Here is a 72,089-nt window from a genome sequence, read left to right as displayed (position 1 = left end):
CAGGTTCACCAAAATTGGACAATAGCAAATTGGAAAAATGTTGCCTGGTCTGATGATTCTCGATTTCAGCTGCGACATTCAGATGGTAGGGTCAGAATTTGGTGGGGGGATATTTTCTTGGCACACTTTGGGCCCCCTAGTACCAATTGAGCACCATTTAAATGCCACAGCCTACCTGAGTATTGTTGCAGACCATGTCCATCCCTTCCCTTTATGACCACAGTGTAACCCAGCTTCTGATGGCTGCTTCCAGCAGGATAATGCACCATGTCACAAACCTCAAATCATCTCAAACTGGTTTCTCGAACATGACAATGAGTTCACTGTACTCCAGTAATCTCCACAGTCACCAGATCTCAATCCAACAGAACACCTTTGGGATGTGGTGGAGTGGGAGATTCACATCATGGATGTGCAGCTGACGAATCAGCTGTGAGATGCTGTAATGTTAATATGGAACAAAATCTCTGAGGAATGTTTCCAACACCTTATTGAATCTATGCCACGAAGAATTAAGGCAGTTCTGAAGGCAAACGGGGTCCAACCTGGTACTAGCAAGGGGTGTACCTAATAGAGTGGCCAGTGAGTGTATAACAATGTTAAATATGTGTCATGTGCTTCTGTATTTTCTTCTGTGTTTTCTCAAAAATATTTTTGTTTACATTAACAGATGGTGTTGGAAGGTATAGAGGAGCTACAGAGAGAAGAAGCAACAGGCTGCTACTGTCCCCAAGTCACAAAGATGGCACAATGTCACAGATGAACAAGTCCCATTTGTGGCTTAAAATACACTGATATTGTCCAGCACCTAAGACTCACTGAATAGGTTGTCATTAGAACCGAGCTGACTCTTTTGTGCAAATGACCTCATCGACAGTGTTTTGTAGAACTTTTAAGAAAACTTAATTCATTTTCAATGCAGTCATTTTTTTGATTACTGTATTTGAACTGTTTTGACTACTTCTACAGCTTTATGCAAGTCTGAGTATGTTAATCAACTTGACAAGCTCCTGCTAAACATCCCCCAGTTGAAGGTATGTTTTTGGAGTTGTGTGGTCCTTGTGTGTTTTTCCTGGGTGTTGGTGAGGCAGCTCTACATTTAAAATACATCACCATTACAGATGTACAGGTGTGGAATAAGATTGTGCAATGCAAATTCTGACATTAAAGAGACCTCCACATAGGACCTGGTAGTATACTGAGTGACCCTGAGGAAAACTGTTGTGAATTGGAAAGAAGTGTTGGTTATTTCAGAGCCAAAGCACCCCACCAACCACCAACTCTGTGTTAATGTAGAGTACTGCAGATTTTTACAGTAAAAGGATTTTAAATGTAGGACCTGGGTTATAAGTTATATGTTAATCTGATGATTTGGATGTCTTCTAATTTATATAATAGAAGACTGTCCTACTTTATGATCCTTCTTGGTGTATTATGCCTGCAGTACTAGAACAGACAGTATGGTGTGTAAGTGTTTAAGAGACTGTCTATAGGGACTTTAGCAGTCTTATGGCCTGTGGGATAAAGCTGTTGCAGAACCTGGCTGTTCTGCTTTTAAGGCTCAGATACCTCCTGCCAGAGGCCATCACAGAGAACAGTCTATGGTGGGAGTGTGTGCAGTCTCTGGTGATGTTGATAGCCTGTGACAAACGGTGTTTCTGGCTAATCTCCGGGATGGAGGGAAGAGAAGTCCCAGTGATCTTCTCCGCTGTTCTAACCACTCTCTGTAGGCACTTCCAGTCTGCAGCCATAGATGCAGTTGGCCATAATGCTCTCTACAGTGCTTCTGTAAAAAGTGATGAGGATGGAAGGGGGAAGGTGTGATCCTCCAGAGAAAGTGCAAACACTGCTGCGCACGCTTTGCCAGGGACCCAGCGTTTACAGTCCAGTTTAGGGTATCTGTGATGTGGACCCCTAGGAACTTTGTGCTTCCCACTACCTTTACTGCCGTGTTGTTGATCAGCAGTGGTGAGTGGCCAGGCTGGTTCTTCCTTAAGTCAACAATGATCTCTTTTGTTTTTTGATGTTCAGGATCAGGTTGTTCCTGATATTTGAAAGGTTGTTCCACCTCCTCTCTATAGGCCCAGTCGTCGTCATCCTGGATGATGCCCACTACCATCGTCTCATCAGTGTGTCATATAGTAATGATATGAGAGCAGTGAGAGTGGCAGTATAATAACACTTAAGATAATACAAATAGTAGTAGATCCATAATGATGGGGCTAATGATCAGAGCAGCAGGTGACACACAGGTCACTGGTGCAATTGAAAGCTGTTGCAAGGAGGTCTGCTGTGTCTCCCAGAACAGTCTCAAGAGTGTGGAGGAGATACCAGGAGATGAGCCGTTAAACAAGGAGAGCTGGACAGGGCTGTATAACAGCAACAACCCAGCAGCAGGACCGGTATGTGCTCCTTTGTGTGAGGAAGAACAGGAGGACTAGTAACACCTAACTAGTGGAAGACACTAATGCCTGATACCAGGGATATCAAATAAACGCTGAAACAGCTTTCCATAGTGTCCCAGACATTAATCGTTTAGTATTACATTAATCTTTTTATAACATTAAAGCACGTCATATATCAATTACATATTGCATTTAAAATTGCTTCTATGTATTTCTTGTATGAATGACAATGTCAGAGTCCAACAGACAAAACGACCCACAGAGCAGACCCGAGACAGTAGGATAAGGTGAGGCAGTTTATTCACAAGAATAAGTGAAGGCAGGCAGAAGTACAAAATCGCAAGGCAAAAATCAGGTCTCAAGAAACAAACTTGGTCAAAATCACGAAGAACTAATCACAGGGGAAACGCAGGAAAGCTACACACTAGGACGCAGACAATCTGACAAAGACACACTGGGGAAACAGGCTTATATACACAGGAGGGGAGGAGATAATGAGACACAGGTGAAATCAATGGGGCAATCACACACGGGAAGACAAGACACCTAAAATGAACACAAACAAGAAGTAAGGAAAACCAAAAGAATAAAACAGGAAATCAAACAAACTACACAGTAAAGGGACTGACAGACAACATGAAAAAAATGAATTGAGCATTGATCACCTTTTCATAGTAAATTAACTTACAGTCCATTCACACTGTACTGTGCATATTTGCTTTTAGTGAACTTGATGAACATATTTATCAGCACTTCATGGATTTTTCCTATTTTTTTTCCAAATCTAAAGCATTATAGAAAATCAAAACGCATATAGTGCCAACTTGAAATAGCTGTGCCATACTGAGATCATGTGTGAGATCAAGTTCAGAGAGGCTAGGAACACTTTTCAGTGTATTTAGAGCCAAACCATGGCTTCCTACATGAGGCAGTTTTGAGAGTGTAGGAATTACATGTCATCAAAAAAAGGGAAATGATCAAATATATTTTACAAGCCATAGTTCTGGCAAACAAACATTATATAAACAAATGTTTAACAAAACCTCGAACAGAGCTACAACTGCTCTCTTGAGTTATATTAGAAATTTACCAGAAAATGAAGCAAAGGCTGGAGGAGTTAAATCAGCGCTGCTGTGCCCAGGATTTGAACCGGGGTTGCTGCGGCAACATCACACAATGCTAATCACTATATGATCATGGCTACTCAAGTTTATGAACTTGTTTAAAAATACACTGACGTTGAGACTGTGATTAACATGATGATCAATATTACAAAAAAGGTAATATTGCTGGACATTAACATGAAACAGTGCTGTAGTTTACTCTGTTTAATGGCAGTGTGTAAATGTCTGGAGCAGGCAGGTGGAACAAACAGTCTGCTGACCTGGACTCATTAAATGGTGCGTACAGGCCAGCGGATTAATTATGATGTCAAGTATAGCCCCTAAAACTGGACCTAAAGTTTACATTTCATTGACATTAAAAGTGTGAAATTAAATCCACATAATCAACATTTACATACTTCTCAGTATGTAAAGGATAACAAACCCAACATGAGAGCCTTTCATTTAAAAAAAAAACAAAACAAAAAAGTTGACCTCCAAGTGGCATCAAACATTAACAGATACAGAAACTCAAAGATACTCTTTCGCCCAGCATTCTGAAGCCCAACCCTCTAGTATGTTCCCCAAAGCTAGTCCCTTTCAGGGTCTTTTAGTGGCCTTGAACAATCCAATGCAGCAAAATATTTTTTTTTGTAGCAAAAAACTTTATTTACCTCCTCATCAATAGCGACAATTGGCCAGAGATCAGCAAAGGCCATCATCCCACAGGCAGAGGCTTAAGAAGTGTCTGCAGACTGTAACTAACAAACTGTGCAAGTGTATGAGGCAGATTCAGCCAAATTTCAGTGTGCTGAGTCAGCACACTTACACTCTGTCTGAACATTAGGACAAATGACTACTCCATCTATGAAAAAAGAAAGAGACCCAAATTTAACCAAAATTTCAGGAGGTCTTTGAAGATCAACTTTTCAGTATGTAAAGGATAATAAACCCAACATCTACCCTTGAGTGCCTTTCATGTAAATAAATAAATAAATAAATAAAACTCTACGTTGACCTCCAAGTGGCATTAAATATTAAAAGAAGACTCACAGAGACTCTACTGTCCAGTAGTCTGAAGCCCAAACATTTAGCATCTTCCCTAGGCTAATCCTTTTCAGGGCTCTTGTAGTTGCCTTAACCATAGTGTTTCAATTTAGTGTCCCGCACAGGTCATCAAATGCTACTTTCATTTAATAAAAAAAACCCTGAGTTGATCTCCAAGTAGCATCATATGTTAACAGAAGACCCACAGAGAACCTGATGTCTAGGAATTTGTGAAGCCCAATATTCTGACAATCTTCCCGGGCTAGTTTTAGTTTTAGTTTGTTCAGGGATCATGTAGGGGCCCCAAACCATGGTGGTTCAATTTAGTGTCCCATACAGGTCATCCAATGCTACTCTGTAGCCAAAATTGAATTCTTATTCTTATTATAACTATTTAATCCTCTTAAAGAGTTATAATGTGATCAGGAACAGCAATGACCATCTGCCCACTGGCTGAGACCTGAGAAGTTGAACAAGCCATTGACCAGTCTCTGCACCATATGACTAACAGACTTTGCAAGTATATGACCGAGGCCTGTTAGCCTGTAAATTTAGCTTTTGTAAAAGCTAACATATATGGTGGCACTAGGACACATGACTTGTATATCTACCACATCAGGACGTGTCCAAAGTTGACCCCAAATTTCAAGAAGTCACTCAAGACCAGCTTCTCAATATGTAATGGCTCATAAACCCAACATCTAGCCTTCAGAGCCTTTAATGCAAAAAAACTCAGAGTTGATCTCCAAGTGGCATCGGACATTTAACAGAAGACTCACAGAGACCCTACCATCGAGCACTCTGAAGCCCAACCCTCTAGTATCTTCCCCAAGGCTAGTCCCTTTCAGGGTCTTTTAGTGGCCTTGAACCGTAGTGTTTCAATTTAGTGTCCGGCGCAGGTCATCCAATGCTACTTTGTAGCAAAAAACTTTATTTACCTCCTCATCAATAGCGACAATTGGCCAGAGATCAGCAAAGGCCATCATTCCACAGGCAGAGGCTTAAGAAGCTCAATAAGCCATTAGCCAGTTTTCGCAGACTGTGGCTAACAGTGTATGACTGAGGCCGATTCAGCCAAATATTGGTGTGCTGACTTGCACTCACTTTTGTTGCAAAGTCTGTCTGAACATTAGGACCAATGGCTACTCCATCTATGAAAAAGAAAGACCCAGATTTGACCAAAATTTCAGGAGGTCTTTGAAGACCAACTTCTCAGTATGTAGAGGATAACAAACCCAACATCTACCCTTGAGGGCCTTTCATGTAAAAAAAACAAAACAAAACAAAACAAAACTCTAAGTTGACCACCAAGTGGCATCAAACATTAACAGAAGACTCATAGATACTCTACCATCCAGTTTTCTGAAGCCCAACCCTCTAGCATCTTGCCTAAGCTAGTTCTTTTCAGGGCTCTTATAGTGGTCTCAAACCATGGTGCTTCAATTTAGTGTCCCACACAGGTCATTAAATGCTACTTTGTAGCCAAAACTTTATTTACATCCTCATAAATAGGTGAAATTGGCTAGGGATCAGCAAAGGCCATCAGCACACTGGCTGAGGCCCAATAAGTTGAACATGCCACTGGCCAGTCTCAGCAGCATGTGACTAACAGACTGTGCAAGAGTATGAGGCTTATGCAGCCAAATAATAAGTGTACCGACCTGCACTCACTTTTGTTGCAAAGCTGAGGTCTAGGACCCATGATTACCAAACCCTAACTGAAGACTAGGACCCATGATTTGTCCACCTACCACAACAGGAAGTGACCCAAATTTGACCACAAATTTCAGGAGGTCATACATACTGCAAAGACCACCTTTGCAGTATGTAAAGGCTTAAAAACCCAACATCTACCCTAAAAAGGCCTAGCCGTGGGGAAGATGCAAGAGGGTTGGGCTTCAGAAGGCTGGACAGTAGGGTCTCTGTGTTATGGCATCCTCCTCATGTGTCCTCCTCTTGGGCTGTGTGTGTATGTGTGTGTGCTTTCTTGCAGGGGCGTGATGCTGCGCTGTTTGCTGGTCTCACCTATTCTCCATCAGCTCATCAGATCAGAACATCTATCCTGGATCCCAGTCACAAGCTGCCAGATCGTCCCTGTTTACCACGTGGTAACACAGGCTGCTCAAGATTCAGTAAAAACCACCCTGTTTCCCACATCAGAATTGTGTTTGTGTCTTGAGTTTGCTTTTGGGTTTCAGTCCAGAGTTTCAACTTGATCATGACACTGAGACTATTAATGTTTGATGCCACTTGAAGGTCAAGGTTTTCTTTTTTTACATTAAAGGCTTAACTGAGCCCCCCAGGGCCATAAAGCCACAGTGTTGATATGTCATGTCTATATGATCACACTTCTCCCTCCAAGACACTTCACATTAAGTCCTTGTCCAGTAAAATAATTTTGTGGCAGGGGATGGGACTTCTCTGACCCAATACTTGTGTAGAAAACCACATTTTCTACAACAATGCTCTTGCCAACCACTGACAGGCTCTACAAGAAAAGTTTTTAAGTATTTCTAAATCTGTGTTAAAGGTATTACATTTCTGCTTTAAAACAAAAGTCCACATATATGAAATGTTTTAGTTTTATTTGAACATGTAGAACTGAACACTATACAAATGAACTGGTTTCTTTCTCAAAACAGAATTTTCTATCCATCCTCAGGCACATCATCAACCTCCTTTGTGACCAGGTCTTCGATCTCTTTTAGACCTGGACCGTCAAAAGATAGATCATGGAATTTTCTAAATGTTAAATATCAAAATATTAAAACCAGTTTATTAATACTCACATTTTCTTTACCACTGGCTTTCACACCATGTTCAGTGGAGATTTTTTTTTTATTTTAGGGACAGAAAGTGGTTTTAGGTCTCATTTACAAAATGTTCCTTTTTTGGTAACATAATGACCCTAAAGACCCTCCTGATTCAAAATTCAGCAGCACAAGTACTAAGAGGAACTAAGAAGATAACATTTCCCCAGTGTTAGCCTCACTACATTGGCTTCCTGTAAAATCCAGAACAGAGTTTAAAATCCTCCTCCTCACATACAAAGCCCTTCATGTCCAGACACCATCATGTCTTCAGGAGCTCATATATATATTACTGTTATCACTACTAGTACAATCAGTTCTGTTGTTTGTTTCTGTGCAATCAAGGCAGGTAACCCCCCAACCATGTGCCCGGTTCTGCTCAAGGTTTCTGCCTGTTAAAAGGAAGTTTTTCTCTCCTCTGTCTCCACCTGCTGCTCATGGGAGAAACTGATTGGTCTCTGTAAATTACGTTGCAAAGAGTTGGTCTTGACCTGTCTTGACATGGAAAGCACCCTGAGATAACTTGTGTTATGATATGGCGCTACACAAATAAAACTGAATTGAACTTAAATAACAAAATTATTTTGGATGGATGTATCTGATATTAAGTTCTTTTTTTTCTACATATGAACGAACTTGAATTTAAGGGATTGTTACAGAAAACTGTACTGTTTAGTACTCACCTTTGTGTCCACAAAGCCCATCCTGCCCATCTGGTCCCACAGCTTCCACATCTCCCAATCTTCCTGCTGTCCAAACAGGAAAACAAAACTATCTTATGGACTTACTTGATATTATGGATTTATTTCCTACAAATAACTCAACTTCATCATGTCAAGGAGTCATGTACTCCAATATGTGTGTATGGTAGCCTAAATCTAAATTGCATTACCATTAACACTTCAAATCTTAATTGCAATAATGGTGAGAACCCGAATTCCCACTGCTAATGCTGCTACCGCTAACGCTGTCAATGCTTCCTGTATCTTCTTGCTGATGGAAATGATGATGGAAAAATAGCAGTGCACTGCAATGTTTGTTCTTAAGCTGTTTAAATATTCAAAAAGAAACTGTAAAGCATGTTACCCAGCATACAGATGAATGTGTGTTAAGAGCCATTATCTCTATATGGAAAACTACATTTGCACATCCCATGAGATTATGAGACATGTAGTGTTTCCAGTGGCAGCCATTATGTGTTGTGGCAGACCACACAAAACAGTCTCCAAAATGAAAGGCATCATTACTGCTTGGTAGAATGAAATCTACACATGACCCGACTTCTTTGTGTTAATGAGTCTTATAAGCCAACCTGTACATATGATAACCTAAAGTGAAAAAACATAAAGCACACACAGGGACCAGAGGGGTAGTCACTGCACCTACACTTTTAAATTGAATTATTATAAAAGTCAAGCGCTTGATCCCTGCAATGTTATTAACCATACTATACTTGATATTTAAAAATATTGGCACTACATCCTTATACAATTAGGAGTAATTCAGCAGTTGTTACAATGCTATTATTGCAATATGTGTATATGTGCTCATTCTGTGCATTATTTTGATCTACTCATAACTGATTCAAGATTCAAGATTCAAGAAACTTTATTTATCCCGAGGGAAATTGCTGTGCACTAGTTACAGAGGTGGAAAAGCAATACGATGTGAAGAGAGAGTAGGAATAAAGCTATTATAAGAAATATATAGGAATAAAGCTAATAAAAAAAAGGCTAACATAAAATAAATAAACAAGTAGCTAAATGCAACAAATGCCACAAAGATTACAGTAACGTAGGTATATACAATATACAACAATACGAACTGTAATTTAGTAGCATAGTTGGAATAAAATAAGTACAAGAACAAGAGTAAAGTGATAAGGTGAAATGGCAAATAAAGTGATAAGTGGCATTACGGCCTCAGGACACAGTGTCTCCACTGTCCCTGTCACGACCAGAGGTAGATGAATTAAACAGTCTGATGGCCATAGGAAGAAAGGACTTCCTCTGGTGTTCTGTGTTACACCGGGGGGGGAATGAGTCTGTTGCTGAAGGTACTTCTGTTCGAGGTTATCACCTGGTGGAGAGGGTGAGCATTGTTGTCCAGGATACTATGCAGTTTACACAGCATCCTCCTCTCAGACACCGCCAACAAAGAGTCCAGTTGGACCCCCAGGACGGAGCCAGCCTTCCTGAAGATCCTGCTGATCTTGTTGGCATCTGCTGCCCTCAGCCTGCTGCCCCAGCACACAACACCAAAGAAGATGGCACTGGCTACCACCGACTGGTAAAACATCCTCAGCATGATGTTACATACGTTGAATGACCGGAGCCTCCTCAGGAAATAGAGTCGACTCTGGCCCTTCTTGTAAACAGCCTTGGTGTTCTTGGCCCAGTCCAGTTTGTTGTCCAGGTGCACCCCAAGGTATTTGTAATCTGAGACAACATCTACAGTCACACCATTGATGGAAATGGGTGTAGGGGCAGATTTCCTCTTACGGAAATCCACCACCAGATCCTTTGTCTTGGTGGTATTGAGATGCAGATGGTTAGTTCCACACCACTCGACGAAGGAGTCCACAACGCCCCCTGTACTCCTCCTCATTCCCCTCACTGATACAGCCAACAATTGCAGAGTCGTCCGCAAACTTCTGCACATGGCAGGAATCAGAGTGGAACTGAAAGTGTGAGGTGTACAGGTCGAACAGAAAGGGGAAAAGAGCAGTTCCCTGACGTACTGTGGTCAACCCGTCACATAGTCCATAATCCAGGAGACCAGGGGAGGGTCCACCTGCATCGCTGTCAGCTTGCTCCCCAGCAGGGCAGGCCGGATGGTATTGAAAGCACTGGAAAAGTCAAAGAACATGATTCTCACGGTGCTAGCCATATGGGTCGTGCTGCAACATCCCTTTAACACAGGGTCGATGAGCTCCCTGGAGATTAAGAGGGGCTTCGGTGGGGCTTCGCTAATGACACACCCAGCTGATTTGGACCAGTTCCCCCACCACTCACACCATCCATTAGACCAGCTGAAGGGTGCAGGAATGTACAAGATTACAAGCTCAGTGCACTCTGTGTGTGTGAGTGTGTATGTACTCAGTCAGTCCTGACACACACTGTACTTATATAGCGCTTTTCTAGTCTTTTCGACCACTCAAAGCGGTCACAAAGCAAACACTACAGATCACATTCACCCCATTCACACAGCATACATACAGCACATGTTCTATATATTTAATGTGCTCACACACCGATGTGACACACATCGGAGGCCCAGGGACACTTCGGCATGCAGACTGGAGGAGCCGGGAATCGAACCACCGACCTTCTGATTGGTGGGCGACTACCCACCTACCTCCTGAGCCACAGCCACCCCAGAGCTAAACTTGTGCCACAGTGGCCACAGTGGCCCCAGAGAGGCCAGATACACACTGCCTCCCCTGATAATACAACGAACAAGCTTCCCACTGTTAAGCTGTGTATCTGCAGCCAGCAGACAGAGGGATTTTTAATATGTCCACCATTTATATCACTCTTACACAGTTCCACATCACACACTCCCATCCATCAGGAGGTGAAGGGCCTTGCAGAGGACTGTAGGCAGTGTTTCCAGCAGCAGCTGCTGCCGAGCATAGACAATCAGCCTAAAGGACTGGACAACTGTCACAGGGTGACCCCAGCCATAGAAGTCTTGTAAGTTACTGGTCATAAAATTAGCTGCTAGTTAAGGAGTTGTTATGGACATGCTGACACCGTGTTGACCCTGCACTACCCCCACTTTTTCCTCTGCACCTCTGTGGTCTGTATACAATGGGATTTGATGTGTTGGTGTGCTGTGTTTGGTTCCCTAATGGCCCCGAAAAGAATGTGTTAGAGCAGTGGTCACCAACCATCAGGGCAGTCTGAAATAAAATTCTACAGATATTTGAATGCTTCATCGGTATTATAGGTTTATAACTAGGGATAGACCAATTATCGGCCGGGTCGATTATGGGCGCCAGTATTCAGCATTTTGACGCATATCGGCATCTGCATTTTTTTTAATCCGACGACCAATAAGAGATCAATTTAAAACTGGGTTAGTCTGGCTCTGATGCAGCCACACCTCTCTGTCTGCAGTCACTACTCTGTCTCCAGCATTGTCCCACCCACAGCACCATCAGATTGGTTACATGCAGAGCCATGGCATGGGTAACAGCCAATCAGCAGTGAAAGTTTATGAGAAAATTAAGAGATGCTGCTGACCCTGGGAACTTCCTGCACTTTTTGTTTTTGTTTGAACTTAAAACAAAGTTAAGTGAAAGATAAAATAACATTTCAGTTATATTGAAATTTTGGAAAATTTTATTTACTGTAGAAAACTTTAGGGAGCTATTGATTTGTTTAAGTTTTCATTTAACTTTATGAGACATGCTGCGGAGACTGGGAGCTCCCTGTACTTTTTGTTAGAATTTTAAAACAAAGATGTCTATTGTCTAAGATAAAAAAAAAAAACTAACATGTTGCAAATCTGAAAAGCTGTATGCTTAAAGGCATTTAAACAAAGTTAAGTGTTGTAGTTTGTATTTATTCATAATTTTGACGCCAATATTTTCATTTTTACTGCAAATCAATATTGGCTCCAAATATCGGTTATGGGCCTCCTTGACTACTAGTAATCGGTATCAGCCCTGAAAAAACCATATCAGTCTATCTCTATTTATAATGCTCTCAAAATTAATGATTTGCACTTACTGAGCACTTTATCAGGAAAACCTGTACAGGTGCTTATTCATGCAGGTATCCCATCAGCCAATGATGACATAACAGTGCAGTGTATAAAATCCTGCAGATACAGGTCAGGAGAGTCAGTTAATATTCACATCAAACATCAGAATGGGAAAAGAAAGTGACCTCCGTGAGTTTAAAAGGCTGGTTCAAGTGTTTCTGAAACTGGGATTTTCACACACACCAGTCTCTAGATTTTTTACTCAAAGTGGAGCCAAGCAGCAGGCCAGCAGCTGTGTTTTGGTGCTGAGGTGCCAACAAATACTGAATTTAATCTTTCATACCGGTATGGGTTAGGTCAAACCATTTGTCCTAACAGTCTTTCTCATAGCTGTTTTTCTGTGTTGGATGTTGTTTCAGCAGCACTGTCTGCCTCTGGCTGCTGTTACAGGTGCACATACACGTGTGTTTAACACAAAGCAAGAACTACAGTCTAATGTTTCATTTTGATTTTACACACAGATGTGTTGTCATAATGTTGTTTGTGTTAAACAACATTTGACATGACTTAAACGTGAAATATTGTTGAAGGCTCTGTTAAAATGATGGGTCAGGTTGGTCAAGATGGACAGGTTGATCACAACTGACTGTTTGGTGGTCCAGGTTGGCGGAGGGGATTTAGAGAAAGACACCAATCGGCTGATAAACTGAAGCAGCCCGAAAAGCTTTTAGAGATGTATTCATTAAATTTGCATTTAAATGCTGCATTAATAAACTCACAGGAAAAAGATCTATACATACTGCAATTAATCATTCAGTGTCCTTATGTTGAGTTTTGAAATGGAGTCACAAATTAACATTAGCTGAATGCTCGTGCATAATGATCCATCTCACAATTTATATACAAAGACATGATTAATTTAAAGAAGAGTACGCAGTTGACTACATACAGTTGATTAATGGTGCTTGATCTCGGTAACTGAAATTTAGTTTTATTCTGCAATACTGAATATTTGTTTTTTCCACTTTTTTAAAAAGTCTGTCTGAACACTGAAACAGATTAGGGATGGGTGTTTCAAGCAAAAACGCTATTCGATTTCTGTGTTGAACTGCGGAGTAAAGACAGTCACATAAAGAGGGAATTCAAAAAGACTTGGATAAAGGGCACACCAGCAGTTCACCTGATAAAGCACATACCATTAAGACCCAAGTCCTTACCTCAGTGGTCCAGGTTTGAATTCAGCCTATATTTACAGGTTTTTGATCACAAACCAAAGTATTGAAATAATTTGACCTGATAATGGCGTCAGAGGAAAAGTTAAGCACCAGAGTCATTACCATTCATTCTCTGGGTGCCATGAGGATGAACATGTATAGCAGTTCATCCAAGTGTTATCAAGGGTTCAGTTGGACCAAAGACCAACTGATGTTACGAGCCTAGAGCCACGCAGCTAATATGGCCTTAGCAACAACCATAGAGAACTCAGACACGTTCAGTTCAATTCAAATCAGTCCACAGGGCACGAGTGGCGATGACAGATGTGTGGATTTGACTTTATTTCATTTTTAGTTGGTCCATTTTAAAATTCAGATGTTAATTCATTATTTAAAGTAAACAGAATTGTCATTTTTAACTGGTAATTGTACTGAAGGAAACTGGAGGTAGACCACAGAGGGAAAAAATGGCTTTGTTACTCCAGTTCCAGTGTTAAAGTCACACACCAGCAATAACAAAGTTATTTTTATTTATTTTTTGAGTGAAAATGTTGGCAGGTTTCAATAGTTTTCCATTATTAACAAATCAGAAATGTCTTGTTTAAAATACCCAGATATTTGTTGTCATGGTGGGAGACTGTTAAAAGTCTGTGTAGCGGTTTTGCCTATCTCAACCTGATAGATAACTACATTCTGACAGCAGTCCCACTCTGTCAGAAAGCAAAATAACCAAACACAGAGAGCATCTAATCAGTCCAACATAAAACTTTGTCATACTCAGGAAACGTGAGCAGTGAGCTCAGTTCCAAGCAGCACGCAGGTGTGTGTTGTATAGAATGTGTGTACACAGCCGTGCTCTCTGTTTCAGAATGGAGCTGATGATGTGAAGAAGCACCGCCAAGACAATTGACTAGGAGGCCATTCCTTTGAGGAAACTAAAAGGTGAGAGCTGTGCTCATTTTCTCCCTGTGCCTGTGTGGGTTCTCTCTGGGTTCTCCAGCTTCCTCCCACAGTCTAAAGACACACAGGATAACTGGTGACTCTAAACTGCCCGTAAGTGTGAATGTGAGTATGAATGGTTGTTTGTCTCTATATGTCAGTCCTGTGATAGACTGGTGATCTGTCCAGGGTTCCCCACCTCTCGCCCAGTGTCAGCTGGGATTGACTCCAGCTCCCCGTGATTCTTAAGGATAAGTGATATAGATTATGGATTGATGGATGTTTCTAAACACACCTTTCAATGTTGGCATCTCCTCTCCAGCTCAACAAGGAAAAGAGAGAGAGAGCAGTGGTGATCAAACAAGCTAAAGAGAGAATAAAGAGGGGGAGTGGCGCTAGTGAGAACAAAGCAGTAAATCTGAGAATTAAAATGTTATTTTCAGATTGTTTCACGACCATTTTTTTCAAAGCATACGTGCCCGTTTTTACTACCCCATGGGACCGACTGACTGGAAGGGTCTCGGTGGGATCCACCCTTTCTGAGTGGTCTAGAGACATAATTTTAACTTCTAAATTCCTAATAAATTTTTGCTAAGACGAAAATCACATGAAACATCAAATACTCAAACCTAAATTTTAAACCTGAATTTTAGTCCCTTTGGGGACCCACATGACCGCGACCCCCCCTTTTCCAATTTTAGTCTAAATTGAATTTTAGCCTAAATTGAATTTTAGCTTTTTCTTTTGCTGCTTCTTTTGTTCTTCTTACTGCTACTCTTTTAGTTCATGACTGCATGTATGTTGTAAATGAAATCATTAAAAATTAGACACTCATTAGCCAATTGATATCCTGGAAAACACAAAAAATATGAACTGCTTTAAAGAGGAGGAGACAAAAAATTAAATGAATAAATTTCAGTAAACTACCAGGTACAATGTTCTCTTCCAGGTAACATCAGACTGCGTTTCCAAAATGCGGTTGTTGTGGAAAACCCAGATCAACTGTATAAGAAGTAGAGACAGGTTAACGTTATGTATTTCAAAATGTCAGTTGCATTTATTTTATATATAAACCTTTGTAAACACTGGATTCACAGTTGGCCCCTTGATTTGTTCCCTCCGCACTACAGTGCATTAGTGAGCCGACTCAAACTGGTTTTCTTGGGGTGACACAACCAACAAGGTAACACTGGACCAAACATTACACAGAGGAGCCTCCCACAGGTTGACAGAAGTTTTCCTCTAAACCAAACTGACAGAGCTCAGGCTCATGTGCATCCCAAGTTCTATCTTAGTATATGTTACTTGACAATACAAGTATTACTTTATGAACATCCACCATGCTATTCATGAGTAAGCATAGCAGTCACTTCAAAATAAGAGCTCCTACATGACAGGTACACCTTTATACAGGTGGCTGTATAGTGTACTGAACTTATAATATCAACACATGCACAATAAGTACAGTGCAAATGGAAAGAATGGGTGCAGCAGTGTTTAGGAAATGCTTTTTGCACTTTAAGTTTCTGCTTTTCAGTGCTTCAGGACTTAGGCAAGACTTTATTGATCCCTTTGGGATGACTCCCTCAGGGAAATTAAGTTAATTCAGGTGAGGCCTTAATGCAGGCAGCACACTCACACTCAGATTTGCCAGGTACTTTACCAGGTTCAGTGACAGCTTTCAGGGTCTTTCAATTCAATTACCTATAATTAACTGTGCAGTAATGAGACTTGCTTATTCACATGTAATGTTGGTCAGCAAAGTCATAAAGACATACCACAGCACCTATAACCTCTTTTTTTAAACAACATTACTTGTATAGACTGGTGTGGTACCCAACCTGATATATAATTTACACTGTAGAATAAACCGGAAATCTCCAGAAATACAAATTAATGCATGAAATGTTGGGCTACTTACATATTTTAAATGTATTTAAGCAGATTTTGAAATTCATCTATTCGGTGATTTTACTGATCACATCATATTATTACATAGTGAGACCCTGAGATTTACACGGTTGACAATACAAAATTAAACAGCTCAGCAAAAATCTGTCAACTTCAAGACGTGAGCAGTCCATTCATAAACTCTGGCAGAAGAGGACTCTTTAGGTGACAGCATTCATAAACATGGAAACAACACATTGACTTGACTTATCACCATCTATGGTGAGTGAGAAAGGGAGTGACAGATGTTTTTAACAGCTTCAGATAAGATCAGGCTTTTGGAGTCTCAGTGAAAGATAACACTTCTCATTGGTTAATGTAGCCAACGATCAAGGCCATTTTATCACCAATAAAGCCAGAACTGTATTGCAATAAGGCAATATTTTTCATAAAGATTGAATTAACTATGTAGAACTATTAGTAATAGCAATGGATGTAGTGTTTGAAATACCTGTTACATGGTCAGTGGATCACTGCCTTCTTACATGTTGAAGATCCTGTTAAAATAATGAATGATAATGATAGATAATTATTATTATTATTACCATACAAGAAAATGACTCCTGTCTCAAAGTCTATTCCCATTATTACTATGTCCATCATATTTGTGTTATATAGTAACAAAAAGATGTTCAAAACAAATTCAGGTAATTGTAAATTGACGAAGAGCTATGCAAACAGTAAGATGTGTGACATTATCAAGCAGTGACTCTCAACTTGTTCCTGAAAAGTAATACCTGAAATGATGTATGTAATAACCATTAATATTAATTCTATAAACTATGAACTTCTTTGTAACCATAATTGGTATATTTATTAGTTAAAGTACAAAGACTGGTGGTGTATTTATTGTCCCAGCAAACAAACAGACGACCTGGGGGGCAATTACCTGGGTGAGGTTGAGTCTGCTGGGCTACTTTAACCTCCTCTTCTATCCTAAGAGACACCACTGTAATGATACAGGAGCCATGGGTTCCGGAGACTCGATGGGACCTCCTCCCTCGCATACATGCGGGACAGGGCATCAGGTTTGGTGTTCTTAGAAATGGCCTGTAGGTCAGTGAGAAGTTAAATCGTCCAAAAAAAAAAAAAAAAAGAGAGAGAGCCCACCTGGCCTGACGAGCATTGAGCTTCTTAGCCGACTGGATGTATGCCAGGTTCTTGTGGTCTGTCCACAAGACAAAAGGCTACTCTGATCCCTCGAGCCAGTGCCACCATTCCTCTAGAACCAGCTTCACTGCCAGGAGCTCCCAGTTGCCCACATCATAATTCTGCTCTGTAGGAGATAAGCAGTGAGAAAAATAAGCACAAGGGTGAAGCTTACCATCCTTGGCTGAGTGCTGAGAGAGGATGGTCCCCACACCAATGTCCGAGGCATCCACCTCAACAATGAACTGCTTCTTCCAGTCAGGTTGGATGAGAACGGGTGCTGATGTGAAAAGATCCTTCAGCTTGAAGAATGCTGCTTCAGCAGCAGGTGTCCACTGAAAGGGCTTAGAAGTCGATGTTAGTGCAGTCATATGGCTGTAGTTTCTGATGAATCTCCTGTAGAAGTTAGCAAATCCAAGAAACCTCTCCAAAGTCTTACGACTGCAAGGACTGGGCCAATCCAAAACTGCCTTAACCTTGGCTGGATCCATTCTCATCTGCCCCTCAGCAATGATGAAACCCAGGAAGGAGGTAGAGGAGGCATGGAACTCGCACTTCTCTCCCTTAATGAAAAGGCAGTTCTCTAACAGTCTTTGCAACACTTGGTGGACATGTTGTACATGCTCAGGCATGTTCCTGGAGAAGATGAGAATATCATCTAGGTATACAAAGACAAAATGGTGCAACATGTCCCGAAGGACATCATTTACCAGGGCCTGGAAGGCAGCGGGGACGTTGGTGAGACCAAATACTCAAAATGACCCAGAGAAGTATTAAAGGCCGTCTTCCACTCGTCGCCCTCCTGTATCCTCCCCAGGTGGTAAGCAATGGTCTGGTTTAGTGAACACTGTGGCCCCCTGGAGAGAGTCAAAGGCAGAGTTCATTAGAGGCAAGGGGTACTTGTTCCTTATGGTAATGTTGTTAAACAAAAATCTATGCATGGTTGGAGGGACACATCCTTCTTGCCAACAAAGAAGAACCCTGCTCCCAGAGGTGACGAGGAGGGACGGATGATGCCAGCAGCCACAGAGTCCTTAATGGCTTCCCACTCAGGCTTTTAGAGGTTGTAGAGATGGCTGCTGGAAAGGGGAGCACCAGGCAGGAGATCTATGCCACAGTCATAAGGACAGTTAGGGGGCAGAGACAAAGCATGTTCCTTACTGAACACAGTGTGGAGGTCATATTCAGGGGGTATGGAGGATAGATCAGGGACTGCGAGCGGAGACTCAGGACTGCCCACAGACTGAGTAGTAGCAGACTGCAAACATTTAGAATGGGAATGTAGGCTCCAGCTGATTACCTTTCCTGACCTCCAGTCAATTTGGGGATTGTGTTGAACTAACCACGAGATACCCAGGACTACTGGAACAGATGGAGAATCAATGATGTAAAAACAGAGCTCCTCGTGATGATTTCCAGACAAAAGAAGTTGTACAGGCACAGTCCTATGAGTTATATTGGCCAACAGCCTACCATCCAAAGCATTTGCCTCTAATGGCTTATCTAGACTAACAGAGGGCAGATCTAACTGCTTAGCAACCGTGACATCAGGAAAATATAAGCTCAATGGACTGACCTTTCCAAGACAAAGTGGCTTGCAGTTGGGCTCGGGATCGGGGAGAGAGGGGAAGGGAGGCATGGCTTGACAGGATTCTCCCCCCTACTGGCGAGCCTGGTAGTTTGATGGGCGGTGAGGACATGGAGCTAGAAAATGCCCAGGGTTCCTGCAATACAAGAAGCTGTTACTCTTAATGCAGCACTGACGCTCCTCTGGCTCGAGATGGAAGTGTCCAAGCTGCATAGGCTCAGGTGAGGGTTCTCTCCTTAGGGGGTCCTGGGCTGTGCCTCCCTCACTTAGCCATGCACAGACACCAGGAGAAGATGAAGGCTGAACCAGAGAAGCAGTGAGTGGGCACTGCTGTCTCTCTCTTCTCTCTTGCAGCCGGTTGTCTATACGAATGGCTAAGGAGACTAGACCTTCAAAATCAGAGAGCTCTGGATATGAGACTAGTTTATCCTTTATGGTATCACTTAACCCTTGACAAAAAACAGCTTCACTGTTCCAGCCACTCTCAATGGATAGAATATGAAACGCAACAGAATAATCTGCAAAACTGCGCATACCTTGGCGAAGGGAGCGTAATCTGTTGGAGGCATCCTGGCCACGGACAGGATGGTTGAAAACCCTCCTCATCTCAGTGGTAAAGGCAGTGTAGGTAGCTGTGACTGGAGACTTGGCCCAGGCCAAGGCGTTTCCACAAAGAAGCCCAATGAGATAAGCAATTCTCAACTGCTCCATACAGTATGTATGAGGCTGTTGAGTGAACACAAGATCACATTACAAAAGGAAAGAACAACATAATCCAAAGTCACCTTCAAATTGGTTGGGGGAAGGAACCCATGGCTCCTTAATGGGTAGAGGAGTTGGCCCTGCTGGGGTGGGAGCTGGTGGCTGAACCTCAGGACTCTGGGGCTGATTAATTTGGTCCCAAATCTCCATGACTTTGGTTGTGGGATCTCTGAGGCCCTCCATAACCTCCCTCAGTGCCTGGGTATGCTGGCTGAACAAGATTCCATGGTGGGAGACAGGGTCAGTGTCTGTGGGGTTCTGCATGGCCAGATCGTACTGTCACATCTGAGCAAGGAACCCCAAAAAGCAGAACATGGACTGCAGGAAAAATAAAGTTTATTAAAGGAACTTGTGATGGAGCGGGGTTGGGGGTGTGCTGGTCAAAAAGGGGTGCAGTGGCAGGTGAAAGGATCCAGGGGGGAAGTTGTGCTGCTGGAGGTGCTGGTCCCAATTGAAAAGTTGAGCGACTGGCAAACTGGAGGGAATGGCAGGTGGGTTGGCGGGCAGGCAGGCAGGCAGGAACTGAACAGAAGAAACAGGCAATGATCTGATTGTCACTACTGCTAATGCAGATTCTTGAGCTAAGATGAGATGAACTTCTCTCTACACAAACCGTGTGCATGTGTGACAATCTGGCAGGGACTGAAGGCAGGAGCAGGGATTAAGTGCAACCTGAGTGATGAGCTGATGGGAACCAGATGAGCTTGATTGCAGCAGCAAGGCAGGTGTGGAGTGGCAAGCAGGCAGACCCAGCAGAAGTGACAGAGTGCAAGGGGGAGGGGCAGGCAACACAGAGACAGACAAACAGACAGACACTGACAGACAGGTCAAATAGCTGACCTCGTGACAGACGGTATATTTCTCGGCTGTTACAGTAATACCATTTGTGTCTGCAACTTTGAAATAAAAGCATCATTTTTTTTTAGATGTTCAAATGTTTTCAGCCTATGGAAGCTCATTTCCACCAATATAAGAAAAAAAAAACTGCTCACATTAAATCAAAGAGTAAGTCATAATCATGAGATGATATGTTGAAACTGAGATAATAATTTGGAAAAGTCTGCATGCACTCCAGTGGCGCACACTGCTGTCCTTGCCATGCTAACAATATGTTATCCTCAATAAGGTAACCATGACACTGACCAGATGTTTCCAGTTGCTGTTCAGTGAAGATTGCCACTTCAGCCACATCATTTTTATTCTGTCTACACAAGAGCTGCTTCTCTTTTCAAGGGTGTGTTTGCTCCATATAATCCAGTGTGAATCAGCAAGCAAATTAAGTATTTCATCTGTTGTAAAGCCCTTTTTAAATAGTCTTCAATGTGCTCACAATCCATTTCGTTGTTAAGTTGAATAGGAGAACTCATGCCAAAGAACTGCTACTTTAAGTGTTGTGTGAAAGTATCTTATAATTTCGACATTATCTCATAATTATGGGATTACTTTTAATCTCATATGTGCAATTTATCATCTCATAATTTCAATTCATCATCTCATAATTTCAATTTATCTCATAATTATGACTTTTTATCTCATAATTTCAATTTATGTCATAATTTCAATTTATTATGTCATGATATGACTTCTTATCTCATAACTCCATCTTATTATCTTGTAATTTCGGCATTATCCCATAATCAGAACTTTTTTTAATCTCACAATTTCGACATTATGTCATAATTTCAATTTATTATCTTATAATTTTGACTTATCTCATAATTCGGACTTGTATCACAATTATGACTTTTTATCTCATAATTTCAATTTATATCATAATTATGACTTCTTATCTCATAATTCCAATTTATTATCTCGTAATTTCGACATTATATCATAATGGTAATTTTTTAATCTCACAATTTCGACACTATCTCATAATTTGGATTTTTTTATCTTGTAATTTTGACATTGTCTGATAATTTTGACTTATCTCATAATCATGAGATAATAATGACTTATTATTTCATGATTATGACTTTTTATCTCATAATTCTGACTATTTACCTCATGATTTTGACTTCACACAGGCAGTTTTTTTCTTACACTGGCAGAAATGGGCTTCCATATCAGCCTGAGGTGCTCTGGTATGGTGAGAAAGCTGCCAGTCAGAGGTAGTTTTAATCGTGCCTGTTGTCTTTCGGTGTTCTGTGTAGAAAAGGTAACAGAAAGGTTTGTGTCATCAGAGTTTTTACCTCCTATCCTCTTGTCCTCCTCTGCAGAAACTCTGGGCCATGTCCTTCTTCAATAGGTCCTTTGTGATGTCCTCTGCTTCACAAATGTTTTTTTTTTCCCAATAAGGAGCCGGCTCCCGTCGTTCACTTCAAAGAGCCAGCTCTAAGAGCCATTTCGACTGCGGCTGACCCATCACTAAGTGACAGCTAGTTTGGAGACAAATCTGCCACAAACAACCAAGTTTATTCATTTGCATTCAAATAGTTTCCTAATTTCCTTTGCTTTCCTTGGCTAGCGGCATTTTAGCTGAATAAGACTTCAGCCTGACAGGTAAAGTTATCTACTGCGACTTCATTCATTCAACAACTCCGTTCATTTTTCGCTGTTTCATTTCAATTCGATTCAATCAAATCGATTTAGGAAGGGGGGCATATGTAACATGGCCCCTATTCCAGACATTCCAAGGATTAAAATAATGCAAGTAAACTATAAGAGTATATTACATCATTATATAATAAGAGTTCCATACTCATGATGATGACTGTAAAGATGGCATGCACAGTCTTGTAGTTTTTAAGATATGATAAGAAAAGATAAGCCTTTATTACAGGGGAATTTACAGCAGCCCTAGAGCACTAAAATATATACAGTCTAAATCTACAAGAAATTCTGTTATTTACAGCTATGTACAGGTTTATAGTATTGATGTGCAGCTGTCGGATTGTCCAGGTTATGTTATGCTGTGGACTGAGAGCAGTGCTTGTTGTACAGTCTGACAACTACAGGGAGGAAGGACCTTCAATATTGCTCCTTCACACATTTTGGGTGAAGAAGCTTGTTGCTGAAGGAGTTCTCTAGTCCATTTTTCCAATGATAGTAATAATAGAAACAATAATGATAACATTATATACCTATGTACGTCTTTGTGCAGAAGTTCCCAATGGCTACGACCCTGGTCATCCGTGTGGTGAACCCACAAACCCCTGCTCACCATCAGCAGGCCATCCTGACGGCTACCAAACAGGCCCGTCTGTACTGGGACAAAAAGATGGCCTTCCACAGGCCTTTGCAGGAGCTTCTGAACCAGGCCACTGCCCTGGCCCACGCAGAGAAGCTCCTGCAAGTGGAAGGTAACCCAGCACCTTCCCGTCAGCTGTGCCAGGGAAAGCTGGTGGTGCCATTTGGCCAGTACCAGAATGAGCCGTTTCACTCGTTGGAGGCAAATGATGTGGGCTACATGAAGTTGTAAGCATATTATATTTAACACCCTGTATTGTTCTTATTATTCATCTTTATTCACTATCACATTAACAGTGACATTAACCATGACAGTACTAAATTGATGTTTATGATTCCAGCCTTCTGACAAACACAGGGCAGAGGTCAGTGGTTCACATCCAAAGGGGGAGATCAGAGAGCAGCCTGCAGCCACAGCCTGACCTGTGGAGAGGACAGAGCAGCCAAAGAAACTTTAAATAGTCTTTATTTTCATGTACACCCAGGTTCAGATTGTAAATAGTCTTTATTTTTATTACTTTTCATTCTTAAACATGTTCAATGATACTTTGTGCTGTAATTCTGTGTGTTTCCCCACCTCATACACTTTGTTCAATAAAGTTGTCAGTGCTACATTAACAGTAGGTTGTGGAACATCAATTCATCTTTCATCTATTATTGAGCATTGACATTATTTAACTTATAGGTAGTACCATTATTATGATTACTATTATAACAAACAGTCTGATAGTGCTCTAATACAACAGTACATACAGCTGTTCCCTTCTCTGATTTAAACCTGAAGTGGCTAATATTACATGTAGGTATATCTAATATATATTATAAAGTTCTTAGACTGTCCCTGGGTTGAGCCATATTGTAGACTCCTCCTGTGGTCTCTTGTAGAATCCTGCAATGTAGGAATCTTAACTGTAATCATATACAAAGAAAATCTTTAGGATCTGCTGCAAAGTACATACAGTATTACCTGATCCTTGATACTATCAATTAACAAATATACATTAGGACGGACCTGAAATGTTAATGCTCAAGGAGAATTATAGTTGAATCTTAGCTTTACCATCTGTCTTTCTTATTAATTCACCTGATCAGGGCACAAGATGAAGAGTAACCATCCAATAGGCTACCTGTTTAACAACACATACAACTTTACTGTTTTTCTTAAAGTGGTAATCATTTTTAGAGCAATTACAGCAGTTTTGATCATCTAATGTGAAGATATTTGGAATGCAAAGTCTGCAGCTCAATTGTGTGCATCAGAAAAACATTTTAATTATATGGGTGAAAATGAGGTGACAAAATGTCAGTATACAAAGGCCCAAGGTACCAACATCTCCTTACAGGTGCCATGTAGAAACCTCTGCTGACCTCAGCAGGTATGCGGTGTTAAGGCGCCCCCACACAGAGCAGTTCCATGCCCCCGGATTGCCAGGCATGACACAAATTAGCACATAAACAGTGGCTAGGGAAGCAGACAGCAAACTGGTTCAGCAACTGATCTAATTGAGTCTATCTGACCCAAAAAGCTGCAGAATATTTCTAAAAAGCTCTGTACTCCAGGACCAGAAACATGGTTAACAAGGCTTTTGAAAAATAGAGAGCTGTTACAGCACATACACACAATCACATCCTTACTTTCCTTAAATGACAGGCTTTGGATGCACTGGAGGAAATGCTGGTTTTCTCTCTGCAGTGTTTTGAATTTGGACTGCAGTAACCATTTTAAAAGCTAGTCGACAGGTTTACATATTGTTCCTTCAGTTCTTACTGTTATTGGACATATTGGGTCATGTGAAGATAATTGATTATACAGAGATATTGTTATCAGTGGTAAAGTTGTTATAGCTTTTTAGGTGGTATTCATGCCTCTGTTAGCCTTTACCAGGGTTTTTACCCTAAAGGAGATTGTACTTGGGTCAAATTACTGTGGCATACAGAGAGAATGGATGAGAATGTGGCAAAGGCCCTTGTGGGCCCTTGACTCAGATTTGCTACTACACTGAAATCTGGGGAAGACTAGTTGTTACGGCCCTAGTGTTAGGGGCCGTGTGTTTGCTTGGGTGAGTGTGTGTTGTGCTCTCTCTCTCTCTCTCCCTCACCCTCTCCCTCTCTTTTTTCTTTCTTTCCAGGTGATCGTCTTGCCCTGAGTCCATATCCGCTCCTGATTAGGAGCGGAAGTCATAAAAGAGAGAGAGAGGCACCAGTCGTGGCCAGTATGCCGGTCGGGTGTGTGTGTGGGAGCAGTGGCTTCCAGTGGACTCCATTCTGGAGTGTGAAATTTGGATTTATCTATGCTGCGTTGCACTCGTGTGTGGTGGTTATAGTTTATCCTGGTCCCTTGGTTGTTTTGTCTTTGGTTTGAGCACCAGCGTCTTTTGTTAGTGAATAAACCTTTTTTTTCTTGACTATACAGTGTCTCCGACCATATTCAAATATTGTGTTTTTAAAATGCAAATGTATTATTATTTCTATTACACACAGATCACACTGATGCTGTGAATCCTTCAAGCCTGCAAACATTTCCATGGCTTTGGTCTTGCTCATTGGTCTGATGTCAATACTTTTGACATCCACCTGTGGATTGAATTCAACCAGCCCCTCCTCTGAATACCAAGTAGCGTTAGGATGCGACATCAGCCTCAGATGCCATTTCACCCTTGCTTCTGTGGATGTTGGTGACTTGGGAGATTAAGTGGACGGTCAACCGTGCAGATGGTCAAGACGAAGAGGAACACCTCATCTGTTACATTGAGGATGTAATAAACCACTTTACTGGTTTTGAAGGCAGAGTCCACTTTTCTTCTCCAGATCCCCAAGATGGAGATGCTTCGCTAACCATTAACAGTGTTAAGATCACGGACAAAGGTACTTACCAATGTACAGTAAAAAAGTTTCAAGAAGTCCAAAGCAGGCAGATTAAGCTGGTAATGGAGGAGGTGTCTGTGCTAGAGTCCGATGTGAACTTAAAGCTGAGGAACAGGTCTTTACAAGTCACCACCTTCCCTGCAAACTACAGTTTGTTGACATCCACTGAAACTTCTGCAAGCACTCAAGATGATTTGTCTTCACAAGACAATGCAAAAACCACCACAGGAACCACCACTGTAATCACCACAGGAACTGTCTCAGGAACCACCACTGTAATCACCACAGGAACAATCACAGGAATCTACCGTCAGACACCCCAGGCAACTACTGTTGTGGTAATGACGATAGTATTGAGCCAACTTTTTGGAATGCTCCATGACACTGCTGAAACCCCCAGGGTTGACTTAAACTTCACCATGGAATCTCAAAACACTTCATCAAAGGATGGGGGAGTATCAGTAACAGTGGCTGCTCCCATTACTTTCAATATCATAATTTTGGCAGGCATCATTTTCTGCTGCTGCAAACAAAAAAGACAGCAGAAGTCTGATGAAGAAAATGTCTCAACTGATGAAGAGAGTCTTGTCCTTACACAGTCAGAAATGACCGTGGTAATGAAGAAATGTCATGTACTAGTAATTACAATTCCAGTTTTGTAAAATAATTCAATAAATAAAATAATTCAATAAATGGAATAATTCAATAAATGGAATAATTCAATAAATATAAATAATTTGTTATGTTAAAGATTGTAGACAATATAGAGGCCACCTGGAATTTGTGGGAGAAGATGCGCATGGAACTTGAAGACCCTTATGGACATTAAGGTGAGTGGTATGCCTCATTAAGGTGAAGGGTACAAGCTTGATTTATTGTTCATAAAACTTTAACTCAGGTCCCTTTTACGTCAGAAGTATAAATGTCATTTTTGTCCTTGGCAGGGGGAAGATTCTACAGAAGAGGTACCTGAAACAGAATGTGGATTATGAGGGTAAGAACTTGAGACTGAGAAATCACATTTCACTGCAGTATTGAATTTAAGGGATTGTGGATTGCAAGCCGAATCTTCCATTCAATTAAAATAACTCTATTTCTCTCTTTTGCTTTGTAGATGGAGAAATTATGGAAAGATTACTTTCAAAGATGACCAGCTTTTGAGCTTTAATTCAGCCCAGAGAAAGGTAGCTCTTAGATGGTTCTCAGAGGCATCTGTTAGGACTGAGAAATATTTTACCCTAAAGGTTCTTGTACAGACATGTTTGGTCTCATCACAATGGTATACTGAGAAAGCAGATGGAATTTTTTACAGGGCCACTTGGGGCCATCATTCATTTGAAAATAATTGTAATATTAATAGAAGAATGTATTACATTACATACTGACATAGTGTATCATAGCTAGAATTTGGTTGTTATTGCATGGTCACATGGAAATGTTGATCTTCAACAACTATCATACAAAGATAGTGTAAAATACTGATCAGTTGATTGGTGTTTTTCCATGGATATACTTAGATAGTGTACCAAAGCCTGTGTATACTGAGATACTGGATGCTAATACTTCATAAATAGGGATACAGAGATGTTGGGTTACACAGAGTGGTATATATAGAGATGTTGGGTGTTTTTTGCATAGGTATACTGAGACAGTGGATGCTAATACTTTATTAACAAGGATATGGAGACTGTGGGTCATATGGAGATTGTGGTATATATGCAGTGTTATTCCCATGGTTACACTGAGAAGCTGGATGTTAACTCTTTATTATATGGATCCAGAGATGTGGTTATCAGTGATAAACTTGTAATAGCTTTTCTGGTTAGTTCTGAAGTTGGATGATATTACAGTGGTATACTGAAAGGGGGATGAGATATTTGTTCTGGCCTCTGGGTGCCATTACTAATCAAAATGTCATAAAATGTTTGCATTGCAATAAGGCATATTCGGTAGGTTGTTTTCAAGTTCAACTGCATATCATGGTTTTGGGTGTTATGAATTATGAGTAGTTGCATGCCCTTACAGTGGATACCAGGATCCAGTCTAATTTTCCATTATGGTATTGGATTCCAGATTACTGTCTTGGGGTTTGATACCAGGATCCAGTGTAATTGCATGCTAATGTTGGATACCAGGGTCTACAGTAATTGCATGTGTTAATGTTGGATGCCAGCAGCCTGTGTAATATCATACTCTGATGTTGGATGCTGGGATCAAGTGTGATTACATGTGTCTGATGTTGGATGCCAGCATTATGTGTAATACCATACTCTGATGTTGAATGTTGGGATTCAATGTAATATATATTAGATATATATATCTAAAGATGGGGAGAGTAATGATCAACTAATGGCCCTCACGTTTTTGATTTATGTTCAATATGCATGGCATATAGATTGATAGATAGATGTACTTTATTGATCCCATGAGGGAAATTCTCGTGTTAAAGCAGCAGAGACAGCAACAATTAGGTAACACAAAGCAAACATTCTAAAATATCAATTAAAAAGAAAAAAAATCATTATAAAAATATCTGTAAGGGTATAAATACTAGACAAATCTTTGAAGTATATACAGGAAAGTACTTAAAGGAATGTGCAAATACTCAAAGTAATGTGCAAATATATGGCAGTGTAATGTGTAGAAATTGTGTACAGGTGTCTCATGTATCATGAAGAGGGTGGGATGGGTTGTCCATGATGGAGAGCAGTTTGTTCATCGGTCTCTTGTCCCTCACATAATGATGGCAGTGTAGAAGGTCACCATCATTGTCTTTGGCAGGTTGAGTTTCTTCAACTGCCTTAGGAAGTACATCCTCTGCTGTGCCTTTTTAATGAGGGAGCTGATGTTCAGCTCCCACTTGAGGTCCTGGGTGACGATGGTGCCCACAGTGGAGACCGGGGAGTCCCAGAAGGTGATGGGGGCGGGTGTGGCTGCGCTCTTTCTGAAATCTGAAATAAGGACCTTTTATCACAAATAACAAAACAACTATTTAGAAAACAGAAAGTTTGGTAAATAAATCGACTTGTAATTATATAGCGCTTTTCTAGTCGTATCGACACTCAAAGCACTTTACACTTTGTGTCACATTCACCCATTCACACACACATTCATACAGCGCTTGCTCTATGCACAAAGCGCTCTAACACATTCACACCAATGATACACACATCGGGGCAACGTGGGCTTCAGTGTCTTAAGTAAGTAAGTGATGACATCAGTAGTGCATGGGGGTGTATGGATGCATGTAAAGAGGATGTTGGCTACAACAGAAGAGGGACAAACGAACCCAAACCAGAGGAGATGAGAGAGAGAGACAAAGAGACAGAGAGAGAGAGAGAGAGAGAAAGAGAGAGAGAGAGAGAGAAACAATGAGACTGGCTGCTACATACAGCCCTGGTTAAGCAGAGTGATCCTCCCAGTCTGCCAGCTCCTGCAGGAAGAGGACAAAGAATCCCCTGCATGCAGAAAGGGAGGGGTCATAATAGGGGTCTATTGGGATGTTTGGGAGGGGGATGATGACAGTCTAGTAGACCCCACATCTCAGTTTGAATTCAGCATCTCAGTATGAGGTCAATATGCTGCTTCTTGGCTTCCTGTAAGCACTTAACTGTAATTTAAGCAGCATTCAATAAATTGTAACCCCTTTTAGATGTAGACCTTATAATGAGTGATACAGCAATACAAGGAATATAATGCATTCCTCCTAAATAAGTAATTGATAATTAATGCCTTTTATTTCATTTTTGGAAAATAACTTTAAAAATGCCCACACAGGAGACAAAAATATACACAATCAAAACAGTCAAACTTTGCATCAGTCTAACCAGGCCTTGATTTTTTCACTTGTCAAGGTGAATGTCCGTTTGTGAAGGTCACATAACTCTGACGATTTGACCACACTATCAGGGGTCATTACGGCATTACGGATTGTGTGTGTGCCACTTTTCAGCTCTTTGGCTTGTAACACAGGAGCCAAAAAGATTCACACTCAAAACAGTCCAATTGTGCATGATAATGTGCAAGGAGCTTAAAAGATTAGTGCTACTGGGGTGTCGTTTAACTCATTTGCTAGAGCAGGCACACCATATGCAGAGGCTACAGTCTGGCCCCGGTTGAAATGCAGCCGGTAGCCCTTTCCTGTATGTCATTCCCCCTCTCTCTGTTTTCTGTCACTCTTCAACTGTCCTGTCCATTAAAAGTGTAAAAGCCCCAAAAAAAAGATTAGCGCTACTGTAAATTCATCAGAATTATGGAGCAGCTGCATCCTACTATGTCCACTTTTTCACTATAGCAATGTTACAGTTTTTCTGAATTGCTAAAACACTAATTCCTTTTGTGTGAATCAATTGCTCAGTTGTCTAAATTCATTCACTGAATCAAACACCCTTTTGACAAAACCATAAACAATCTTCACCTAGTAAAACACTATTTGCAGATGTCAGTTATTCCTTTTGCAAAACTCTAAACACACAGTTGTCACTGTGATGCACTTGTGATGCATAATGGTAACAACAAGTGGCAAAACATGAACACAAATAAAACAGTTGTGTCATCTGCAGAGGTGGTCCTGGCTAGATTTGCGCCCTGGGCGAACCATTCCTTCCCCCTCCTGGCCCCACAAAAAAAGAACTTACCCCAAAATATTTCAGAATTGCCCCTGAATTTACAATTAAGATACAATATGTAAGTTAGATCACACTGACATCACACATGCAGTTACCCAATTAAAATGACCATAATGCACATTTTATTAACATTTGTTAACATCCTATTACCTAAGCATAACACACTACAAATTATTTAAAAAGCTATATCACATGTAGCTTACAAAATGCCATGTCAATGTATGTTAGAAGTTATTTAACTTAGCATATGATGTATAGGAATAAAAAAGTCAAGAGTCAGGACGTCTGTGTGAATTTGCACTTGTGTCGCAAACACAAACTAGACTAGGTTGCCTATGGGTGAAATTAGTTGCATGACATGATGCCTCAATTCTAATAGTTGCTAGTTCAGCAAAACTAAATACCAAATACAGTCGTCTTCTGTGGCTTAGCAACATATTAGCAAGAGGCTAATAAATAGCCTATAGCCTACTGTCACTCACATCACTCATAGAAATCTGCATACCTTTTTCTTTTGCCCGTTTCTCCTCTTCTTCTTTTCTTGTTTTTCTAAACTGGGCACCTGATGGCTTCTTTGGCCTTTTACTTTGATCCATGATCTTCATTTAAGACTCGACATCATATGACCTTTCACATTACCTTTTACCAACACCGTCCGTTCACCCATCAATCAACTGGAGTCTGGAGTCACGTGACGTAAACAAATTTACGTAGATGATTTTTTTTTTTTTTAACATTTTTCACATAACCCAATCAATTACGTGTAGGCATATGGGTCTATGTTAATTATGAAATACAATTTATTTGGAAGCAGTTTGTGTTGTGTGGCCTGGCATCAGTCTATCCATCGCCCCCCTCCCGCTTGTGAACCTCTGCAGTCGCAAGTTGATCCCCCGCCCCCCTCCCCCTTGCCTCTTCGGACACACACTACCTGTATGACTCTCAGCAGCAAGTTGACGTGACAATGAGGGCACCCCAGCGCCCACTCCACTAACTTGACATGGAAATGAGCGGTAGTCTAGAAAACTGGCGAGTTTTGTTTTGAGTTTAGTTTTTTTGGTTTGTTTTGTTTTTTTGAGGGTGCTCGTGCGCCCTCACATAGATTGCGCCCTGGGCGGTCGCCCACATTGCCCATAGCAAAAACCGGCCCTGGTCATCCCGTTAAACACAACTCAAAATTGATCACACTTGTTCAACAAGCCCTGCAGGGACTGAGATGCCAGTTAGATGGGTTTATGACACAAATGTAACTCTTGTTGACAGTCAGTTCATCTTAACTGCTGTGGCCGTGACTTATTCTGATACTTTATGTGAGCATGATTAGTGTGCCTGGCAAAAATTCCACCCTTGTTACTTTTATCTCTTTCCATTAGGCCTGACTGCGCACAAGCCCAGAGTCTCCCTACACCCACTTGAAGCAGATATCTTCTACCTGAATGATTACCTGACTGTCAAGACTGGGGAGGAGATCTTTGGCACCATCAGCATGAAGCCAAACGTCAAGAACAATGTAAGCAGAGCAGTTGTGGAGGCTGTTTCCTCCCTGCAGTACTTTCACCTAAGCTATGTATCTGTGTGTGTTCACTGCCTGAGTTTTCTGTTGGTGTCTTATCTGACTCACTGCTGTGTTGGTTTGCAGAGAGACCTGGACTTAACCATACCTATCAACTTCAAGGGTCAGCTGTGTGAGATGTTGAAGACGTCAGAGTATAGGATGCATTAGAAGCATCTCTCCCTCCCTGTGCTAGTTTGTCTCTAGTAGTGGACAGATGATACGATTTGGCTGGGAGTCTATATCATAGTTTGACACTCCCCTGCAGCAACATTTTAAAGACTGTCTCTTTTTTTGGTTTCTTTTCATTTTCTTGTTGAAACGTTAACAGTATTTACAGGTTTTCACAAGCCCAGTTTTTCCATGAGCTATCTTACCTTTAAAAGTGAAATAGAATGTGTATCTTGTGGTCAGACCTTATTGATGCACTTTCTATTGTCGTGCTCTATCATTTGATTCAACCTCTATTAAATCATGAGACAAAATGTGTGTTGAATAATCGTTATTAATTTCTTCCTCAACAGTGCATTGTAGGCTGTTGACTTCATTTGTATTTATCGAAGATGGAAAATATTTTTTTTTCCACAGTACCTCAGTTTATGTTTGATGAATGCAGAATAAATGCTTAATCCACTGAGTTGTAAAACCTTTTTTCTTCTACATGTCCTGAAAACTGTGTTTTCCATTTTTTGGTGTAGTGTGTAATGGCTGCTCAGTAGTGTTTCTAGTTTGACCACTTAGTGCAAGATCTGAAAACATATTTCAGTTTTGTGCACAGGTAAAACTATATTGAGGTGACGGTTTGATTTTGCAAGAAGAACCAGAGGTTTTGTGAATGTAGTTTGTGAAAAGAGTTTTGTGAATAACTGAACTGAAAAATTGTGAAAAAAGACCCAATATGTTGATGTTGATGAAGTGCTGTGGCCTGACGTAACCCAAAGATAAGATGAGATGAAGCTCAATGACTGTGTGATCAACTATGTACAGTCTTTTAGTTTTTACAGTGCACTGTAGACTGTAGACTTATATTTGTATTTATAAATTTCAGGATGGAGAATAATTTTTTTCACAATACCTATTACTATAGTTTATGTTTGAATGCAGAGTAAATTCTGACTCACTGAGTTGTGAAATCTTTTTTTCTTTACTTTTGGAGATGCAAAATGCATGTGCTATACTTGACCCCTAGTGCAAAATCTAAAGACAAAGTTAAGTTTTGATCAGGTAAAACTATTTTGAGGTGATGGCTTCGTTTTGTAGAAAGAATCAGAGGTTTGGTGAATATAGTTTGAGAAAAGACAGGACAGGACAGGAGAATTCAAAAACTGTGTTTTAACAATTGTGAAAAACTGTAAAATGATACACACACACACACACACACACACACGATGGGTGTTACTGCATGTCAATACAGAAATACTAGATCATATTAAAAATTCTATTATAATTTTAAATTAATGAAAATAGACGATTGAGATTAATTCAAATTGTATTGTGAAAAAACTCAACATAAATTATGCCGCTGATGCTCAATAATCAAAACAGGGCCAACCATTCAAACAACAAACAAAACACAATATTCCTCAAAAACCCAAAGTCCCCACAAACATAAAGTCCAGTGTCTCACAAGTCTCTGTCACAGCCGTTTGCATGTTACAAAGTTCCAGCAATCCTTATATGAACAAAAAAAAAAAAAAACATCTCAGGCAAGACCAGGAGGAATGTGGTAAGTTGCCCAAAGTCCAAATTTAAAAAAACTGGTAAGCTCACCAGCAGCCCCATTGACAAAAGAAGGATTTGATTTTTATGGCGAGTGAACCATGAACCAATCTCAGGTACATGATCATACAAAATAAATAAATAATCTAATTCACTTGATGATGGTCCTTACCTATCCGTGTCAACATAAAAAAGAACAGTTTCAAACATTACACTCTATTTTTTGATAGATAAAAAATCTTTTATTTACTGTGGTAGGACAATTAACAATCCAGTCAGGCAGGAGGAAAGGGAAACACGATTGAAGTCTCCTGATATTCTCCTGACTGAATTCTCTTGGTGCATAGTATGGTCTCATACCAACTGCCAATAATTCAGTATCTGGACAACACATTTCTCCTTGGCAGTAATATGTGCAGGATTACACCATCTCAAATAAAGCCAGACCCCCGCCTTTTTTCTGCCACTAACTTGAGCATCTCTGTCTGACCGTATGAGAGTGAAACCAGGTAGATCCATGCTGGAATCTGAGATGTTTTGATTCAGCCATGTTTCAGTAAATCACAAGAGACTGCACTCATGGTATACTTTCTGAGTCTTCACCAATATCTCCAGTTCATCACTTCTGTTGGGCAGAGAGTTGACATTTCTCATGTTGACTGATGGCTTATATGTCCATTTCCAAGCCCTCACCTTTGCACCAGCGTGGCAACCATGAAAACACCTCTTCATCTCAGCTGGAATAGGGTGGTATCCTCCAGACTTGCTTCGGTTTATGAAAAAAAAAGCACTTCTCTTGAATAAACTCTTCTCCCCAAAGAAGTATCCATCAGTAGTTGACAAAAGTGCAATAAAAATGCAGCAAAAATAAAATAAAATAAAGATTGAATCAAAAATTTAGAGCTACCACACTTTGCTGCTACCAGTTGAAGCGCATGTTCTAGAAATGGATGTGCAGGTGACAAATTTGCAGCAACTGCGTGATGCTATTGTGTCAATATGGACCAAAATGGAATGTTTCCAATGCTTTGTTGAATCTATGGCACAAAGAATTAAGAAGGCAAACGGGGGTCCAACCCAGTACTAGCAAGGTGTACCTAATGGAGATGAGTATATAAAGGTTAAAACACCCAACTTCTACAAGAACTTAGTTCTAAGAACTTAAATGGTAAAAAACCCACAAGTTTCAGAAAAAAGGAAAAACAGTAAAATTTTGTGATTGAAGTCAACAAAACTTTACAGACATAAGGACTACTCATCATAAGCCTGTTTGGTTATCATTTTAAGCCATTTTGGTTGATATTTTTCAGGGTATGATTTCTGAGAAAATTCTGAAGAGAACTCACCATGCAGTCCAAATGCCATCCATCAAATGACTTCCTGTTTACATGGGAAGTACAATTAAAGAAATAAGATAAAATATTAAATATTTATTTTGTTCAGTCACCCTGCACAGTTTGCATTGTTTTTAATTTACTCATACAAATTATAGTTTAAATTCTACATACTCTCAAAACAGTAAACAAACTAGTATAGAAATTAATTTAAAGTGCAAGTTAAGTGCAGGTCTCTCAGGGAGCCCTGAGAGACTCCTGGCAGTCTCCCTGACATGTGCATATAAGTAATTCTGATCTTGGAGCCCCACGAAATATTTCACCCACTATCTTAGTATAGTATAGCAATGGTAGAAGACCACACCTGTACGAAAATGTGCAAAAGAAAAATTTGACCTTTTGGTCTCTTTAAGACACACAAACAAACTACTTTCATGAAAAAGACACAGTAGTGCAGTTTTAAAAGTTTCTTCATTCACCTCTAGGGTTTGAGTAATGACTTTTGTGGAGTGAAACTTGCGAACAGGGGGTTGCAGCCACCCTGTACCCAAGGTGCAGTTGGTTTTAGTTGAATAACTTTTGCTTTGAAGGTGGCAGCGACCTGAAACCAAGTTGCATCCCCCCTAGAAAGTGTTTAGGAGCACTTTTAAGACCGTTTGGCCCCCTTTCCTGTATGATTTTTGCCAAACTTGACCTTAATGTAGGTGGTGCTATGGGCACCAAATTTGACAGGTAGGTAACTGGGCACAGTATGAACCCAGAGGTACATTTTTTCCCATGAGTATATGACCTTCCTAGCTAAAGATACAAATCTACTAAATCAATTTACTATACTTTTGTGTTTCCAAACTCCACAATGGTTACAGATATGATGGTACTTCCAAGTTTGTGACAAATACTTTTGTTTTCTCTTTTTCCAGGCATGTGGTAGGGAGTGGTTAGGATAAGGGTAAAGATCATGGTCTGGTGTTGAAGAAAAATAGGTAATAATGAAGCCATACAACAAGTAATTCTGACAAAGCAATCTGATTGGTCAACTAGACATTTAGAATATGCTCAAACACAGCACACCTAACCAGTGTCAATTGAAAAAATAACTCATCACTATCATATCACTCTGCCTATAATTTATTTACTGAGACTGTGTGGTTACCTATTGTAACCCCCTTCAAAAGCCAGTGTTGTCACAGAGCAAAAAAAACAAGTGATACATAAGGACTTCATATTATATTATTTGTTTATTTTAATAGCCTATTGCATAGGTTTTTGATTTAACTAATTTGTTTTTTGTTGCTCTTAAAACTTTTCCTAAATAGGCAGAATATCCGTTTGTATGCCTACACTGGAATCATCTTTTAATCAACAAATCTGTGATAACCCTGATTTAAACCAAAAAAAAACGAAAAAAACCGGATGGTTGATTAGTAAAAGCCTCTAAAAATGTCTTGAAAAATATCTTGAAATGATATTCCTATTCAGCTTTGACCTCACTGGACGCATCTCACCTCTCCTCCTCCATGAAGAACCGTTTGTACCTCACACAAACAACTTCCTCCTCTCACAAATGACTGCTTTGAAGACACCAGCAAGATATGACTGCCAGTGCTTTGCATAGGTCATGTAAACAAGATGTTTTCTTTATCATTTATGCAGAGTATTATTATTGACCTTGAATATTTAAACAATGTTGAATGACAGTAGCCACACTTATAATCGTGATTACTGTAACAGTAAAAAACACAATCCAAACTATGTTTTTAAGACCAGTTTTTATTTTTTAAATTCTCTTTCCACTGTCCTCATTTCCACCCCTCCTTTTCCCTCTCATTCATGCCATCAGCATCCATTAGTTTTAAAGACAAAGAAAATAATAATTGTGTGACCATGTGAGCTGACAACAATGTCCTGTTTGGCTTCAGCAGCCTCATCCATAGCATCAAGCACTCCCTTCAGCTGCTCCCACCTTCACCTCTCCGGGAGTCTGAAGACCTCCATGCTGGGGCCTGGACCCCCTACATTGGTCTTCTCCTGGCCAGAAGGCCAGCAATGGTCCTGGCCAAGGGCTTGTTATTCTGTTTAAAAACAAAAGATAACAGAAGTTTGTTTGAATTTAGTTGTAAGCAGATGCAAATCTGAGAGAGGAGCATGTTTCTCCATTTGGAGTCGACTGATACCACTTTTGGAGGACTGTTCCCTAACCCCTAACACTTCGTTTTGCTGTGTAACTGTAACTAGTTCTTTTCAGTTTAAGGCAGGAGTAAGCTCTATTGGGTGGAGAGTCCCCAGGATCCCAGAAGCAGGTGCCAAATCAAAGGTAAGTAATCAAAGGTCAGTAAAAGTATGTTAATTGTTTATGCTTAAGATACACTGATCAGGTGTAACACTGTGACCACTGACAGGTGAAATGAAATGAATGAATGCTGGGTCAGAGCATCTCCAAAACTGCACCTCTTGTGGGCTGTTCCCTTTCTGCTGTGATCAGTATCTATCAAAAGTAGTCCAAGGAAGGAACAGTGGTGAACCAGCGATAGGGTCATGGGCGGTCAAGGCTCGTTGATTAACGTGCAGAGCGAAGGCTGCCCTGTGTCATCCAATCCAACAGACAAGCTACTGTGGCCCAAATTGCTGAAGAAGTTTGCTCTGTCAGTGCCAGTGTGCTCTAGCGCATGCTCTACTCCGACAGCACAGTCTGTATTCTTGTCTTGACAGTGACAGCAAATTTCCCCTGGGGGACAATAAAGCATCAATTGAATTGAACTGAATTAATGCTGATTCTGATAGAAAGGTGTGTAACCCCCCGGTTACCAGAACCCTGTTAAATAAATGCTGAACATATAGGAAGAGTGATCTATGATCGGAGGATTCAGTGTTGAATAAATAAATACATAGTTAAATAGATAAATATTTCATTTTGAGCCTCTCTGATACAATTCATAATTAAGAAAGTGCTAAAACAGCTCCCCCTAGTGATACCTTCCCGCCATGTAAAATAAATGATACTGTCAAGTCATCCCACGATCTCTTCCTGATTGAGCAGCAAAGGAGACGGACACACAGAGAGAGCAGAGAACAAGATAAATGCTGATACCTCAAGTCTAGAAAGGAAAAAAAGGCCTGTAGTGGTTAAAATCCTTTTGCTAGTTGCCGAAAGGACAGTTCTTGGTAAGTCGATTTGTTAAATTTGATGCGATAACTGAAAATGGGACTGAGCACTAGCGTTAGCAGCCGCTAACTGCGCTAGCATGAGTTGGCATTAATCCCCCTAGCTAAGATTAGCTACGTTAGCTTTAGTAGAGCTCCTATTGTAACTCCATTCAGTGGAAAGTGTTCAGGTGTTGATTTATATTTTAAATTTATGTATTGTATGTGTAACTGTTAATTATTGTTCCGGTACTCAAATTGGTTTACTACTGTGAAGCTGATTAGCAGCTAGTATGCTAATTTTTCTTTGTGTGTGAGATGAGTTCAAATGTATTATTGGTTACATTGTGGCTAGAATTATTTCCTGCTAGCTAAATTTAAGTGAGTTGAAGCTAAGTTGTGAAGTGTGTTATGTGTGATTCCATTCTGAGAGAGAGGCGGTTATAGGAGTAATGACAATTTTATTTTGCTAAAAGCAACAGATTAACAGCTCTGTAGATACTTTAAGGGAAGAGAATACATTTAAATAAGTTAGCAACAATTTCTTAATATTTTTTTGGCTTTCTGTATTCAAGGCCAGGTCGTCGTTTTCGCTGTTGGTTTCTTCTGCCTTTGGATTTCCTCACTGTTCTTGGCGATTCTTCAGTGGATTTTGAGATCTTGCAAGATTCTTCAGCCCAGCTTGCTCCTGTTGGAGGATGTGTACCTGGTGCTGGTGTGGCAAGCCTACCCAGAGTCGGACCGAGAGAAAGTGAAAACTGAATTGCTACTGTTCAGTGGAAATTGGTAGGACAAATACACTCCCTGCCTACACGAAGAAACGCTTCCATTTCACACTCTGATAGTGTATGTAATTATACAGAGACTGATTAGACTGAACTGGATCTCCATCTAATTCAATTCAATTTTATTTATATAGCACCATATCACAACAGCAGTCATCTCAAGGCACTTTTCATATAGAGCAGGTCTAGACCGTACTCTTTAAAATAGGTATTTACAGAGAGAGACCCAACAAATCCCACCAAGAGCAAGCACTAGGCAACAGTGGCAAGGAAAAACTTCCTTTTAAGAGGCAGAAACCTCGAGCAGAACCGGACTCAGGGTGGGCGGCCATCTGCCTCGACCGGTTGGGTTAAGAAGGAGAGAGAGGGGGAGAGGGGGGAGAGGGGGTAGAGAATAGCGAAAGAAGAACATAGCATAACACAGGTTCCATATCAGATGTAAGATGAGGCCAGTAATACAGCAGTAGTAGTGATAGTAGTGATAATTAAGGTATTAACTGTTAACACAGCAATACAACTAATAGCAGTATAAGTCATTTGTAATTCTAGCAGCAGGTGTTGAGTGGAGTTGTAGGAGCAGCAGGAGACTTGTCATCACAGATCAGACTCTACAGCTCCAGAGGAAGAAATACCTGCAGAAAGAGACAGAAGAGGAGAGAGAGACGGAAGAGCACAATACTACAGGAAAGGGAAGATACTGAGTTAGTAACATGTAACATGGGATATGAATCCATATTGAGTGGAGAGAGAGAGAGAGAGAGAGAGAGAGAAAGGAGCTCAGTGCATCATGGGAGACCTCCCGGCAGTCTAGGCCTATAGCAGCATAACTAAGGGATGGTTCAAGCCTGAGCCAACCCTAACTATAAGCTTTATCAAAGAGGAAAGTTTTAAGCCTACTCTTAAAGGTACAGAGGGTGTCTGCCTCCCAGACCGAAACTGGGAGAAGGTTCCACAGTAGAGGAGCCTGATAACTGAAGGCTCTGCCTCCCATTCTACTCTTGGAAACTCTGGGAACCACCAGTAAACCAGCATTTTGGGAGCGCAGAGTCCTGGTGGGATTGTAGGGGACTATGAGATCTTTAAGGTAAGATGGAGCCTGACCATTAAGGGCTTTGTATGTGAGGAGGAGGATTTTGAATTCTACTCTGGATTTGACTGGGAGCCAATGTAGAGAGGCTAACACAGGAGAAATGTGATCTCTTTTCCTAGTTCCTGTCAATAATCGTGCTGCAGCATTTTGAATCAGCTGCAGAGTCTTTAGAGACTTGTTGGGGCAGCCTGATAATGAATAATGAATTACAGTAGTCCAGCCTAGAAGTAACAAATGCATGGACTAGTTTTTCTGCATCTTTTTGGGACAGAAAATGTCTAATTTTGGAGATGTTACGCAGATGAAAAAAGGCAAAGTCCTAGAAGTTTGTTTTATCTCATGGACACTGTAAAATAAAATGAGTTTATGTTGAAAATTTTGGCTAATTGAGGTTTTGTTGCACTGTGAAACAGGATTTTTGTGTTTTATGTTATATTTGTTTTTTTTTTCCTTCTTTTTCTTTTTTTTCTTTTTTTACCTTCTCTCATGGTATTTTCATTTGTGCTTGGTTTACAAATCAAAGACTTAAAGGGGTTTAATTAATTAATTGAAGGTACCACAAATGGAAATAGGACAAGACAGAATAAATAGTTCTTACCATTTTATACCATATCAACAGAGTCTGCGTCTTGATTCACTCTTGCCACTTGATGCCGTTTCTCCTGAGCGACCCTAAAGCTTCTGATACACTGGTCCATATTGAAGGTTAATTGGCTTAATAAGCAGTATATAAAAGTTTCTCAAGAAAAATTCTAATTCTGGTTGTTACACATACATCGCAGTTTGTTGCATATGGAGCTGCATAGCTGCAGACCAGTCACGATTCCCATGCTGACCCCTCTCCACTGCCAAAAACGCCAACAATGGGCACGTGAGCATCAGAATGGACCACGGAGCAATGGAAGAAGGTGACCTGGTCCATAGGTTCTGCCATATTTGTCACTGTAAAAAGTAAAAAAAATAATAAATAAAAAAAAAAAAAAAACCATCAACATCTATGCTTTATGGAATTTTTTTGTTTACAGAAAATGATGAATCTTCAGAACAGAAGATCTGAGAGACGTTGAACCTGGTCGGACCCCCCCATTTCAGGGTAAGAGCTTCCCAACTGTACAGTAAGTCTATGTGCTGTTCCATTTTCAAGATCTCTACCTTTTTTGTTTTGTGACTGTATCAGTTAGCTGTTGGCTAGCATGCTAGCAGATGTCAGCTAAAATGCCATATCTAAAATGGTAGTTGTTCAAACTTATGTGAGGTTCTGGAATGACCTTCAGTCACGTGGGGTGGGGGCTGAGTGCATCAGTGTTCTAAAAACTTTATTATACAAAAAGTAGTTTGAACTAAACAATCACTTACGCTTGCTCCAAACAGAACTGGTAGTTGGGGCTTAGAGATAGCAGGAAACAACTTGTGATTCAGCTGGTATGTGCAGATAGACAGTCTCCCTGATTAAGCTTCATACAGCACTAGTGGAAGGGCATCACCTGTTGTCATCATAGTCTTTGTTAACTTTTCTTTGATGGTGGAGTTCAACAAAAACCCTATCACTGTTTATTCCCATAGTTACCCCTAAATGCGGGATAAGTTAATTTATCAAACATTTTACAACTGTTCGTGCATCTTCTTTTCTTGATGGATACGCTTCCACCCACTTGGAAAACATATCAGTGATTACAAGCAAGTATTTCTATCCTTGACAGCTAGGCATATGTACAAATCAATCTGCATAATTACAAAAGGACCTGATGGTGGCGGCGAATGGTTATGGCTGATGGTATTACCTCGTCTTGTCTGTTGACATATCATGCAATTATTCACCAGTGTTTGTGTAACATTCGTTAATGTCTGGTGCAAACCACTGCGATCAGATTATGTCATTTATCCCCCCTTTTCCTACATGTGTAGGCCCGTGTGCAATGCAGGCTAAAAAAAATGAAGGAGAGAGCGGGGTCAGACCGGCCGGCCATCAAGGTGGAGCCAGACTCCTGTTGAGAACAACCTTTCCTGATCCATGTCTTTTTCTCCTCACCATCAGCTCAGTTTTGTAACACAGCGACATCATCAAAAGAGGGCAGAACAGGAAGTTCAGGAGGTTGAACTGAAGTGTACTGATGAGGAAATGGCTGCCTGTTTGGCTGCTGCATCTGAAAAACAGATACAAATAATAAAATATCAAAAATATATTCTAGTTCATGTAGCTCTAGCTGTAACGTTCGCATGTGTTAAACTGGAGTGCCCTTACACCAGGAGGGACTTTCACAGCAATCTTGTCCTTCTGTGGGTCAATTAATTGTTTAAGCATTCTATAGATCTCTTGCTTCAACAGAATAACTATTTTTAATTACTATTTTATGACGTGCTCATAAACCACTTTTATTACTTACACACTATCTTAAACCACATGGGAGGTAAAACTAGCTCTCCACCTGTTCTGAAATTAATTGGTTAGTCTCTTGTAAAAAAAGACTATAAAATATTTTTTTCAAATATGAATGTGTTCAGGTTTCTATTTCAATAATAAAATCCCCTTTGGGTTAATTTTCTGTGAACTGTTTCATTTCTGTGTGATGTAAAATAATGAGCAGATCAGAGGAAACTGTCAGTTTATTATTTATGTTTTGTTTATTAACCTGATGATTTTAGACTAGTGAATCAATTTAAACTTGAGTTTAGGAAAGATCCAGACAGTTCAGTTCTTCATGGTTTTATTGTTCAAATTTACACAAAACAGAAAAACATCAGTGACTAACAAAGATACTAAAGACGTACAAACATAATCAATGAGTTAGTGTTGGTTAATGAATTAAAGTACTGATTAATGAAAACAATATTCAGCTAACTGATCTAAGATTGCAGAAAATAGTAGAAATGATCTCTGGTTACGTTATTGGTTTAGTATAGGTGATTTCAGGGACAGTCATCAGGGCTGGTGTACCCAGGGCTGTATGGCATACTGGATGGTGTCGAGTGCAGCTCTGATATCAAAGTTTTTGGCCAGAAGGTGTTGTGTCAACCAACCCCCTTCATCAGTGAAACCCATGGATAGCATGTGGGCCAGGGACTCCACAAGATAGGGGTCCACCTCTGGGGAGGGAATGGAGTTCACAGGTAAGAAGGGACACGATAAAGGCTCAAACAGCTCAAAACTCAGGTGCAAGATGAGGTCTTACCTTGAGGCAGGTGTGGATACAAAGCTGCCTCCCTCAAACCTGTTGGTACCTGCTGGTCCCCCAGAACCCCATTCTGTCCTCATGAATGAGGCCCCTGGTCCTGGTCCCCAGGCTGGAGGGGTCGACCTCTCTGGAGCTCAGGTGAGTCCACTCCTCATCAGAGCTCACCTGAAGATCACACAGTCCCAGTCTGGTTACCTACTGGTTTATACAGGTTCATACTAAGTAACAGATGGTTATTCTAGTCTCAGTATGGCATAGGTCCTCAGGATCTCAACCTTCTGGGAAGGTTTGAGCGCCGCCCATGCTATCCTCTCAACCATGTCCTTCACCAAGGTTCCCAACTGTGGCGTTAAGATACCTTTGGCAGGGCTTATCTGGACGCCCAGATAAGCCCCTGCCTCATGCCCAGGCACCATGTTTATAGGCATTCCAGCCAGCTCCCATACCTCACAATCATTGATTGTATACTGTCTTTGGCCCTTGTCCAGCATAAAACCGTGGCATTTGCTCAGATTCACCTTCAACCCTGACAGACCTGAAAAGATTTCCAGGATGTGCAGGTTCCTTTCCATGCCCTTCCACGAATCACTGAGCAGTACCAGGTCATCTGCAAAGGCAAGTGCTGTAAGGCTCTGGTCCCCTACCTTAAAACCCACACCCTTGTCCTCCAACATGTACAGTAGAGGATCCAGTGCCAGATTGAACAGGAGGGGAGACAAGGGGTCACCTTGTTTCACTCCTACCTTGATGTGGATCCTGTCAGTATCGCCATGCTTCATTCTCATCACTGTGGTGCAGCCATCATAGGCATCTTGGATGAGCCTCCTCATCCACTCGTCGATGCCTTTCCTTGTTAGCACCTCGGCAATATGTTTGTGGGAGACAAACGCTTTGGCAAAGTCGACAAAAACCACCGCCAGTGGCCTGATCTTCTTCTTAGCAATACACAGCAATCTGTCCATCAACAAGAGGTTCTCAGAGCACCAAGGGGATTCGATGAATCCCTCTGTACGGTGTGTACAGGACAGGCCTCCTTGAGTCTCCAGGCTAGGATACCTGAGCAGAGGAGACTAATGATCTCAGGGAAAGCACCAATAAGGAAACCAAAAAAGAAAAGAGAAGGAAAAGTATTCTTCTAATAATCATTTAGAGCCAAAAAGAAATCTTATTCAAGCAACAAATACTGTAATGAAGGATTCAGATCAATCTTTCAGGATAAGACAGACAACTCATGAGACAGATATAACAACAATCTTGCATTTAAAATTATGCACAACATGAGATGTGCCGTGAAAATAAAGAGGAAATACAGACGGATAAACAGACAAACCCCAGAAAGTGACCACAGTTTAGGCCATATCTGTTTTCAGATCACATATAAATGCCGGCCCCACTAACATCTGCACTGTCTGTCATAAAGCTTCATTTGCGAACCAGGTGAAACTCTGTCAAAGGTCAGATTATGTCAAAAATGCAGAAGTGGCTGCTGAATGTCTGACAGGAAAATATGTTCATGTTTGTGATGACGGCTGCAGAAATGAACAGTGTAAAGTTCCTGATGAGAGAAAGGATGAATGGATCTGTCACACCTGTCATGATCATCTTAAAAAGGAGACATGCCCTCTCTGGCTGTAGCGAACAACATGGAGCTGGTTGATATTCCACCTGAGCTGTGTGACCTCAACATTTTGGAGAGACACATGATCACCAAGTGTTTTCCATTTGCTAAGATCATCTCACTTCCCAAAGGCAGACACAGAGCAATACGTGATAATGTGGTGTGTGTGAATAAATTGAACCACATTCACCCACAGTATGAGGACATAAGTATCAGAAATGAGGCTGAGCTGTGTGACCCCACACTCCCTGATGATGATGATGATGATGATGATGATGATGATAATGATGAATGAGGATGATCTGATGGAAACTGACAGGTTGGATAATGATGCACTTCATGAGGCAGAACATGAGCCTGATAATGAGCAGGATGTTGATATGTTGTCCTGTGTAAAAACCACTCAAAGACATGTTTCAGAAGTCTGGGCTCTGGTTGCAGATTTGGATTTCCCAAACCACCATGCAGAAAGACAATGATCATTAGACCTGACGACTAGACCTGCTAACAGCAAAGACTAAGCTCAGACCACTCAACCAGCTGCTGAATGAACCTGAAAGTGCCTCCCTGAGTTTGGAGCAGCTCCTGACTCTATGTCAGTTAACAGTCGAGGAGTATCACCAGTGTCTGCGGAAGATAAACAAATCCTGTGCTGTGATACTGAAACGTGACCCAAAGGACTGCTGGGTAAATGGATATAATCCACATCTACTTGAGGCCTGGGATGCAAATATTGATGTCATTTACATTCTCTATGCATATTCATGCATCATGTACCTCACCAGCTACATAACAAAGCAAGAGTCTAAAATGTCTGAGTACCTCAAAACAGTCATTCAGAACTCAAACAGGGACCATGTCAATGAATGAGATGAGAGAGGTCATGCAGGCTTATTCCAAAAAGAGAGAGATCAGTGCTCAGGAGTGTGTGAACTGTGTCTGTGGCCTTCACATGAAACAGTGTTCACGTGCTGTCATGTTCATACAACAGATGACAACCCACTGAAAATGAGTAGCCCCCTCTCGTACCTGGAGAGCACAACAGCAGAGTGTTCAAATGTGTGGATGACATTTTTGACCGACAAATACAAATCCAGACCTGAAACAGCAGAGTTTGAACAGATGTGTGGCTGACTTTGCATCCACATGCAGATTTGTCAGCAGAGAAAAGGTAAAAATGTTTTGCCCCTGCTAAATGACATGGGATTTGAAAATGATAAGCCTGCCTTCATCAGATTTCACTGCTGTTCACAGAGAAAACATCCTGAGCAATTTTATGGAACACTTACTACACAACTATATATCCTTATCGCTCGAGATCAGGAACTGAAAAGGCCTTTCTTACCCACGTATGAGTCCTTCTATAACAGCGGCTATGTGCAGTTGCCTGGTTCTGACCTTCCTGAGCCCGTCAGAGATGTTGTCAAACGAAACAAAGACAATTATGAAATGAACAGTAAAGAGATTGAGGAAGCTGTTGAAGAGAACAGAGGAATGATTGATGAATGGTGTAACCTGGCCCCTGAATCTGAAGCAGACAGGTTGGAGTGTATCTATGAACTGGAGGCAGCAGAGCCAGATCATGACAATGTTCAAGAAAATGTCCCAGACTACAGTCAACAGGCTAATGCTGAAACAGAGGCCAGAGCCATCAGAGAGGCCCCTGTCACTGATCCTGTGGTTTTATGTCACATGTACCAGAATCTGAACCAGAAGTAGGCCTGTGTATTCTATGCAGTGAGAGACTGGTGCATAAAACGTGTTTGTGGTCTGAATCCAAAGCTGTTTTTTTACATCAACGGTGGTGCTGGAACAGGGAAGTCACATCTCATCAAATGCATCTACTCAGAGGCATCTAAGATACTGAGCAAACTGCCCAGACATGCTGAAGAGGCTGACATACCAAGGCCCACTGTCCTGTTGACTTCTTTCACTGGAACTGCAGCTTTTAATATATCTGGCACTACACTGCACTCTCTCCTCAAGCTGCTGAGAAGTTTGAAACCTCCATTTGTAGGACTGGGTAATCAGCTGGATGAGGTCAGAGCAGAACTTCTAAATACTGAAATCATCATCATTGATGAAGTGTCTATGGTGTCAAAGCTCCTCTTTGCCTACGTGGATGCAAGACTCAAACAGATCAAAGGCAGTCAGAAACCCTTTGGAGGAATGTCAGTAATTGCAGTTGGAGACTTTTATCAGCTCCCACCAGTGTGACAGTCTAAACCTCGGTGTGTGTACGACCCATCACAGATTGACCTGTGGCAGGAACACTTTCAGATGATCACTCTGACTGAGATTATGTGACAGAAAGATGATGTTGCCTTTGCAGAGATGTTGAACAGGATCCGTGTGAAGGAAAAGTCTGATGAGCTGTCTGACGCAGACAGAGCTTTGCTGTCACAAGCTGTCACTCAACCACAACTTTGTCCAACTGATGTCCTGCACATTTTTGCTACTAATAGACAAGTAGATGCACACAACTCTGCAACTCTGGCTCAGCCTCACTGTCACATCACTACAATTGATGCTGATGACTATAAAAAGGACCCACGATCTGTCAGAATGACGCAGCAAGACAAACCAGTGAAAGGAGCCAGAAATGAGTTACCAGACACACTGCAAGTTGCTGAAGGTGCTCGTGTTATGCTCACCAGAAACCTTGATGTGTCTCAAGGATTAGTGAATGGTTCATTTGCTACTTTAGTCAGAGTGGTAACCTTTCAACAACATGTATCTTCACGTGTCACTAAGCTTGGACTAAAGATGGATGATGAAACAGCTGGAAGGAACAGCAGTAACAGAGAATCAGGAGTACATGATAACCTTGTGTACATAGAGAGAGCAGAGGAGAATCTGAAACAGAAAGGAGTGGTTCACAGACAGTTTCCCATTAAACTGGCCTTTGCATGTACAATTCATATGGTTCAAGGTATGACCAGAATATCAGCTGTCGTCTCACTGAAGCACATTTTTGAACCCGGCATGGCTTATGTTGCCATCAGTCGAGTGACCTCTCTCAGTGGACTGCATCTACTGGACATGGATGAGAGTAAAATCTATGCCAACACAGAAATCACTGCAGCACTGGAGAACATGAGACAAGTCAGTTTGGACGATATGATGCCTCTTCTTCATATCACACAAACACTGAGCAGGCCTGACACTCTGGCCATTGTTCACCACAATACAGAAGGGTTGCCGTCTCATGTTAATGACATAAAGAGCCATCATGAACTGTGTCTGGCAGATGTGTTGTGTCTCACAGAAACTCACCTACAGGGCTCCTTTGTTGCTGAGAGTCTCCACCTACAAGGTTACAACATGTTCAAACGCAACAGACACCCGTCCTACACAAAGTTCCCTCAGATGGCCAGCAGAAGTGATGGTGGAGTTGCTGTTTATGTCAAAGACAACATTCAGGTTCATGAGAAACAGTATGTTCATAATGTAACTGACCTTGAGTTTGTGGCTTTGAAGGTTGAAGCTCCCATGAGTGCACTGATTGCAGCTGTGTACAGACCTCCAGACTACTGTATGAGATCATTCCTGTCTAACCTGAGCAGCCTATTGGATTCACTGGAGATCCTGGATTGTCATCCCATCATTGTCTGTGGTGACTTTAACGAGAATCTTTTAACCAGCGCAAGCAAACCGATACTGGAGCTGTTTCAGTCTAGAGGATGTGCACAACTCATCACTGCTGCAACCACAGAGAAGAACACACTGCTGGACCTGATCTTCATCTCACAACAACAGAGATGTCTCCATTCTGGTGTGATGAAAACCTATTACAGCTATCACGACCCTGTGTACTGTGTACTGTCAGCTGAGTCTGAAAGGTAAAGAAAAATGCAAATGATTTGAATCTAAAATCCACATTTTCAGTGCAGAGATCTGAGAAAGTAGTTTATGAGAACTTTGTGTGAAATTGTGAGAAAAGTAGAGCACAACAGTGAGTTCTAAAAAGCATACTACAGTGGAGTATAGACTAAGTGATAATGATGAAAGAGAGTTAAATGTTCTAATAACAGTTTGGTTTGAGAAGACAGTCATAGCAGTTTAATATGATCTAAATTCGGGGGTCCTCTATACAGCCGGACCACAGGCTGTTCCAGCCTCACTGAGGCTGTGAAGGAGGGAGGGAGGACCAGAGGACTCCTATAAAATAACAAACTGCAAGGTTTCTTTGTGAGGAATAACACAATGTTTGACAAAGTGCTTATCATTTTTATCCCTCAACCATAACACTGTCTTTGTATGTCACCTGGTAAAATACTGTCACAGTGATGTATTCTGTTCAGGTTCCTCCAATGAGTAAGGTAAGGTAAATACAGTGAGGGTCATGTTGTAGTTTTTAGGTAACATTGTTGTTGAACTAATTTAACTGTCCAAAACTAACTAATGTAACTGTTAGGAAACCTAATTTTACTGTTTAACTGGTAATCAGGACTGTTAAGAGTATTGGATAATGTTATAGGTCATATAATCTTTCAGGTAACTATATGTCAGTGAGTTATGCTTCCCTTGTGTTTTGGCCTGTGTATTTATCAGGGTGGGTTTTGGGTCTGGGTTGGTAAATACACAGGCCAAAACTTTCAGTAGCTGTATAGAACTGCTGTAAAGCAGAGCAGTTGTACAACCATACAACTGCTTAAAAACACAGCAGTTCTATACAGCTACTGAAACATGTACATGTATATATACAGCATTACAGTGTATATATACACGTACATCTTTCTGTGTACAAAGCTGTACTGCTACAGTGCAGTGCTGGACCACACAGAGACATGTTCTACTTCCTGCCAGTCCCAGTCATTCTTCAAAGCAGACGATGAGATAACTCCTGCCAACCTTTGCCTCACCTTCTCTGTGACTCTCGGACACTGGATCAGCTGACTACAGCAAAGACATCATCCTGCCACAGACCAGTCATCATAGCACCATCCTGACTGTTGATCAACAGCAGAGTCATCAGTGCTGGACCACACAGAGACCCTGTTCCTCCTCAGTGCTCAGGCTTCTTCACAACAGAGCAGAAGGTATGGTTGGTTTTTGTCATATAACAGGACTTTTTGATGTTTGTTCATTCATCTGTTCATATTACAGTAATACTGTTGCTCTTGACTTTTATGTTACAGTTAGGAGTTTAATAAAGTTATGTACATGAACTTCTTCCTTCACTGTGATTCTCCACTTCACAGTAGAGACCACTGCACAGCTCCACAAGCTAGTGAACTATGTGAGATGGCACTGTGTGCTTCCTCTCTGCAACATCAAGCTCCTCCTCCAACACGTGTTAAAGGTAGCAGTTTTATTCTCCTACTCCTGCCATACCAAATCTCCTGATGATCAAAACAACAGAAACACTGTTGGTGCACACAGTTTGCATTTACAACTAAAGAAATGTCAGAGATAAAGTTTCCCACTGTTTTTCTCTTTAAGGTCTCTGCACCTCTGTGTCCTCCATTTTCATTGACACTGACCAGATGACTGAAAGCAGAAGCTCTACAGCCACTGGAAAGGTCAAAGGTCAGTCCATCTTCATGCTGACACTGTGCTCTGTTGACAGTTTTGGTTTGTGCCAACAACTGACTGAAGAGCATCATGACAGAACAAACTATGAACCCTGGACAGAGTGACTGTGTCTCTGAAAACAGCTCTGCAGTTTAAAGGATCTTTTGGACTGTTGACCTCTACCCAACTGAGATATGTTTATTCTGCATCTCATAAGAATTTATTCCTTTTTCATTTCATTTCCTTTCCTCCCACCCCCCCAACCGCCCACCTGTCTCTTCATCAATAGATAGAGAGAGCAGATAGAGAGGGAAAACAGGTCAATTAGTTCAGGTGCCACAGGCACGTCAACTAATTAACCTGGAGGAGAGGCCAGGTTTTAGTCATCTTAATCATTAGTGTGGGGTGTCAGCTGGTATGTATGTTAAAGGTTTCTCACATTTGTGCACTGAGCCTTGATCTAATCTAAAGCTCTGGGTACAGACATGAGTCATACACTGTTTACAACTCCAGTGGTAAAATGTGTGTGAAACTGAAGCTCAGGGTTTTCACATGGGCCTTGTCTAATGATGTGATTGTTCCCATGTTACTCCTCTCACCTGAAGTCACACATGAAGTCACAGATGTACATTTCACAACTGCTCATTTTCTATTTATTACAGAGGCTTTTTCTAATGCTGATTGCTGCACTTTAACTTTGTCACTTTGTTACTTCTGTGCCTTTCTATATTATATTTTTTATTTTTATTTTTCTATTTTCCTTTTTTGGCCACCCCTGTTTTCTTGCTGCTGTAACATGTGAATTTCCCACAAGTGGGATAAATAAAGTCTATCTTATCTTATTTTGAAAAACACATTCAAATGTTGGATAACATACACCTGAACTGATCATGTTGATATGATATGACAGTGGAGCTCTGCTGGAGTTGTTGAGTCATGAACTACTGAGCACATTAGATCAAGTCTAACCACTGTGTGAGAAGCTTTTGGTGGTAAGGCTGAACAATTCTGTGTAGAAACCACTGAGATCAATGCTGTCCAACAAAAGACACCATGTACTCCATGTTCTAATGTCAAAAGCTCTGGGTTCACAAATGTGTCACCTTTCATCTGTTTATGAGCATAAAATATGTTACATTTTGTTGTTGCCCTATCCTGTCACACTGCATTCATTTGATATTTACCCATGAATCCTCACTGCAGTTTTAACCCACACAGAATGATTGAGCTCTGTGCCTCCTGTAACACCTTCATAGAATGAGTGACAGAGAGATGCCTACACAGATGATGACTGATGGTAACATACGTTGTTCAGCCCTGCCTTACAAAAGTCAAGTTCAAACACTACAGATGACTACTTGACTCCATATTCTGTTGCAGCCATTTTTGTGGCATATCTTATTATTTAGAGATTTCAAGTTACTTAATAAAAAAGGTCATGCATGAGATATGATATAATTTGTAAGCATGTTTGTATATTTTATTGATAAACTGTACTTTATTCCTGTTTCTGCTACAACTGCTCCTTCAAATTTAGATTAATAACTGTTATTTGCTACATAATTGCTGCTTTAAAAATCAAGATGTTTTTGGATTATTAAAAATATTCATCAAAAAGTCACCTCTCCTCTTCACACATACATAGTAAAGCACTGAGAACAGTGGTTAAAAATACAATCAACCTGTGAATCTCTTCTCTCACTTCTGTATTGAGACCTACTTTCCAAGCTTGGCTGCTGATACCAACTGCTGGGTATGACGGCTACTGACAGCCCTTCTCTGTTTATATTAACTTTAACCAGTTTTCCAGTTTAGATGCATGAAACTTAAGTTCAAGCTACATTTAGCTACATCCTCACTTATGGCCTGTACAAGAAGTTCTGGTCAGCTGTCATTGTCTGTGTTAGAGAAGCACCACTGGTGGTCTGGACGGCTCTCTCTCTAGTTTATGCTAATTTGTTAGGAAATTATCATAGTGCAGCCAGAGAAAAGCAACTGCAGGAATGTTCAGGTAACCTGAGAATAAGTAAGTGGTGTGTATTGTCATTTCTTTACACACGTCTGTTAATCACCACTGAAAACTGAGGCCGCACCGTGCCAGCTACGCAGCCCTTGTCTGGTAGTTTTCTGTATGAAAATTGTGATGAGCCGTCCCCAGTGCGTGATTGGCTCTAGCCTGGGAAGGCGTGACCTTACTTCCCCTTCCTGCCCATGCTCCCAGCTATCTCATTGGTGGATGGATATTATAGTGTCTTAGTAATACTAAATACTGGTGTGATATGATTTGAATATTGAATAGAGATAAATATTGTAAGTGAATAAATAAATGTGTTAAAATGTACATATTGGTGTTAATTCATTTTTTTGAAGTTAAACAACATTAACACAATGTATTAACATCCCAACTGGGTTTTTATCATGACAGATTGTAAGGCTATTCTGGTAGTTATGATTGTATGTTAAGTCATCTGAGTATGTAGTAAACTAAACAGTCAATTGCACAACATGATGAATTTAAATCATGTTAGAAAAAGTCTAGAAATATGACAACACATAATAATATCATCATCACATTCAGAGGGGTCTAGACCCTGGGGGGTTTCCTATACCAATATATAATATTCCTATACCACAGCCTCATCCCCTTTCAAATATGATGACATAATAATGGGGTCTAATCCCCAATGATGCTCACACGTCACACCTCATTTTTCTCTTTTTTGTGCACATGGCAATACAATTTTGTTGACTCGGAATGAAATACATTTGATAGTAATCTTTTGCAGATAAAAACTGAACTAACTAATAACTAAATAAGGAACTAAATCATTTTTTATAAACACTGTATACTAATGACAACAAAGAAACAACAACAACCAACAATGAAAACAAGGAGCATCCTTCATTTGTCCTCAACAGCACTAATTTTTGTGACCTTTCTCCCCTCTCTAGTAAGGCTAACACAGATTTTTCCAGTCCTGAGTCTGGCATCGAATGGCTCCCACAGGCCATGTTCCACCCTCACCATCTTTCCCTCCTCTGTCAAGAGGGTGGACATGCCTGGCTGCTCCTCTGTCACACCAACAACAGTGACTGAGTCAGCACTGGCTTTGACCTCCTGTTGAGAGGAAAAGAACATGAGCTATCATCTTGTCAGATACATTGGTCACCTGTTACCACAACCAAAATCTCTCCCTAACATTAAGGAAGACTGTTGTCTTTCCACCATTGTCATTATTTCATTTCATTTAAGTCACAGCAATTAGAAAAAAAAGTTGTTTCCTGTCAATTTGAAAACATTTAGTTTAGTAGCTTTAAGGTTAAGTGCATATGGGAAATAAAAAGTCACTCATTTCTTTCATAAGCCTGTAGGTTATCTCTGGTGCACTGACGTGATTTGTTAAATATGAAATGAATTACTTAAGCCTTTTCATTGTGTTATTTTGTACCTCAAGCTTTGTATATGTGGTTGAATGGAGCTGAATCCCATAACCTGAGACCTTGAGTTTGAGATGGGTCAGTTTCAGGTGCTCCCCAAGTTGTGGGGTCAGCTCCACGACCTGCTCCCTCCAGAGGCAAATGTTTGCTTTGCAACTTTAGTATCCTATTTGTTTGCTTATTTCCCTTTGAGAGTGGCCTTGCTGATGCAAAATTATGAACTGATGGCATCATTGCCAGTTTCTTAGAATAGAAGAGAGAAATTAGAGAATGAACTTACCTCCACAACTTCTCCTTCAACAGTGAGAAGCTCCTGTTGGTTACTGCAGGCCCTCAGGGGGGTCAGCAGCGATGCTGGTGCCAACAGAGCCTCTGCCGCCCTCTTGAGTTCCTCAGACACACTGATATTTGTAGAGCAGAAAAACAGCATGTCCTTTGTTATATTTATTATGTAAGGAGGAGAGGTGCCTCTAAGTGTATATCCCCTGATTATATAGGCGTTTCCCTCAGAAACCTTGGGGGCCAACTCTTCAAACACTGTGAACTTGGCTGTGGAGGCCCCATCTGTGATGGCCACCACAGCATTTTTTTTGGTCACTGCAGCTTTTGCAGTGTTTTCATGGAAGGTCCAAGACAGGACCTTCGCCTGCTCCACCTTTGCCACCACAAAAAGGTGGATTAGAATATGGTGTTTCTGGAACCGTCCACAAAAGTTTTGTAGTGTCTGACGTTCCATATATGGTTTTTACTCTCTTGGAATGCCTGAAGCTCCATGTATGTCTTTCTATTCTTTGGGTTCATGTTTAGGTTAGTAGCCATGAACATATACATATAAGGGACAGGGAGAGGGCCTTTCCTCCCTTCTCTCTGTTTCTTGGAAAAGTGAGGTCATTGAGTGAGAGCCCGATGTCTCGCTATAAATCGTAAAGATGACTAACATATATATATGCTGATGTTCTGGACTTCTGTGCTGGACTTCTTTGCAATAAACCTTTATATGCAAGCAAGACAGTGTCAGCGGAGATCTTCTCTTCATCATCTTCACATCATCACCATTAAATATACCACAGTTTCTTTAAGGCCATTCTGAATTGATAAATACACAGAAAAAGGTCATACAGGTGAGTGGGTGATTTTTATTTAGGCTTCTAATTGACTGGTTGATACAGCCTATCATTTATTTATTTGCTAATGGAATATTTATCTATTTAAACAGTTATTCAGTGTGTAAGCATATTGGTTAATATTAGATACAGTTTTTTTCTACTTTCTACTCAGTGTCTTTTAATCCTAGCAGAATGATGACAGCTTCAGTTGGCTCTCCAGACAATGAATGAAAGGTAGGGTGTGTATTGCGCTGGCTAGAGTGGGTGATGTCAGCAGTGAGGTCATCCACTCTAGCTTTCAGGCCTTCAACTTTTTCTGAAATTTTTGTGCTTCACCTCTTCTCCTGCCCACACCTTTCACTTCTCACACACAATTTATACATCAAATTGTAGATCATTTTGTGCTCTTTCACACTGTGTGACTCCCCAAGCCATAGGAATTACGGTTCTTGAGGTAGCAGCCTCTGATCACCGAGAGGAGCCCTCAACTGTCCCATTCATCTCCATTTTAGCTGTCTTCATACAACAGCCAAACCAGGCCAGTTTTTAAACTGCCATACTGTGGTCATTTTTTACTTTATCTACACAAGTAACACATGTCTGTGTTCAGTAAAGTCTCCCAGCGCTGGTAGTTACCAGATATTATCGATAGGAGTTATGGTTTTGAATTATTAGGAGGAGTTCAAGAGGTGCACAGAGCAAAATCTGACTCTGTAGAGGCTGAGACCTTGATATTGCTATGGCAACCTGAGTGCAGTTGGACACAATCAGGTGATTGTGATCAGCTGATCTCTGATGTCTGAGCTGTTTATCAAACTCTTGACTTACTTTTCTGTCAAAATCCTGCTACAAACTGTCTCCACAACACATAGAAGATGTAGATTCACACACAGTTCAACAGTTTTCACTTCAAACGGTTTTAGAGGTTTTAGAGGTTTTAGAGCAGTTTTAATCAGGAGTAACTTGGCAGTTAATTTCAGTTGGTGATAGAAAACACACCCGGTTTGAGTCAAACCCTCAGCAGCTGATTTTACCTTTCAACTGTTTCTACCTCTTTTCCATTTTGACTAGATGTTTTTCCTTTCTGCTTCCATCTCTTTTTGGGTTGTAGCTACTCCTGCATACTTTCTGCTACAGAAACCATTCAACTATCAAAAGGTTTATTTACCTTTTCACATTTTTGCTTATTCAACTTTCTTCAATTCTTTATGCTTTTTAAAATGTTCAGCTTTATCTACAATTTTGCAATTAAACGAATGCTTCAGCTGTTGGTTTTAACTTTCAGCTTTTGCATCTACCCTTTCTCCCTACTAATTTCAGCCATTTTAAACTTCAACAATTTTTTTTGCCTTTCAAATTTTTGCATTTCAACAGTAATTTCAGCCATTTTTATCTTTAAGCAGTGTTTTCTATTCTATTCTATTTTTCTATTCGACTTCATACCTCTTTCTCTCCATTTTAACTGTTTGAGTCAAAACCTCAGCAGCTGATTTTACGTTTAAACTGTTTCTACCTCTTTTACATTTTGATTTCCAACTTTTGATTCTGCATTTGACTTTTGGCTATTTTCTCAATACATTTGAATGTTACCTTTTGATTTTTATTTGATTTTTGCCGTGCCCTGGTCATCCACTGGACAGGGTCATATCTCCATAACGCTCGACGCTAGGAGGCTGGAATTTTGACGAGTTAGTCCTTTTTGGGTACCCTTCCAACCTACCAAGTTGGAGGCCAATCAGAGAAAATATGTCATATCTCCACAACACTTCAAGCTAGGAGGCTGAAATTTGAATATGTCCCTGTTGGAAGCCCTTCCAACCTACCAATTTGAAAGCCATTCCAACACACTTTGTCCAATGGCAATACCCTGCTTAGGACGATCAATTATATTGGTGTCCGATTTTGAAAGGGAGAAGGTTCAGGCTGCATTCAGTCCATAAGGGACTCTTGTTTTTAACTTTTCTATCCAGAGGGCCTCGTGTCTCCTCCGTTGACCCTCCGTCCACACCAGGTTGGATTGAAGGCCAGTGATGGAAAGATATTGGATTGGGTGAATTTGGAAGTGTTGAACCAGTGGGGTGGTCAGTCTGTCCTCCCCAATGGTGTACAGATGCTGTTTCAGGCGTGCTAATAGTGGTTGGCCTGTTTCCCCTATGTAGATTCGATTGCAGGCATGACAGGTTTAGCGTAGATCAGGTTCCTGGTTTGGAAAGAGAGGTTGTCCATTATTGGGGTGTTGGCTCCCCCGTGTGGGTTATTAAGGAATTTTCTGGGGTGAAAGGCCCAATGTTGTCCTCTTTTTTGACCTGGTCCCTGTCTTTGGAACTTAGCTCTTACCAAAGTGTCTTTGAGATTTTTATTTTTTCTTAATGCTGAGATTGGTTGGTAATGCTTAAGTCGGTCGTGCTGCATCATAAATTTCTTGATTTCTTTAAGTTGATTTTGTAGGGGTAAGTAAAGTTTAGAATAGGTGGTGATCAGGGGGACTATTTTATCGGGGTCTCTGGTACAATTCTCCCAGTGATGTCCCTGCCCAGCAGCCCCAGCCAAGGGATCATCCTGTGAGCGAGTGGGAGCGAGGGCGGCCAGAGTGGTCTTTTTTATGGTTCGTAGGAACCTTCTAGAGTAGCCCCCTTTTAAAGAGAACCGAAATTGATTTCTGCATGTCTGCTTCGCAGGACGAGATTCTATAGAACCGAATAATTTGAGATTTAACTGTGCCTCTAAATGTGTGTTTGGGGTGGTAGCTGGCCTTATGGAGAAGGGCGTGAGAGTCGGTGGGTTTGAAGAAGGTCCGAGTAAGGAGTTTTTTGGTGTTATTGTTTAAATTTTCCAAAAAGACTGCAGTGTCTAGAAAATTGACCTCAGAGGGGTCTAGGTTATATTAAACTTTAATGGAGGAGTGGTGATTGTTTAATATGTGGATGAATTCTTGAAATCTTTCCTCCCTGTATTGCCAGGCCCCAATGATGTCATCCAGGAATCTGAAATAGAAGCAGAGACACTTCTCCAGTGCTTCCCACTCCCACTTGCTCATGTACAGGTTGGCGTAGGAGGCTGTGTAGCGGTGTCCCATTGCCATCCCTTCCACTTGCAGATACTGCTTCTGATCACTCAAAGTCATTATAGTTCAGGCATACCTCCAGGAGTTGTAGAACCTCAATGTCGGGCCTTTTCGAGTCTGGATACCTCTGTAAGATGGTTTTGACTGAGGCCCATCTCTGTGTTTTGTTGGTATACAGGCTGTCTGTGTCTAAAATAAAGTGGCTCTGTCATATATGAAGTGTTTGTGTCATCTTTTTCTTCTTGCTATTATTCAAAAACAAAAGATAACTGCTTCAGAATCACAAATGTCATGCACAACAACAAATCCTACTATACACACACACACACACACACACACACACACACACACAAAGGCACATTGTTGGACACCGGGTCACCTTGACTCAAAGGACAACGCGAGGGTTAATAGAAATGTTTGTCAAATTCATGGCAGTGGCCAAGGGGAAACATTTTCCCTTCTGTGGACTCACAGTGAGTCCTGTGTCTGAAAGTCATCCTGTCTTGGCTTCTGCTCGCTCATAAGCTCAGAATTAACAAATGCTGTCAAGTGAAAGGAGAGGAGAAAGTAAAATCTCACCCACACTTAATTAAAAATGTTTATCAAAGTCTAAAGTTCATTAACAGTCAGGATGGAAACAGTCAGCGGACGAGGAGAAACTTGGTGCCTTCTATGGGCACCTGAACTAAGGCCAGTCAGTCAAAATCTGCACCTCTTCTGCACTTCTTTTTGGCGCTGAGAAAGCTCAGAATGAAAAAGTGCTGTCTAGTGAAAGGAGAGGAGAAAATGATATTTCAGTCACTTTAATATGAATTTTTATAATTTTTATAATGTTCATTTACAGTCGGGATGTATGGCGGCCGAGGGGGATCTTTTTCCCTTCTGTGGACTCACAGTGAGTCCCGCGTCTGAAAGTCCTCCTGTCTCGGCTCATTAAGCTCAGAATTAACAAATACTGTCTCCATTGAAAGGAGAGGAGAAAATGACATTTCAGACACTTTAATAAAAAATGTTTGTCAAATTCTATTTTTCATTAACAGTTGGGATGTATGGAAACAGTCTGTGGCTGAAGGGAAATATTTTCCCTTCTGCACTTAAAGAATGAACTTTTTGGGATAGTAAAATGTATTAAATTAACTGTCATAATTTCTCAAAGATGATATTAAGATTCAGTGAGAACTACAATTTTTCGAGTTAGTATATACATTTATACATATTTTTTTCATGTAATAAATCAATTGTGTGAAAGGAGTAAGTTTTATTATAGATTGGTTCATACAGTTTAAATGTTTTACAGTCCCTATACATCAACCTACATATACTAAGTAAATTTTAATATCTCTTTGCAGTCTGTTTGAATCTGTGCATGCGCTTTTGAAAAAAAAAAAACAACAACAAAATATGCGCGATTTTAGCTGCTTTGGTTTGCTCCCGCTTTCTCCGTGCACAGCAAAACTATGTGGTGCATAAAATTACAGTGTGCGACAGTGTACACGTCTGATGTTGCTCACAGTGCTCCAAGGAATTCTCAGGGAGTCTGTGTGTATGCTCAGACATATGAAAAATTAGGGGGAACATTGAGTAGGCCTCCTTTGTTATGAGATGGTCATGCAAAAATTGTAACTTCAGGGCATCAAAACGTTTAGCTCTCTTAAAACATTACAGATTGAAACATCTACACGCTGGTCAAGGCCGGTCACTACCTTGCTTGTACTCAGATTGTTCATATTCATTTGTGAATCTTTTGTCAATTCAGATCAACGAGGAATTCAGAAGAATAACTACAGTTTCCCTGGAGCAGAGCTTCATGTACAGACTTTTGACCACTACACACCAAAACTTATTGCCCTGATGAAGGCCAAGGGAGGTGATGTGGGGACCAAGCTGAGGCCGTTTCTGGACAAACTGAGTCAGGTGTGTTTGTCCAAAATTATGCTTTGGTGACCTCAGTGTACAAATATAAGGCAGAAAAGTGCCTAAAATTCTGCACTCAAAGTTCCCACACAGTGTGTGACACGGAAGGTACATGTATTAATTTTGACCCTGTCTTTAGACGTGAATGTGCTTGGATAAAGACAATTCAATGTTCAACTGATGGCAAACGATTCCGCTTGCTCCGTACACTCAGATCACAGCTCCTTGCTCCTCATATGTTCCTGTGCTCTCACTTTACACATCATTGTGTCTAAATAATATTTTGGCATTGACACAATATTAATCTGTTCACAGAACCAAATTGAGATGAGACGTGATGCTGTTATCAAGCAAGTTGAGGAACTTTTTGAAGATTTCCTGGTAAAGCATGATTTTATTTAAAAGCATTTTTAATGACACCTTTTAAAATTTTAATGTTATCATGTTGCAAACAAATTCTTATATCACTTCCAAGAACAAACTAAATAGATTCAAATTATGTATACTCACAAAAATCTTGGGTTACAAAGCCATAGAGTTTCCTAGCACTATAAAGTTGCAAAGGCACACAATCTATGGCTGAGAGCAACATTCAAGCAACATTCATTTGGGGGCTACAGTCTGTGGACTGAAACACTGAAAGTGATGATTAATTGTATTAATAGTAACTAAGAGCAAGGATGATTGAAAAAGGCAGTATGTAGTATGGGTGCGGTCACTATTGGTAAAGATTTGAAGCCAAGAAGGATTGCAACATAATGGACAGTGCCGGACCGGAGGGATTGCGACAGCATTGCCGGAGCTAGCATTGTCGAAAATAGTTTGGTAAAGGAAGTCAGAGAGGGAGGGTTGGAGAGCTGGCCAAAACTAGATAAAAGGTGATGTACCAGACAACTTATTTGGACTCTTCATTGACCATCAGTGGATCATCACCTAAAGAAGACCCCTCCTCAGCCATCATCAAGAGAGCTGGATTCTGTGAACTTTTCTTCACTTAAAATGAAGGAATCTCAGAGACTATTTGCTACTAAGAAGATTCAAGGCAAGAGGAGTTTCACAAAGGATTATTATCATTTTCAGCCACTGCAGTAAAGGATTTGTTCTCCCAAGATTTCTTAGTTCACCGGGCCTAAAGAGAGGAACTGTGAATTGGGCAGGGTCCTCCGGGACTTTGTACGGAGTCAGGAGGCTCACCCCTCACGGGTCCAGCCTGAAAAGAGGATCGGTCAGCTAAGGCCTCTCCATCTCTCTCATCAAATTATTCACCCATCCTAGTGACCAGCTTCAGCATTTAATACGGGAATCAGTGAGTTACTCATTCCAGAACTATACTAATTGGGAGATTGATTATATTATTTTTACTTTTTATATGATTACGCTGTATGCTTTGCCCATGTCAATATTATATTCAATAAAATTCACAAACTGTATCTAAGGATAAGTTGTGGACAGTTGTTCTGTTCTTCTCAGATAGGTAAAATACTAGGTCAGAGTGTGTAATACATCATAAGGCTCTTAAAGGTTATTTCAGCCTCTCAAATTAACAGACCCTTGGGGCTTACAGAGTCACTAAATAATTTTCTAGCACCATTCCAAGTGCAAAGATCTTTAAGAGGAGAGCTGTCGTAAACAGGTGTGACTGGTGGTCATATCCGACCCATAGGGCTACTCGGTTGGGTGTGACACTAGTGGTAGCAGGGTAGGCATCTGGAAGTGGACAGTTAGTTGCTAGGCGTGTCTCCTCACCACCAGCTTATAAAGCCGCAGAAACTGCAAGTTGGCTGAAAACACTACACCTGTGAGCTCGGACCCTTTAAACGGAGAGCTGGTCCAGACCTCCTGTACCGGGATAATTCTGGCGATCTAACACCCCCCACCCCACCCCCCAAGTCAACCAATTGAGGCAGGTAACCCCCAACCATGTGCTTGGTTCTGCTCAAGGTTTCTGCCTGTTAAAAGGAAGTTTTTCTCTCCTCTGTCTCCACCTGCTGCTCATGAGAGAAACTGTTGGATCTCAGGATGGATGTATCTGATATTAAGTTTATTTTTTCTACATATGAACAAACTTGAATTTAAGGGACTGTTACTGAAAACTGTACTGTTTATTATGAGTAATTCAGCAGTTGTTTCAATGCCATTATTGTAATATGTGTATATGTGCTCACTCTATGTGCATTATTTTGATCTACTCATAACTGATATCAACCCCATAAATTATAAGGTAATAATAATTACTTTGTGGTTACATTAAAGTTCATGTATGCATTAGTTTTTGTCACCAGTCAGAATAACTTCTTTTTCCTGTTACTTTCTTTACCATTAATAACAGAATTATTATTATTTTACTTCAAGGGAAGAGAGAATCAGCAAGCAAATTAAGTATTTCATCTCTTGTAAAGCCCTTTTTAAATAGTCTTCAGTGTGCTCACAATCTATTTCGTTGTCAAGTTGAATAGGAGAACTCATGCTAAAGAACTGCTACTTGGAGTGTTGTGTGAAAGTGTCTTATGATTTTGACATTATCCCATAATTATGGGATTACTTTTTATCTCAATTGTGATTTATCATCTCCTAATTTCAATATATCACCTCATAATTTTGATTCATCTCATAGTTATATAATTTGTCGTAATTACAATTTATGATGTCATAATTACATTTTATTATCTCGTGATTTTGACATTATCTCATAATTTCAACTTCTCATAATTTCAACACTGTCTCATAATTATGGCTTTTTATCTTATATTTGCGATTTATCATCTCATAATTTCAATTTATCTCGTAATTTTGATTTATCTCATAACTATGGCTTCTTATCTCATAACTCCATCTTATTATCTGGTAATTTCAACATTATCCCATAATCGGAACTTTTTTTAATCTCACAATTTTGACATTGTCATAATTTCAATTTATTATCTTGTGATTTTGACATTATCTCTTAATTATGATTTTTTTAATGTCGCAATTTTGACATCATCTCATAATTTCGATTTATCTTGTAATTTTGACATTATCTCATAATTTTGACTTATCTCATAATTCAGACTTATCTCACAATTATGACTTTTTATCTCATAATTGCAATTTATCATCTCATAATTTCAATTTATCATCACATAATTTCAATTCATGTCATAATTTCAATTTATGTCATAATTATGGCTTCTTATCTCATAATTCCAACTTATTATCTCGTAATTTTGACATTATATCATAATGGTAATTTTTTTAATCTCACAATTTCAACATTATCGCATAATTTCAATTTATTATCTTGTAATTTTGACATTATCTCATAATTACGATTTTTGTTATCTCATCATTTTGACACAATCTCATAATTTCGATTTATTATCTCATAATTTTGACATTGTCTCATAATTTTGTCTTATCTCATAATTTGGACTATTTAACTCACACAGGCAGTTTTTTTTCTTATACTGGCGGGAAACGGGCTTCCAGATCAGCCTGAGGTGCTCTGGTATGGTGCCTGTTGTCTTTCAGTGTTCTGTGTAGAAAAGGTAACAGAAAGGTTTGTGTCATCAGAGTTTTTACCTCCTATCCTCTTGTCATCCTCTGAAGAAACTCTGGGCCATGTCCTTCTTCAATAGGTCCTCTGAGATGTCCTCTGCTTCACAAATGGACTTTTGGTTACAGGACCGTCAGGTTTTTGTGGGTTGCTTTCATGCACTGCCTCTGATGGAGTATAGTCATCACCAGTGCTTTCAATGCAGCTTGTACAGGCCTCTGATCCCTCAGATACTTTGGAGAACCATTCAAAATATTTTCTGGTAAGCTGAAAATGAAACATACAAGAGGCTTATAGTTAAAAGAAGAAAAGACATGAACCAAGTGTGAAAATCTTAAATCTCTGGGTCTCTGAGACCCTCTTAGAACCTTGGCAACCTAATATGACAATGAACCCTGTGTGTTAGGCAGGGTTATAGTTGGTGTGGTTTTGCCAGAGCTACAAGGTTAATAGAGAGACGTGGTGGTTAATTCCACTGACTGTTTTATTTACAGTTGGATTCATTTTGAATGAATGTTAACTTGTTATGTTTCAGAATGCATATTTGCAAGTATAATGTCAGAGAGATATAGATAGATATAGATGTAGATAGATACAGATAGATTGGCAGTAGAGGGAGACATGGGGGAAGGAGCAATCTCACTGTAGCTGCAGTGAATTCTAATCACCTGGGAGGACACCTGCATTGCAACTGGCCAGTAACAATAACAGGATGGAATATTCTATTAAACTACTGTCATATGAAATGAGCTAAAAACAAATAACTATTAAACATGTAAATTGCAGCCATGTCTTTGCTGATGTAAGTTGCAACATTATCTTCTTCCATCATTGTTGCTGCAGGCAAAAGCCTCTTGCAGCATCTGAGTCTGGTGTTTGTTTTGAGCACTTTACATTTGTAGAACTAATCTATGGATTCTCTCCATACTGTTTGACTAACTGATACTATTTGACTATTACTTAGGTGGTAAAAGAGGCTAATGGTGTACTACACAAGAATAGTGGAATGTGATTATGATATCACAACTGAAAATCAGATGGCCAAATAATGAGCCAGCATTATTACCTGTGTTTGGTATTTTTCGAATTCCGTGTGCCTGGACAAGCAATTAAAATAACGTTGACGTAAATGTGTCCTCATTCCTGTGAGTCGGCCACTCAAAGACCAGCGATGGTGAAAGGCCATGTGACCAGAATGAGAGTGTGCAGCCCTTGGAGAAGATCCAGGCTGTAGACCAGAAAGTGGAACTTTGCAGAACCTCCCTAGAAACAGATCCAAACAAGCCATTGGCTCAGTGTTGTATATGTAATGAATACATCAAACAGTGCAGACAAAAGATGATGCCAGCAACGTCACAAAACAGAGCCAAAACAACAGGGCCAGAGCACTGTACTTAATGTACATATTAAAGACATGGGCTGCAAATAGTCAAACGTTTTCCATCAAGGTCAAGGAAAGATGTGAGGCAGGACTGATAAGGAATTAGGAAAAGAGAACCACAGTATTTAGAGAATCCGACTGCACTTAAATTAGGCATTTTTTTTTTAAACCAACTTTATTCATAACACATGGAAGACGCAGAGTGACTAACTCAGTGCTGTTAGCCACAATTCAATAAGGTTTCCTCTCCAATACTAGTAATATAATAACATGAAAGTTGAGTCATTAAAATAACGATAAAAAAGAAATTGTGTGACGGGTCCTGAGTAAATTATATTTAGACAGAAATGTATAGTTTCCTGTTATGGGCGTTTTGACTCTTTTTATACATTTGTTAACTAAAGAAAATATTTTTTTTTTTAGAGGGGGAAGGATTTTCAGAAGTTTTGGATCGTGTCACAAATGTTGTATTTACATGTTTGTGGATCTGGGCAAGTGTGTCCTATGCTAAAGTAGATGAGTTAGGAAGCAGGCTCCTTTCCTTAACATTTGGAGAATTGGACAAGCTCTTAGCATGGCTGCCACTGAGATACTTCCAGGTCATCTCACCTTCCTAAGCAAAAAGGACTATTTGACCGCAGCCTGTAACTACCAAGTTATCAAGTGAACAAAACTCTCAGAAATAAAAGTCTCCTTCTGGACACTTTTTCTTTGAATGGCCGATGATGAATGGCATCTCAACTTTAGCAACAGAGGGATTTGATCAGTGCTGCAGCAGGCCGTCCAATCAACATGATCTGTATTTTGCACACACTTTTCACCTCCTCATCCCTCTCCCTTATTCCCCTGTAGGACTTTGCTTCAAAGACTGGAGGTTTCATTCAGAACCTTTTGTGAGGCTGTTTTTCCGAAGCTGGAGATTTTTGATGGAACTGTGAAGTGAGGTGTTCATCTTGTTCTCATCAGGCTGTAATTAGGAATTTGGAATGACTGAATTAGCAGAAGTAAACATGAATAAACTGACAAACCTGAAGAAGTGCGTAAATAGTAATGCAATGCTAATGATGAGGATGATATCAATGATGATGGTAAATACAGAGCTGAGTAAAATCCCTCCTACCCTGCTTTTACTGTGATGGACCAAATTACTCAGAGGGAGGCTGTACGCACTTGAGACTGAAGTGTACATGAAGAGGCTTCCTCTCTCTGATGATAATGGTAATTACGGCACTCATTTAAAGGCATCTCAATTTTCAATTAAAGGTTGATTACAAGAAGAGTGAGTTTACATGGAGAAATTTAGTATTTTGATCTTTTTAAGGAAGTAAGTGTGCAGGGCTGAAAATGGTATCAGATTTAAAATCCGAAAGTTAGCTTAAAAATAAACTTTTATTTAGCCTAAAAGAAAGAGAAGCTGAATTATTCCATCTCATAATGTTGTAGTTTACATGTTACAGTACATTTTCCTGTAGCTGGTACACTACACTAACAATGAACAAAGGTCTTAATTCTGGTTTGGGATAAAAGTGCAAAGCTAAACCTTCAGCTTTACGTCGCTAGTAAAATTAGCTAATATGCACTGATGTAGTATAAGCAGGCTTCAAACACAACATGAGTAAAAAAATGAAATAGCAGAGTGAATGTAAAATCTGTTCAACTGTGTTTTTTGGAAAATCTGATATATTTTTGAATGTTGGTTTTTCTCCTAATCATGACTCACCAGAGAAAACCACAGCTCTGCTCTCTGTTTAAACACTTGAAACAACGACCTCCTGTGGCCTTGTGAATAATGCCTGCTGTCTCGCAGAGGTAAAGGTGGCTGATGTGGGACATTTTTATCACAAACTGTATGACCTGGACAAATGAGACAAGTGTTGGCATGCTGTTTCCTATCAACAGTCTGAGTTGGTTTATTTTAACCAGGACCACCACGATTAGATGAATCATCCAGCTCACCGGACCATCTTCACGTGGATGTAACTGACTAACTGAAATTACTCCACTGTTGATTTGGACTCCCACGGTGACCTGGCTCTTCTCTTGACTCACACCAGCCACAGAACAGAGATAAAACCATATTCCAGCTCTGTCCTTTGAAATAAAATAGCAGACATACAGTACATGAAGTGAAAGTTTATTAAAGTTCTCGTGAGTGAAATACATAAACATCCATTCACAGAATCAGAAGGTGGTCCTATAAAATCTGTCTTGAGGAAAGGTTCCATCATTGGCCTGCAAACCAATGAATAATGAAAACTGCTCTGAGGCCAGAAACATATGATCTTATATTTAACATTTCTCCTGGTGTTTGATTCACTGAAAAAAATATTGGATTAATCTTAATCAGCAAAGAAAACAATCATCACTTTCAACATGTTTGCAGACAGTTTCTACTCCCACATCCAGCAGATCTGATATAAGTCCAACACTCACTGAGAAAATCTATATTGATATAAAATACAAATATTCCTGAGAAAAATAAGTGGCTCTTTAGCTGCTAAGCTCACCAGCTAAACTCTAACTGTGTCAGTCTGCTGAGCAGGTAGTGTACGGTGGCTTCATTAAAGCTTACTTGAGAGTGGAGTTTTGGGAGGAGAAAAACAAAATACTGAGCTAAGAGGTTAAAACGTCCAGTAAATAAATGTGTAGTCGGAGACATTCAAAACTATTTTTAAGATCAATGCAAATATAAACTGATCAGATTAAGCCAATAAGCCATCAGTTTGCACATCAGTGTTCCTATTCATTTTTTGGTCTGATGCTACAGTCATGGACATTCGCGTCTAAAGGGCTGGCCCTGCTGAAGGGAGCTGTCTGTGAGGGAAAGGCAGCGCCATACAACCTGGAAGCTGAAAAAGGATGGAGCTTTTGGCTCTCTGTGAGAAATGACTCACTAGCAGCTACACCTTTAAGGACACACTCTCTATGTCTCATACACACACACACACACACAGGGGAAGAAGTCAGTCTGTCAGAATGTCCGCAGCTAATCTGCTAACCCCTGACAGCATGTTAAAAAAAAGTCCATCCTTACAGCTGTCTCTTCACTCATCACATCATTTCTTCACCAACCCTTCATCCATTGCCCTGGCTGACTGTTCCCAGGAGCCTGTTGTCTCATCTGAACTGGAAAATGGGAGGTAATGCTGGGTTTCCTGGAGCAGATTACACAGCTGTGTCACCGACAAGACATTTCACCCTGACTACAATTTGGTAACTCAAATACTGTAGAGTTACAGTGGAAACTGTGGAAGTCTTGACTGAGCAAGGAATTTTGTAGATAGTGACACAGACTGAGAAATATTATTTAGTCAGACTGAGACTCTAACTGGCTGTACATCCAGTGACTGCTGCAACGCTAGTGTTAAGACATGGACTGTCATAACTGCGAATAAAAGGCCATGTAGAGCAGGCACGCAGAAATAAAAAGAGCACACACAAAAACTCAAAGACTGAAAAGAAAGGAGATGCTGTAAAACAAAAAAAGATGTTCACACAGTTAAGCCTGGTAGTGAGAGAGCTAGTGAATCTGCAGAGGATGAATTGCTTGCTGCAGTAAATATTGTGTCAATAATGAGAGCTCAGAAAGCTCTTGGGCTAAACCCAGGTTGAGGGGACATTCGGTGAAAATGCAGACAGATACTGGGTCAAAGGCAGCATTAGGGTGACGCAAAATCTATGGGAAATTCCCACAGTTTTTATGGCGTACGCAGGACATCAAGTGCACATGAAAGGACTGACAGGCATGGCTGTTGAGTGGCACGGAAAAATTTCAAGGCTTCCAAGTTGATGTTATGAAGGGGGATGACAAAAATCCAGCTAGACTGTACGGTCAAGAAGCTGTCATGTGGTTCCACTCACCTGTAGGCCATATTGGAAAAACAAGGCCACATGCTATCAGACCCAAGATGGAAGCTGACCTGGACACTGATCAAGAATGGGTTTTGGAGCCTGTGATGATCAGTGAGTGGGCTACACCCATCGTTCCACTCCGCTAAAGGTCGCAGGGGGGCTGGAGCCTATCCCAGCTGACACTGGGCGAGAGGCAGGGTGCACCCTGTTTAGTTTTTTCTTTTGTTTATATAGTCATATAACTATGAATCCCTTCCTGTGACATCATTTCAGCATACATATTGTGATAGCCCTGGTTGTCCTGAAAAAATGTGATGATGTTTATTACTTGACTGTGCTTGAAAGGGTTGAGATTACACATGCATTAATTCACATTAAATCTTAGTGAAATCATCAACTCTGAAAAGAGATAAGGAGGTGCAGCAGCTTCCTGCACACCTGTTCCCTCAGCTCCCCAGAATGCTGTACTGTATATACCTGCAGGACCATCTATTGCCATCACACACTAAAACCCATTAGGATTTGGTTACCTGATGTAAATCATCATTGTACAAAAGAATCCAAGCCTTTCTGGTTTTAAGTTGAGCTTCCAGGTGGCTTTAGTTACGTTCAGTAGCATGTTCACATAGATGATGGCTAGGTGTAGTGGCCATGCTAAACCCATAAGTTTGACCTGAGGCCAGTGGTAGAGGAAAAACCATGGGCTCACAAAAATGCTTTATCCCCTTGTGAGCATGAAAGTGCAGCTAAAAGTCACAAGTAACAGAAGGAAGAGGAAAAAGTGGAGGAAGCAAATAAATATGTTAACATATCACTCATAAAGAATGAGCAAAAGCTGTAAACAAGTATTTATTACAATCCTCACATTTTCTTGTGAAGAAATATAGTGTGGTTTGTGTTGCACAATTAGCTGCCGCAGTGGCTTTCTTTTATTTCATTCTTTCATTGTTGGAGCTTTAATTGAAGCATTGATTCATTTCTGTCTGCAGAATGCTAAGTATGCTGTGGAATATGTTGTGAAACTCAGATATTCTCAGGTGCAGAAGCTCTGTCTTACTGCTGTAGATCTTTCTATCTTTGTTTGTCTTCAGCTTTATATGAGCAGCAGCAGCTCTTCCCCATCCTCTGTTATTTGCACTAAACTGTACATAATTACACTTGGTATATTTGTGAAATCATCTCTTAAGTTGAATGAAATGATATTGTGATTGTGTTCTAGTGTTAAACAAATGTCACCTGAGGAGACCCAGTTTTCAGCAGCCTCAAGTTTGGATGTGAAGATCCATTTAGAGACATCCAGTATGCACAAAGGCTTGGCGTGTTTACTGAAGGCACTTTGAAGCCAAGCGTTGAAAGGTTTGTTGTTCCACCGACGAGCATTTACAAGGAAAATGTATCAGTGCTTCTGCTTCGCTTCATCTCTCTACAACATGACTTGTGTCTTTGTTCTCTTTTTGCTGATGCCCCACTTTAAAGCTGTAATATGTTCCTGAATTCTGAAATCTACAATACTCTTTCTCACATTAAAACACCAATAAGCAAATACAGTTCATTCAACATTATCCAGTCTGTCTTTCTGTGGTTCTTCTTTTTGCCTGAAATGAGCTCTTCAGTGAGCTTAGGATGTTTTCAAGTGTAAATCATTTGCTGTTAGTGTGTCATATAAACCATGTAGAGCAGGTGAACTCTTATGCAGCATTAAAGAAAAGAGTGCTGTGTCCACACAGTTCTGATTTTACTGTCCTCCTCCTAAGACAGAATGACTCTGCTAGTCATAAAATCATAGCAGGGCAACCACATGAGCCATCAGACTGTTAAACCATATTCTAAATATGTAAACCATTTATTCAGGGAGATGAAAGCAAACGTCAACAATATTATCCAAGATTGCACAGTAAATGCAGCTGATAATTAAGATTCCTATCTCCACTGCAGTACAGCTCCATACCCGGCAAGAGATTACTGCAAACAGTGTCTGGTGGCCAAATGGTAAAGGCACATACCACATGACTACAATATTCATGCTTCCATTTCTGACTGGGGCACCTTCTCCTCCTGCCCTTATTACCCATCTCTCCAAAGTTGTCAACTATTAAAACTGATAAAAGACAAAAATGCTCTAAAATAATCTTTGGAAAATAAATTGGCTTCACATTAGCATGACATTCGGATGGGGATTCCTGCAGCCAACCAGCACCTGACTGCTAAGACTGGCTGTTCATAGGGAGTTCTACTCACTATGATTGGTCCACTGTTTACATGCTCAGTGATTGATACAGCTTAATAGATTATTGATTCATACTCCTGTGACACAGCTTATTGTCATTTCAATGCAAAAGTCCACACAGTTTGGTGATTCTAAATCAGACACAAAACTATTTCAGTTGAATATTAGTATTTTTGTCATTTAGGGTGTTAATATTATTTGGCATTATGTCTGTGCATGCAAACGTTAGAAGTAAAAGTTTCTTCTGATACTGCCATACTGTTTTTGTTTTTGTTTATTTTTTGGTTTTTTAACACAGATTTTAAACCTTCATTTACTAACCACGATAACTTTAATTAATCAGGTATCCTCATTGAAATCAGGATCTCCTCTGCTCTCTCTTCTCGTCCTGACACCAAGAAATATTAATAATTAAACAAGAACAACGCATGTAAAACCAAACAACCAACAATTGAGCCACTTATAGAAATAATAAAGTGCCAAAAAACTGATATTTTTCAAAAGTTGTGGTCATATCAACTGGCAGGTTTTTCAATAATTATTAACTTCATTACCACATAAATATCTTCAATTGTCAGAGGAGTTTTGCCTTTAGCTTCCTCAGCAAAATTTACATGGGCACTCACAGGTTTGATACATAATGATCATGTGTCTAATTACAGCACAGAGTTAATATTTCACTGTTAAAAGAATGACTAAGAAACTACCATATACAACTGACTGAACAGAAAGAGCTACATTTCTTTAGAGTGAGACCATTGGTCCTACAGCTGTCCATCTACACCGCTAAATGGAAAAGGGTTAATGCCAGGGGACCTGGTGGCTCACCACCCATAAGGGCTGACATTACTTGTGGAGAAGAGATACAAGTTAATGTGTTCACATCACAGGACTAATAATCCTGTGTTTCAGTAAAGGATAACTGTAATTTTTTGAACCTAGGCCTCGAGTTTTTGGGTGTCAATGATTGACAGGGACAAAAATCTTTGGAATCGGTGCAGTATCGATTAAAGTCAGCTGCTGCAATGTAATTGTTACACGTACCGGCTGGCACTGAGTAAACAGATGCTGATTCTGCAAACAGGTGAAATAAGTGAGACAGGGCAACTTCACTTCCGACCATTTCAGCCTCACTCAGCAGAATGAGGGAAATGGGCCGTGATGCCGTAAAAGCTGTAAAGCGACTGCTGTAAAGCGACTGCTGTAAACACCGCGTTAAGAGTGAAGTAAGTGCTACCCTGCCTCTTGCTGGCTACAGACAGCAATGTTGTACCTGTTAATTTC

The 72,089-nt window shown here is 40.4% G+C and overlaps 1 protein-coding gene across 1 annotated transcript; it reads left to right on the top strand.

Annotated features, from left to right (window-relative positions):
• The first annotated feature begins 47,105 nt into the window (after positions 1-47,105).
• On the top strand, positions 47,106-51,736 carry LOC127140941 (uncharacterized). Its single transcript, XM_051068929.1, has 2 exons — positions 47,106-50,303; positions 51,507-51,736. The coding sequence occupies exon 1, from the start codon at positions 47,106-47,108 to the stop codon at positions 48,615-48,617; it is 1,512 nt and encodes a 503-aa protein (XP_050924886.1). The 3' UTR covers positions 48,618-50,303; positions 51,507-51,736.
• Positions 51,737-72,089: the final 20,353 nt, after the last annotated feature.

This window comes from Lates calcarifer, unplaced genomic scaffold (genome assembly GCF_001640805.2).
Source record: "Lates calcarifer isolate ASB-BC8 unplaced genomic scaffold, TLL_Latcal_v3 _unitig_5474_quiver_733, whole genome shotgun sequence".
Taxonomy (NCBI): domain Eukaryota; kingdom Metazoa; phylum Chordata; class Actinopteri; family Centropomidae; genus Lates; species Lates calcarifer.
The sequence above is the reverse complement of the archived record's forward strand: the minus strand, read 5'-3'. Positions and strand labels throughout refer to the sequence as shown.

What these genes read in the sequence shown, in the direction of transcription:
- LOC127140941 (XM_051068929.1), top strand. Translation starts at nt 47,106, where the DNA reads ATGTTGAACAGGATCCGTGTGAAGGAAAAGTCTGATGAGCTGTCTGAC.